We start from the raw sequence: 72,089 nt of genomic DNA, 5'->3' as shown, positions 1-72,089 counted from the left end.
TGGGATCATTTGGTTGGTTTTGAGAAGTTTGTGTTGCAGTCGCGAGTGGAACTTTATTAACGGAACGCACATTTTAAGATTGTTAAGTTAATTAATAAAGTTCATTTTACAAAAATTCCATCAAGTTGTAACTGAACATGACTTTTTTTTAGAGGGTCGGTCTCAAAAGTGCCGGGCCAATTCTTTCTGCTAGTTCAGCCCTGCTGTAAAATTAAAAAAAAACCTCTTCCTCACCCTCCGCGGGCGGTCTCTCTTTCTCCTCCTGCTCGGGTCCTCTACCAGAGGCCTGGGAGCTTGAGGGTTCAGTATCTTTGCTGTTCCTAGGACTGCACTTTTCTGGACCGAGATGTCTGATGTATTTCCTGGGATCTGCTGGAGCCACTCCTCCAGTTTGGGGGTCACTGCCCCGAGTGCCCCAATGACCACGGGCATCACTGATGCCTTCACCCTCCAGGTTTTCTCCAGCTCTTCTCTGAGCCCCTGGTATTTCTCTAGTTTCTCGTGTTCCTTTTTCCTGATGTTGAAGTCTTGGTATTGCTATGTCGACCACAACGGCTCCTCTGCTCTTTGTCCACCACCACAATGTCCGGTTGGTTCATTACCATTCTGACCGTCTGTATCTGGAAGTCCCACAGGATCTTGGCTCGGTCATTCTCCACCACCTTTGGAGGTGTTTCCCACTTTGACCTTGGGGTTTCCAGCCCATACTCTGCACAGATGTTCCTGTACACTATACCAGCCACTTGGTTATGGCGCTCCATGTAAGCTTTCCCTGCAGCATCTTACACCCTGCAGTTATGTGCTGGATTGTCTCATTGGCCTCTTTGCACAGTCTACACCTGGGCTCTTGTCTGGTGTGGTAGATCTGGGCCTCTATTGCTCTGGTGCTCAAGGCCTGCTCCTGTGCAGCCATGATGAGCCTCTGTGCTGTCCTTTAGTCCGTCTCTGTCTAGCCATTGGTAGGATTTCTGTATATCCGCCACTTCAGTTATGTTTCGGTGGTACATGCCGTGTAGGGGCTTGTCCTCCCATGACGGGACCTCCAGCACCTCATCTTCTGTTCCCCATTGTCTGAGACATTCACTGAGCATGTCATCTGTCGGAGCCTTGTCCTTGATGAACTTGGATGTTTCATCCTGGATAGTGGCTCTCACGCTCACTAGTCCTCGGCCTCCTTCCTTACAGCGAGCGTACAGTCTCAGGGTGCTGGATTTGGGGTGGAACCCTCCGTGCATGGTTAGGAGCTTTCGCGTCTTAACATCTGTGGTCTGTATCTCATCCTTTGGCCAGCTTATTATTCCTGCAGGGTATCTGATTACTGGCAGGGCGTAGCTGTTTATTGCCCGGGACTTGTTCTTGCCATTGAGCTGCTTCTTAGGACCTGCCTTACTCGTTGGAGGTATTTGGCCGTAGCCGCTTTCCTTGTCACCTCTTCGAGGTTGCCATTTGCTTGTGGGATTCCGAGGTACTTGTAACTGTCCTCAATGTCTGCTATTGTTCCTTCTGGGAGTGAGACCCCTTCTGTGTGGACGACCTTCCCTCTCTTAGTCACCATCCGACCACACTTCTCTAGTCCGAATGACAATATATATACATATACATATACATATACATATATATATATATATATATATATATATATATATATATATATATATGTATATAAAAATTAAAATGATAATTCTCATGCAATGTCATTATTTTCCAAGAAATGGCTAACAAAATAGCCTTTTAATGACATTCAAGGCCTTGACTATGGCACTACGTCTACAATAGGTTCTCAGTCATGCAGGTCAACAAAGGTAAATAAAAACAACTGGACTGAATTTATAAAAAGTTTCGCAGCATCCTCAGGGCTGTTGTCCGTTTGCTTTACCTTTTGGAGTTTTAATGACGTTTAATGTTTTAATGCCCTGAGGAAACCCTGTTTTTGTCCAGTTGTTGTTGTTTTAATGAGACAAATAAATGACTGAGGCTTAAAAACAATGCTAACCTCAGCATTGATATTTTACATTTTTCCCGATTGACCTGGAGCGCCCTCTGAAGGCCACAATGGGAATGCCACAGTGAGTACACGCTTTCAGGCTAATGGTATGCTAGCTAATCGATGTTCATATCCAGAAGTTTTGTTCTGTAGCACATAGGACTCTTTACAAAGTCCGTAGTAAAAAGTCTCGGCCGGCTCTCTGAGATGAACAGATCCTTAAATTCGGCTCCTTGTAAAGAGCCGTAATTCCCCCACGCCAGCCGCACGCTGAGAGGGCGGAGCCGTCAGAAATGGCACGGAGAACCGTGGGAGTTGCTGGGTGCTCCCGGAGTAAACAGATGACTAACCAGCGGCCTTTCATCCGTCTGCAGAGGTCCACGCCGGAGGGGTGACATTTAACCGGATTACGGGGTTGTGGGTTCAATCCTCGGAGCGTCAGAGGTGCGTGGCAGTGTAATTAGGTTTCCAACACTCCACCCGAGGGACAAATGGAAACCTTTGCGCGTAGCATCACAGCTGAAAATGATGTGCTCCACAGTCACATTACAGAGAGTCGGGAAGATATGCCGGCACTTCTCTGGAGTGCACTCTGTTTAAAGCTTCATCACGTGTGAGTTTCTTCATTAAAGTCTGTTTCAAATGACTCCATCTTAAATCCAGGGCTCTCAGAGAGGATTTTTCATATGAGGGTTCATCAATCAATTAATTTGTTTATCCATCCATCCACCCATCCACCCATCCATCCATCCATCCATCCATCCATCCATCCATCCACCCACCCACCGACGGCACGAAGCCCCCGACAACAGAGCCCCCAGGATTATTCGGGCGCTCAAACCCCTCCACCACCTTAAGGTGGCAGTTCCAGGAGGGGTCATTTGTTTATTTATTCATTAATAGGTTGGTAGATTAGCCTTGAGATTAATTTTGGCGCACCAGTTCGAAAAAGCGAACAACGTAAAAGTAAGAATAAACTACAAACTTATCTGAAGGATGTGAATTCTTGAACCATACACATTGACTCTTAGGGCCAGATCTTGTGGCGGCGCACGGGGCGGCGCAGGTTCTTGGCGAATTATTTTCCGAGTGGCGGCGCTATATGTGCCATTCGCCTCCGCCACCTGTGAGGGGGCGTCACAAGAGGAGGTGACTGCACTGATGGAAACACGACTGACATTCACTTCCTCATTTACATTGCGTTGTCTTGCGTTCTTTCTTAAGCCTTAGGCTCTCACAGGTCAAACTAAAAACTTTATTTACCCCATCGTGAGCTAAACCATGTTCACGTCTCCAGAGAAAAAGAGCTACAGCGTCCGCTGTGGTGCGGATCGGCCGCGCTTGGCGTGAACGCGAAGCAAAACAAAAGCACATGTTCACCCCACACTCCCACACAACCACTCTCCTGGACGCGGAGTCGATCTGGTTGGAGGAAAATGTGTGTGTCTCAACCCACTGAAATGCGCTAAGTCTGGAGTGACAAGATCACAAAGTGTGCTCCTACTGAGAGCAAAATGTCACGCTATCGTCTCCGTTTTGATACACAAGATCGGGCCCAAAGTCTGAAATAATAAACACAGACATTACTAATGACCAAAATCCATTAACAGACGGCATTCAATATGGAAATGCAAAACCCAATAGTAGATGACAGAATGGGGTTCTAATCTGAACAGGCTAAGCCTGGAAGTCCTAGGTTTAAAGGATGGGTAATCAGGTAAAATGTTGAAGTTATCTGAAAGTCAGTGAGCCAGCTCTGTAAGTGCACTTACGACAAAAGGAAAGGTTCTCCACGCCAAATGTGGTCGATGGGCCGATGTCCAACATTGGTTGGTATTGACGAGGCCGCATGGTCGTAGTTTCTGTCTCCTTTGTCCTGAGGATCTCGCGCTGATGCAGATCAGAGCAGGGCCCTCAGCAGAGAGAGTCCAGTTAGCTCAACAAAGAAATTCACTCAAAATAGGCAAAAATGTTGTTGTCTTTGATAAATGCATATTGTCCTTAAAAGAAGTAACTGAATCATTATAATCATGTCAAATTTTTGGACGGGCCAAGCTTTAGGATCCTTCCTCTCTGAAACAAAGAAGTTCAGAGGTCAGCGGGAAGAGGGAGTTTGTGAATGGTAAAATAAAATAAATACATTTCTTTTGAACCACGGCTTCAAAATGTGAAGCATGTATTGCAAACCCTTGTTCTCAGACTATATGGCTGCAAACCTTTACATATGAAGTGGATTATGGCGTCAGTGATAGCTTTGGCACGGGTGGAATTGAAGCAAGCTGAACTAACCACTAAAGAGCACTGGAATGTTGGGCTCACCATGTGACCAGGAGGAGGTGACAATGTTTATACTGTGTCCCCTTCACATGGGTTATGAGAGTCGCCGTGTTGCCACTGAGTATATTTAATGGCATCATTGCAAAGTTTGCAAATAGCACAAGATTTGTCAAGCTTTCCATCTCTCTTCTAAAACCCATAGTGCTGTCAAACCTTTGATTTATAGTTTGCTCGGGGATGTATCTGATTTTGCTGCTGTGAATCCATGTTGTTATGTTAGCTGCTGCTGCTAACTCCGCGCGTCCCTTCCCACAATCCACTGCGGAACATGGCTACGCACGGAACTTATGGAAAGGAAGGTTTTGAAGCTCTATATTTTTAATTAAATCCTTAAGTATATCCCCTTAACGCCTGAATGTATTTCCAATTATATAAAAAAAAAATATTATCAGTGTTTTTGCTTTCAAGCTGATGCTAAATTAAGTGGAGATTGTTAATTTTTACGTCGCACATAGCATAGAGATAGTTTTAGGTATGTTGCAAATCGGCAACAACTGACATAAATGTAATTTTTGGTATGTTGTAAATTGACAACAACAGGCAAAAGTTGTAAATGTATTAAAATGACAAAATGTGTTTGTTCTGAATGATTACAAATGTAAATGCACTGTAAGATACACTGAGCACTTGTGTATTCAGGTTAGGATATTAGAACAGTAAACAGAGATAACGCTTTTCACTAAATACTTGTAACGTGTTGATTTTGAGCAGCTGATGTCGTTCTGCAGCAGCAGCACTGGTAACAGGAAGGGCATCATGATTTTCAGTAACATCTTCATTACTGCTGTTCCTGTCATCAGTGCTCCCTGCTGCTGCTGCTGCTTCATCACCTGATGTAGGGAGAAGGAAAAAAAGCACTTTAGAAAGGTGCAGTCAATTTATCTACAAAATATCTAAAATTTGTATGACTAATTATCATATTTTGCTCCCTTTCCTGAGGTTTTATAATACATTGTACATCAGATACCTCAATTTACCATCACTTATTTGCAAATTATATTGTAATTGCACATTATTTTCGGACGTGGAACTCTTGTTTGTGGTCCAGTAGGTCCACCTTGTGGTCGCTTTGCAAACAACACCAAAGCTTTCATTTTGTTCTGTGTAAAAAAAGGGAAAACTTTTTTTATATATCCTTGTATGGTATTGTTACAATGATTATAGAATTTCACTAAAATGGCATGTTCTAAAAAACGTTTTAGCTGTAATAAATCTAAATACTACTAAAATGAGTTCACTGTGGCCACCAGATGGAGCTACTGCAGTTTTCCTTTATGGCCTGATGTCACCAATTTACAACGTACTGAAATCTTCAAATAACAAAAAAAAAATCATCACACGAAGTTCATTCCAATCAATAATCTAAAGACGGATTTGCAGAAATGCTATTTCCGTTAAATAGGTACCATGACCCGGTTGTTCTTAGGTACGGCATGGATGTGCGCAAACAGGTATCAAGGGAAAACATGCCTTATTTTAGCCACAGTCTGGCAAGAAGAGGTATGTCGTCAATTTGCACCAATAGGCATTAGGGGATATTGTGATTTGTTTTTTGTTTTGTTTTGTATGCTTTATTGTCCCCATAGGGAAATTCGTCCTCTGCATTTAACCCATCCTTCGATGCCGCTGGGGCAGCCTGTAAGGAGCAGTGGTCGACGCGCCCGGAGACCCATCTCCATGATGTGGAGCCAGGCTGATGGTCAGAATTACCTGGCTGGAGGATTCACCTATTGCACATGTTTTCCAAACACGGGGAGAACATGCAAACTCCACACAGAAAGGCCCCGTCCTGGTGGGAATCGAACCCGGGACCTTCTAGCTGTGAAGCGGAGGCGCTAACCGCTGCGCTACCGTGCCGCCCCATTTACTGATGCAATAGTCTGAGATCCGATGTACTCGTAAATAAATTAATTGATCTGTGGCATGTTTGTGTATCGATGCAAATGATGATGACGAGGGGCAGGAGGGTGAGTCCGCTAGCGGCTCCTAACATGCACTTCTTTGCATATATTTGTCTAAAATGTATAAAAATAGAGGTCTGTGGTTCTGTGGGGCCTGAAGGGTTGTACAATAAACACTTGTCACTTGTTTTGGCAAATATTGGCCAGTCCAGCCCTGTCTGTACCTCCTACATATTAACAATGTCACTTTTGGGGAAAGCCGCTGACGCGCCGCGAATTTGACCAACAGTTCAAGCTTCACCAACTTCAGCGTCTGCCGCTTTGGGCGCTCTGTCTGCCTCGTGTCAGGCGGAGTTCCAGGTGCCCTGCGACAAACGCTCCGTCATGATGCCTTGGATGCTTTCATACGTTTAACCCTGACGTCCCGGGCACTCAAACTGTGCTTGGTGTTGATGCACCTTTAGAAAGGCAAGGCAAGGCAAGTTTATTTGTAGAGCACAATTCATACACAAGGCAATTCAAAGTGCTTCACAGTTGCATAAATACAAGAAAACAAATAGAATCAATAAAAACATCAACATAAAATTAATCAATTACAGTAAAAGGCGAGAGTGCAGATAAAATACTTTCAGTCATATGCATTGGTAAAAAGAACTGTTTTCAGCCTGGATTTGAACATTGTCAGGGTTGAGGCCTGTCTCACATCCTCATGAAGACTGTTCCAGATTTTAGCTGCATGAAACTGAAACGCAGCCTCACCGTGTTTATTATTGACTCTGGGAACCACCAGGAGACCCCTCCCTGAAGATCTCACTGTGTTTAGTCCTGACTCTGGGAACCACCAGGAGACCCCTCCCTGAAGTTCTCACTGTGTTTAGTCCTGACTCTGGGAACCACCAGGAGGCCCCTCCCTGAAGTTCTCAGGGCCCGAGATGGTTCATACGGCTGTAACATGTCAGAGATGGACTTTGGAGCTAAACCATGAAAAGACTTGTAACAAGCAGAGCTGTTTTAAAGTCTACTCTCTGAGTGACAGGAAGCCAGTGCAGAGACCGGAGCACTGGACTAATATGGTCGTATTTCCTGGTTCTTGTCAGGACTCGAGCAGCAGCGTTCTGGATGTACTGTAGCTCTGATAGCTCGTTTAGAGAGGCCAGTGAGCCGCTGTTACAGTAGTCTAACCTGCTGGAGACAAACACATGGATAAGTCTCTCTAAGTCTGGTTTTGACACTATTCCTCTGATCTGAGCCATGTTTTTCAGATGGTAAAAAGCTGCTGATGTTATTGCTTTGATGTGGCTGTTTAAGTTCAGGTCTGAGTCCATGATTACTCCTAGATTTCTAACCTGATTTTTTGGTTTTAGAGAGAGAGACTCAAGGTGACTGATAACACTTTGTCTTTGTGCCTGTGGGCCAAAAACAATGATCTCAGTTTTGTCTGAGTTTAGTTGGAGAAAGTTGTTTTGCATCCACAAACTGAACTGTTCGATGCAGTGACAGAAAGCATCTGACAAACATTCCTTTAAAGGGGGTATTATGCAAAATCGACTTTAAGCTACAAAATCTAAATAATGGATTGACCCAGGTTTAAACATATGTTGTTGTTTTTTTTTGCATATTGTATATTTATATAGTTTTTATAATAAAAATCCTTCTAAAAAAAAAAGGAGCTACTGCACTGCATTCCAAATGATTATGCAAATTGTAGTTCAGTGTCATAGAGGTTAAAAAAAAAAAAAAATCTAGGAAACTCATGGATGGTATTGTTTCTCTGGGCCCTTTGAATCACTGACATTAATCCCAGAGACCCATCATAAAATAAGCATTGTACGGGACAGGTTTTGTCATTTTTATACGGGAGGAAACTAGCAAAAATCTTCATTTCGACCACCCGCCGTGTCTGGAGTGTTTTACCCAACATCCCGCTTCCCCCCTCTACCTGCCTCCGATACTCCTCGCAAACATTCACACCAGTCCCCCCCCCCTCGTCATCGCGAACAGCACTTTTTCACACGCTGCTCTCACATCAGAACAACGGGCTCCTTTCAGCGCGGCTCGCACGGGCGCGCTCATCAAACCTCTTTGCACCCCGTGTGTTTTTATGTGCCGAACCGCCCCCCCCTTTCGCTCCCCCCGAAAAAAAAACCAGCGCTGCCTCTTGTCTTAACATAATGTGCTAATAGAGTGCGCACGCGGGCGGGACCTCCGGCTTCACGGAGAATCACCGAAATTGAGATCCGCATTATCTCGTCGACAATGATGTTTACGACGCGACCAGCCATTAGCGCAATTAGCCGCCGCCGCCGCCGCCGCCGCCGCCGCGCTCAGGTTTTCATCCGCCGTACCTTTTATTCAAAAATATTCCGCGGCGGAGGCAAAACAAGCAGCGGGATTGCATTAAATAGAGCGTGAACTTAATTTTCCGCGGCGCCACAATTCATCCGATTCATGGCGGGCTTAATAGTATTGTTCATTTGTATTTAGGGCGAGGGAAGCGAAGGGTTCGGGGGGGGGGGGAGAGCGGGTCTACCTGCCGACTGACTGGGGGGCATTAAGTCTGACTAATGAAATGACTCTATCCTCCGTGGCGTTTTTTAATCTATTCGTAGCAACAAAAAAAAAGTAATTGACAAGCTCTGTAGTAGGTGCGCGGCGGGGATAGCGGAGGAGAGCTCCGGCGCCAAAGGACAGCTGTCACTAAAGCAATTAAAATGACAAAGGTTAATTAATTCGGGCCCGTTTTTCAGCTGATATGAGACGGTTTTCATTTGCCGAGTGAGTAATAGTGTTTAGAGGAGGGCAATTTATTTGTGGATGAGGCGGGGATGGGAGCCGCCGCTGCCTGATAGACAAGGTAATGTGTCAATAGCCCGGGACGGGACGGGGGCCGCGGGATGCTAGGAAGACGAGAGCAGGTTTGGTTTTGTGTAGCATGAGCTGCGTTTGAAAGGGACGCCGGCAAACGGGGTTAAAGGCAAGGGAGGGGGCAGCAGTTACAGTAAGTGGAAGTCAGTTTAATTACAGAAGCATCACACAGTACTAGTAAAAATACTGGATCTGCCAGTGAACAAACAAACAAAGGACTCCTACGTTAGAATGCTGTTTTTAGACTTTAGCTCAGCATTCAACACTATAATCCCACAGCAGCTGATACACAAACTGCCCCACCTGGGGGTCAACACATCACTGTGCAACGGCTGCTGGTCTTTCTGACGGGGAGACCACAGGTCCTCCAGAACCATCACACTGAACACGGGGACTCCCCAAGGCTGTGTGCTGAGCCCCCCTCTGTTCACTCTGCTCACCCATGACTGCACTCCAAGGTACGACTCATCAAGACCCTCTTCATCAAGTTTGCAGACGACACAACAGTGGTGGGCTTCATCAGCAACAGAGACAAGTCAAACTACAGGAGTGAGTGAACAGTCTGGCCATGTGGTGCACACAGAACAATCTCTCTCTGGAGAAGACGAAAGAGTTTGTTGTGGACTTTGGAAGAGCGCGGGTCCAGCACGATCCTCTGACAATCAACGGTGCTGCAGTGGAGAGGGTGACCAGCACTAAGGTCCTGGGTGTGCACATCACAGAGAAGCCCCTGACCAGCTCCATCACTGTGGTTCTTCTACAGAGGGACTATAGAGAGCATCCTGACCAGCTCCATCACTGTGTGGTTCTTCTACAGAGGGACTATAGAGAGCATCCTGACCAGCTCCATCACTTGCCCACTTATGTGGCCATACCGCCTTTGCTCTGCCCAATCCCGTCAGACCTTGGAAGCTCAGCAGGGAAGGGCCTGGTCGGTACTTGGATGGGAGACTGTTTGGTAACACCAGGAAGCCTAGCGAATGTAATGTGTGAGTGAGTGAGTGGTTGGTGGTGGTCGGAGGGGCCGATGGCGCAGACTGGTTGCCTTGCTTCCGTCAGTCTACCCCAGGGCAGCTGTGGCTACAATAGTAGCTTACCACCACCGAGTATGGAGTGAATGAATAATGCAATGTAAAGTGTCTTTGAGTGTCCAGAAAAGCGCTATGTAAAACCAATGCATTATTATTATTATAAAGAACAGGCGAGTCCAGAATAGTTTAGAAAGAGCTCCATCTTCACATCCTTCAGTGCAAACATGACGTCTGTTCAGACGCTCACGGGTGCGTTTGTTTTGTGTTTGTTTTCAGCCCTGACCTGGAAGCGCTTCCTCTTTTATTTTTATTTTTTTATTTTTTTTTTTAAGCTGTTTAATAAATTAAAACCAGGCCGTAAGGCACTACATTACAGAAGTTGTGCTCTTCCTGTTTGACACTATGATGTAAAAAACGTCAGAGTCACAACTCAGTGGTTCACCAGCAGAGGGCGGAGCAGCTGCTCAGAGAGCAGGATTCAGGAGGATTACTGAGAACTGGGGGTGTTTTTAATAAGGAAATAGCATAACAACATGGCTAAAGGCTCCAAAAAGTCGATTTTACATGATATAGGCCCTTTAAGCTGTTCTTGGGACGTTTGAAGTCTCATTAGAATCAATGCTCCCGAGTGTCTCTTGGAGTCGCCCTTGGCCACCAGGGGGTGGTATTTCAGCAATGTCAGCTCCCCACCATAAGGACCATACAGAAGCATGTTCCTCGCCCATTGAGCTTACCCCACCGAGTATGGAGTGACTGAATAATGACTACAGTGTAGCACGTTGAGAAACTTGGTAATACAGGCTTGTAAAGGTCTGCCTTTATAGTTCACACATGGTCACAAAACACTTTACATCCACTCTACTCCGTATGCAGCTTTAGTTTCCCCTGGGGGAGATGGACAGAAGAGCGACAGCACACCTCTCCACCAACAGCCCCACTGACTTCCACACATCATTCATCCTGTTCTATTGTACATGTTTTTAGTGGTAGGGAAACTGGAGTACCCGGAGGAAACTTACACAGACACGGGAGAACATGCAAGCTCCCCACAGAAAGACCCCGTCCAGGTGGGAATTGAACCTATGACCTTCTAGGTGTGAAGCATGAACGCTAACCACCGTGCCGCTCTAGTGGTTTTTCATTCGGACACCCCCAAAATAAAACATGGCCCTGTCCCTCAGATCTATTGAGAAGGATGATGATGGCTGACACTTGTATTGCACTTTACTAGCCTGTGTCACAGGTTTCTCAAAGCGTTACACTGTCGTCATTATGCAGCCTCTCCACCCTCGGTGGTGGTAAGTTACTGTTGTAGCCACAGCTGCCCTGAGGCAGACTGGCGGAAACAAAGCTGTGCCACCAGCCCCTCCGACCATCACACAAACACTATACATTCACACAGGAGAAGTGTGAAGGGGACTTGTCTTGCACAACGAACACTCTCGAACCTCTCAGTTGTCATGAGAGCAATGGTGACCTCATACATGCTGTACAAAGATCCTGCTGCTGGAATTTACCATCGGAATGTCTTTGCCCACTCGACAATATCAATCCTGTGATATACTGCAATACAATACTTTTTACTCTGATACTTTTGATTACATCATGCATATTACTGACCCATGTCATGCATGTGTTAATGAGGTAGCAGTGCTCTATAATAATGATCAAGTATTCAGTCAGAACAGCAGAGGGCAGCACATGGACCAAACACTGTCACACAAGTATATCACTTTTAATATTAGTTTTTATAATTATAAATAAGATTAATTTGGGGTTGACGTTTCTCCTTTTGAAACAGGACGGTGGTTTCTTGTTTATTTAAATGTAAATGCCGATGCCAATGACAGATCAATGACCCATTTTCAGTCAGAGATCATTGATTCACTTATTTAAGAAGAGGAGGTACAATGGAAACAAATGTAAATGATGTATAATATGTCGTTAAAAATTGTTTCTTTAAAAAATCGTGATGTATCGTAGGTTATTTTTGTGCAATATATTATTGCAGTATCGGTGCTAACAGTGAATTACAAAAGTCCAGCTTTGAAGAAACAAATGCATGAAGTTGTGATTTTCAGCTACGTTTGGAGAATCCACTCATGTCTTGTCATGATATTTGACAACATAACGCAAGTTCAAAACTAATCCCATGAAATAATTGAGCTGCACCTTCTTGTACCTCCACCCATACATCTGTTTGGAGAGGTCATTCATCAAAAGAAGAGGATTCTCTCGGACGCAAAACGGATTCAATCGGATCATGTCTCTTTATCCTCTCCCAGACCATTATATTCGAGACAGGTATCGACGACACAGAAGAGCTTCTTTACAAATTGCCTGAAATTCAATGGGATAATAATATCTCTCAGCACTTATCTCCGTCGTTCATAATCGTCTGCCTGTGAAACACAAAGACGGCAGGCAGGCGCGGGAACGGGCGGCTTCATCTGCATCGAGCTACAGCCGCACGCCCTCAACATTTGTAATATGTTAGAGTCATTTTGGACTCACCAAATATTCATTGTGGGGAAATTGGGTAAAAAAATAAAAATAAAATGGGGTCAATAAAAATATTTATTTGGGAAACAACCAAGTCACTTCCTTTAATTCTGTTCCTGGACCAACAGCATCAAAAAATATAGATTTACGGTTTGTGGAGTCGCGTTACTACGTCACAATGTCCACTCAGTGTTTCCTCTGGTTCACAAAAGCAACAAAGGCAGAAGATCAGGAGTCGACTAAAGTTTGGACTTCAGCGACATCTGGAGCCTGTGTCTCAAGGATCAGGGTTGGCACAGCAGTTGGGATAGGGGGCCCACTGGGAAACACAGGAATCTGACTGTAAATTTAAAATGACACGAATAAAAAGCAATACCAGTTGTAAAAACATGCTGGTCAGGTTGGCCCACAGCGGCTCAGGACTAACACCTGAACACTGTTTTGTTGTACGGTTGTACAATTGCAAATAAAGCTCTTAAAGGTCCTATATCATGCAAAATCAACTTTTTGGAGCTTTCAGCTATGTTGTTATGCTATTGCCTTCTCAAAAACACCCCCAGAGTGTTTTTTGGCTTCAGTCACGCAGCTCTCAGTAATCCTCCTGAATCCTGCTCTCTGAGCAGCTGCTCCGCCCTCTGCTGGTGAACCACTGTTGCTCATTTGTGTCGTCAGAGCGGAACGGCCTGATTTTTATTTGTAAAACAGCTTTTTCATTATTTCTGTTTTAAGAAAGAAAGAAAGAAGAAAAAAGAAAAGAAAAGGAAGTGCCCGAGGTGTCTGCGCTGCCCCTGCAGAGAAAACAAACGCACCCTCTGAGTGTCTGAACAGATGTCATGTTTGCACTGAAAGTTGTGAATAAGGAGCTCTTTCTAACCTACTCTGGACACACATCCAGAATGACCCCCCTCTGTGTATTTTAACACGGGGATGTCAGTCTGGGCAGGGCGCTGGCTGTTGCCACCTCTGCCCAACTCAAACCAATTGTTTATTTGCGGTCACGTGTTGCTCGTGAGCAGCGTCACGCTTGGGATGCGGAAGTTTCCTCAATAACAATCTACGAGTGGCGCCCGAGAGAGCCGAGTTTCTACTCTGCAGTAAATGACCAAAAACACATTAGGTGAGTTTTGTGATTCAAAATTCTGTTTGAATATAAACGAAAAACCGCTAAAAACGTCACTGACTGCTCTTCACTGTTTGGTTTTCTCCGCTTCCTGTTTGCTTGTTGTAGAAATCAAGTTGATGCAGAGTTTTACCAGACTCACACGCTGGTACAGCAGTGATTATTCCAGGCCAGACGTGAAGGTGCGGCTTGAGATGGGACTGTGATTGGAGGATTGGTGAAGGGCTGCTGGTGATGAGGCAATGAATGCTGCAGGGAGCTCTCATTTAACAATGATTCCACCACCTCCCAAAGTCAGCTTTAACAAGTTATGAAGAGAGAAAATGTTCATCCCATTGTATTTGTTTTCATTTCTAGACTTGATTATGGTTGTTTTCTTGTGAAAAGGTAGAATGGTTAATTTAACAAGCCACAAATCAAAATCCCTGCTAAATTTGTCTTGGTGGCACAGCGGTTAGTGTCCGCTCCGGTTAGCCCATACTAAAACATGTACAATAGGTGAATCCTCCAGCCAGGTGATTCTGACCATTAGTCTGGCTCCACATCTGGAGATGGGTCCCAGAGCGCCGGCCTACGCTGGCTGCTCACTGCCAGGTCGCCCCAGCGGCATTGAGGACGGGTCAAATGCAGAGACACATTTCTCTACGAGATGAATAAAGTATAACTTAACTGAACATTTCAACTGTATTGGTAAAAGGAGCCGTGTGGGATCCAAAAGAGCCATCTCTTTGTGCTGAGCTGAAAACATTTGCTTTGTCTAACTTCCATCTGGCTGTGCACATTCTCCGCTGAAACACCGGCAGACAAGTATCTCTCACCTTGTCAGGATCATGTCTGACGTGTGCGTGAGGTGAGTCTATTTTTACCAGCACTGCGGACACTTCAGCACCACAGCCGCCGCTTTCACCTTTACTCCAAAATGAAGCTGATCGACTTAGGTGAGAATGAAACAAAAACACATGACATTTTAAAGGTAACTTTTTAATCACGTTTGCTCTGGAATTCAGCCGCTTTGGGCATAAAGCGGGTGTCCGTGGCTATTTTGGTCATTAATTGATTATTGAAATGATTATCAAATCAAATCAAACTTTATTTATAAAGCGCTTTTCATGCTGAAAGCTATCACAAAGATTACAACAAACACACACACACACACACACACACACACACACACACACACACACACACACACCTGAGCACGGACAGAGACACCACACCTCCACCTGAGCGACAGCACCCACATAGCCACAGCCTGTCACTGCACAGTTTAGGGGAGGCCCGGAGAGAAGGTTTATGCACAACTGCAGCCTCTGGAGGGTCCTACACCTTGATGTTCGGGAGACTCCAGAGGCACCAGCAGCTTCAAATACCTGTCTGCTGCTTTGTAGCAGCTGTTCTATTCATCTGATGTATTTATCTGGCAGACACCGTCCTCATTGTGCTTTTATCTGTCTGAATCAAACACAGATCTCTTATCAGTACGATGATTACTTAATCTTTCATGAAATATTGAAGGTTTTCATACCTAGACCAAGGCATTCAACTATTTCAACCTTTTCATCAGCAGAGAGATCCTTTTTCTTTCCTTTATTGCTTGAAAATGATGATCTGCTTAATAAAGTGGAACGTCCTTTTTCAGTATTTTTTCCCTTAACTGGGTTTAACCTGAAAAAAAATCATCCCAGGTCTCTGAGATTAATGTCAGTGATTCAAAGAGCCCTGAGACACAATACCATCCATGAGTTTTACCTCTATGGCACTGAAATACAATTTGCATAATCATTTGGAGCGTGGTGTAAAGTGCTGTGATTGACCCAACTAGAGCCTGTGTGAAAATGCCCTTAGATTAGGTTAATTTTTGTTAACCTTTGTAAACTTTGTAAATATCCCTTTTTGTTTATGTTATCCCTTTGTTGGGGTGTCACGGTTACCGGTGTAGCGGTAAACCCCAATAAACATGTTGACTAAAACAATTATTGTCTTAATTTTAAAAATATATATTATCTCGGTGGATTACCGCACCCGCGGTGTCGGCTCTGTGAGCCTTGCCAGCCGCCGCCTCATCTGCAGCTGGAATCATGTCCGAAGGATAAGACGACAGGACATGGATCAGCCCTTAAAGATGACCCAGTGGAAACTGAGAGAGCATAAAAATTGTTTAAATTAATAAAAAGTTAAATCGAATAATAGGATCACTAAAATAAGACCGAGAGGTAAAATACATAAATACTTAATAAATACAATTAAATATCAATTAATAGGCCTAGCAAAAATAGATATCAGCAAAAGCTAAGCTAAAAAGGTGGGTCTTGAGCTGCTCTTAAAAACATTTTCGTTCTCCTCAGCCCTGAGCTCCTCCTCAGCCCTGAGCTCCTCCTCAGGTGGTTCCAGAGGCGAGGGCTGTAATATTGGAAAGACGCCTCACCATGAGTCTTTTTGTTGACTTTAGGAATAACTAGGAGACCCCTGCCGGAGGAGCGAAGGGGCCGTGAAGGTTCATAAGGTAAAAGCAGTTCTGAAAGATAAGAAGGACCAAGACCATTAAGACATTTAAAAAACATTAAAAGAACTTTAAAATCGATCCTGAAACACACGGGGCCAATGCAGCGATTCTCAAACTGGTGTAATGTGGTCCCGCCTCCTGGTCTTCGTCAGGACTCGAGCTGCTGAAGTTTGTAAAAGTTGTAGATCTGAGATCCTCTTTTTGGGAAGACCAGAAAGCCGGGCATTACAGTAGTGGATACGACTGGTGATAAAAGCATGCATGAGCGTCTCCGTGTTGGCCCGAGAGAGAATGGGGCGACTCTGGCTATGTTCTTTAGATGTAAAAACCTCTCTTTGTGATATTCTTAATGTGTGGAATAAACACCAGCTCAGAGTCAAAGGTCACACCCAGGTTCTTCACCTGTGAGGAAGGATTAAAGACAGTGACTGTAGTTTGGGTAAAAGTCTCTCTCTCTGGACCGATGATTAACATTTCAGTTTTGTCCTGGTTAAGCTGGAGAAAGTTTTCTGCCATCCAGGATTTGATTCTAAAATGCAGTTAAAAAGTGCATCTATTGGCCTGGTGTCATCTGGAGACATGGAGATGTATAACTGTGTATCATCAGCATAACTGTGAAAGTCGACCCCGTGTCTCCTGATGAGAGGAGCATATACAGGTTAAAAAGCACTGGGCCTAAAATTGAACCCTACGTTACACCACATGTGATTTTATGTACCATATAATACTTTTCTGGGACTTTAATTAGTACATGTGATGCCCTCGAAAGGATCAACAACACATAGTTATAGTTCCTTTACTGTGATGTGAAAAGTTGCACTCTTGATAAGGTTTCGTTTGTATTTTTAAAAAACAATAAACAACTTTTTTTAAACTATTGTTTGCGTAGGACTATCAATGCTTTCTGAACATATTAACAAAATAATAATAACAAATCCCACGACAAAACTTTATTTATTCATTTTCCATCTTGGTTTTTGTTACTTCCCTCCACCCTAACCGAGCTGGATCGAAACATAAACGATTTGACTTTTTACATATGTATGCAGTCTACAGTCAAGAACTTGTCTCGTTCACTTTACTTACTGCCCCGTAAAGGAGTACAAATGCAAACATAACATTTATTACCCTGTAATGTCTGCTGTAGTCTGTTTTCTGCTTCTGCATAGATCTAAGTCTGGGTTTGTAGTGTGCCAACGGTTCAGGTCTAATGTAAAGTTTGCATACATAGCATTTAAAATATTTTAAAGGTACACTATGTTCACTTTTTTTATGTGAAAACAAAGTTGATATTAGTTTAACCAGCTTGGGTGATCAGCTTGGCGCCTTTACTTTCCATCCCAGTGGCCTCTAGAATGCTCCATGATCCGTTATTTTGAGGATTTCTGGTAGGTTTTCACTGCTTCTCCGTCTTACGCATACATTCCATTCTTAAAACCTACCAGAAATCCTAAAAAACTTGAAATAAAATTGATCCTGAAGCATCATGGGGTCACCAGGATGGAAAGTAAAGGTGCAAAGCTTCATTTATCCCGTGCATTTCGTACACAAGACAATTCAGTGCATCTTGGCTAATCTAGCAACAGTCAACTATTTTTTTCTTTTACATAAAAAGTTGCATAGTGTACCTTTAAAACAATAGGTCCATAAAGAGTACAAAGCAGAAGCAGAGTTTGTACAAATATTAATCCATGTCCAGGCCTCAGTCCTCTTCCGGGGGGAAGATTTGGGTAGAGCCAAACTGGAAAAAATGTGCTCGTTTCAGGCGGGGTTCTCCTTATACCAATAAACCATATGTTCTTTATCCCGTTCTTTATCGCCTGAGCTGCATGGTCCAACTCAAGCTTGAACGTCACACTACGCCGCCCCTTCACAGCTGACTTCCACACACCCCTTTCAATTGGGCCCTGACCCCCCTGACATTGCACTTTTTTCCCCTCAAAACTTGCCTGTTATTTCTCATTCGCTTTAGAATATTGTAAAAATCTGAAGAAATGAAACACCTCTATCTTACAGCCCAGGGAACCGCCCAAAAGTGCCCAAATGTAAACACCTTTCCAAAGGCGCGCGTGTGACCCCTCAGCGGTGCGTTCACGACCCACGCCACGACGGGACCTCCCAGCGCCGGAGAGCGGACATGCCCCAGATACATCCGCGCCGTCCCGTCTTTGTCCAGGACTGCGACGGGGGACAGACAGCGGGACAGAGGGGTGATTTATGTTCCAAAGCTCCTCTGCAGCTCCCAAAGGTGATCCGCACGAACAGCACGCACTGACAGAGATGGACTAGGGGGGGCGCCGACGCACACCGCCGCCACGCTCTTTTAAAAAATGCATCAGCGCTAAATCAAAAAGTAACCTTGAGCTGGAGCGAGGCAGGTGCCAGCGCCGTGTCAGAGCGAGCCCTGAACGTGGAGGGTCTGTGAGCGAGGAGGGGGGGGGTCAGGGGGTCAGAGGGTGGACACTGCGACGGGACAACTGACCAACATCATTAAAAGTGCTTATGACAGGTTTGAATGTGTCTGCATGTGTGTGCGCACCTAAACTGAGCGCATGTGTGTCGCCATTACTTACCACTAAACTGTAGCCTGTAGAGTTACATCCTCCAAAAACATGGAGTCTGTGTGGCTTTGAGGAGGTTTCTCTGAGCCCTGCTGATGACCAGGTCAGAACAGCTCAGGTTAGAACATATCTCAGTATGGGAAAACGGTGGCCTGTTAATGAATGGACTTTGCACTCTACCAGGAGAGCTGATCTAAAGCAAAAAAGTGGGTGGGGCGGAATAAGGTGAATATGAAAGCCATTTGTCCCATTGCTTATCAGAAAGAGCATTAAGAAGAATGTAGGTTTGACATGTCAGTATGGTGGCTTATGGGATGGCACATAGCTCCTAATCACCGGTTAGCATCAGAGGTCCCCATGCCAAAGGAGCGATGATAGTTAGCATTGAGGCTTCTTTCCCTTACTCCTTCCTAACTGACAGACCAATTCGGAAGCTTCTTTTCATGGCATCCGGTTTGGCATTAGACCTCTTACCAATCTGCTCATTTCGAAAGGGGCCTAGCTGTGTAGTCAAGTGTTTCCACCCGTCAGCCTGGGTCAACCAGGTTTTGAGGGATTTTGACGATGATAGCATTTAGCCGTTGCTAGCACAGCTTTAGCTGATGTTAGCATAAGATTAGCAAGGAGCTTACCTTCATAGTCCATCTTTAGCTGCTTCTTACCTCTAGTATTTGCCTTGGCACCTCTGAATAATTCCATAAACCCCACCGAAAGGCTGTATTGGTCGGCATTGTTCTCATCGCGGCTCACAGAACTTTTCACCGTTCTGTTGTCTGTTGTTTTGGTTGATTGCCGTGAGGCCAATACAATAGTTTTATATTTGATCACTTTGTTTCCTTATGTACCCTTTAACAACTTCCCCCAGGGCTCGCTCTCTCTCAGATTTAGAGCGATGTGGCAAGGGCACGTCCACCACTCATCCCTGCACTCGGCCGCCAGAAGAAGTTCATAATAAAAAAAAAAAATCAAAATCCTTGTTTGTCACTCAGAGTTACAGCGCCGTAAAAAGTCAATGAGAGCATGTGTCCCGGTGGAGGGCAGCAGCAGGACTGCTTTTACCTCCTGCTAAGAGAACATCTGCTGGGACGCTTAACACCTCTATAGAGCTAATTCAGCCTGGAGAGGCTTGGACACATGGGTACGGAGTCATGGATAAACTTTGACGCTCAGACCCTGGCAGGAAGAGAAAGAAAAGACTCCGAAATAATGAGGGGAGAGAAGGATGGATGGGGAAAATGTAAATGCAATAATATAGAGCACAGACGGTGGCGACTTTCAGATGCACTGTTCACTCTCAGACCTAATGACTTAACCTCGTTTTGTAAGCTAGAGTTGACAAGCTTCTCAAAGTGCTAGAAAAAGAAGAAACTTTATTTCTATTGCACCGATCGCAGTTAAAATGACATAGTGCTTCACAAAGAACAATTGTAATCCAGACAGGTACAACTACACTGTCATTATAGTCATTATTTATTCACTCTATTCATGTATGGATGAATGGATGGTCAAGTGGTTAAGAAAAGTCATTGGCCAGCCTCAGAACAGTTTTTTTTTGTCTACATTATGCACATTACGCCTACACACTACTTTTTCTTGGGCATTACATTGTTTTTGTTTTGTTTACTTGTTTTTGTGCAGTCCTGTGAGGGAAGTGCTGCTGTGATATTGGGCCATACAAAACTTGAATGATTTATTGATTAAAACACATTGAGCAGCCTTTGCCCTTGGAATTTCACTTGCTTCTGTTAAAGCAAAGTTTTGTTCCTGCTGCCTCTTCCCTGGTGAACAAGCTGGGATTTTAACTTCCTTGAGCCTACTTTACACTGCAGTAGTTTAATGCTTTTAAAACTTTGAACAGCATCTTCAATGACCTGTATTGTGTGCCTGAAACGACGGCCTTTATTTAGGATCTGAGCCATTTGTTTATGCACTATCAATGTTTGTGAAGCTCAAAAAAAGACACAAAAAAAAAAGACAACAAAGTGTTGATGGATTAACACATGTTAGTTTCTGGAACACTTACAAGCTGTTGCATTTGCGTGTGTGTTTATTTTATTCTCTGTTTAAAGGATCTGTATCATGCTATTTTAGCCATTCCAAAGTAAAGTACAGGCAAGTATTTTTTACTTGACTTCAGTTAACTCCGCCCCCTCTCTCCGCTCATACAACTTTACCGTAGTATAAAAAACAACAACAAAACGTGAAGTTACTTCACAATACAGTTATAAGGAGTTGACATCTACAACACAGCTTCATAAATGGCTAACCCACACGCTAACCCACACGCTAAGACACAAGCTAACACACACGCTAACACACACACTCTAACATACACGCTAACACAAGTTTTAATTGACTCTCCGCTCTGGTCCGTCGGGTGTTTACATTATGGGCCTCGCGTTGGTTATAAAAGTGAATCCACTTTGATTCTAGCCGAGGTTCACCAAACAAACATCCATCAGAGACAGTCACAGAAAAACAATATTTTGGTGACAGTCGCTGAATCCTGGAGAGAAATTCCAACTTCTGGTGTGTCCTCTTCTTTAGGAATAAAGTCTGTCCTCTCGCAGCCAAACACTTTTCTCCGTGACATTATCGTTAGGTAAGAAAAAAGAACAGGTGTGTCCAGAGTAGGTTAGAAAGAGCTCCTTCTTCACAGCTTTCAGTGCAAACATGACATCTGTTCAGACGCTCAGGGGGTGTGTTTGTTTTGTCCGCAGGGGCAGCGCGAACGCGTCAGGCACAAATCAGGCCGCAAGCATAGAATGAAGGCATTACATTACAGACGTCGAGCACTTCCGTTCCGCTCTGACGACACAACAGAGCAGGTCAGTCGTTCACCAGCAGAGGGCGGAGCAGCTGCTCAGAGAGCAGGATTCAGGAGGATTACTGAGAACTGCGTGAATGAAGTCATAACCCACTCTGGAGGTGTTTTTGATAAGGAAATAGCAACAACATGGCAAAAAAGCTCCAAAAAGTGGATTTTTCATGAAATAGGCCCTTTAAACTGTGGATGTTTCATGAATAACTAAATGCAGTAGCTTCCTCCTTGTGATGTACAGTAACTGTCCAGCATTCAGTGCTGAAAGAAGAGAGATAAGTTATTAGCAAAAGAATGGCTAAAAAAATGTTTAAAGTGGCAACATGTCCGTCTTTTGGCCGTAGATATTTCAGCTTTCTTCAGCTGAGATTATTGAATAACCTCTCATGACAAAACCAAGGCATGGTCAAATACACCAACAAAAATATTAACTCAACACTTTTGTTTTTGCTCTCATTTTTCATGGGGTGAACTCAAAAACATGAATCTTTTTTCTGCACAATACAATAGACCAGGGGTAGGTAACGTCACTTTTCATTCCCATATTTTTCATCGGAAACTGCATGGAAACACACCGGAGTGTGTTACAATGAATGTTTTTGGGTTGTTTTCAATAAAAACTTTGTGTGGAAAATACAGTGCTTTTATTTGGGTCGCAGCTTGTCATCCTATAGGGTAATGGTGGGTCCCAGAGCCATACGACTTGAGAAACGGCGATGTAAAACATTGGCTTTTGCAGAAAAATGTATTTAGTCTACAGGAGGCACGGTAGTACAGTGGTTAGCGCTCGTGCTTCACAGCTAGAAGGTCCGGGTTGGATTACCACCACGGGGCCTTTCTGTGTGGAGTTTACATGTTCTCCCGTGCCTGCGTAGGCTTCCTCCGGGTACTCCGGTTTCCCCTACCACTAAAAACATGTACAATAGGTGAATCCTCCAGCCAGGTGTTTCTCATCACCATCTGGCTGCACATCATGGAGATGGGTCCCCGAGCGCCGGCCCAGGCTGGCGGCTCACTGCTCCTACAGGTCGTCCCAGCAGCATTGAGGACGGCTCAAATGCAGAGAATGAACTTCCCTACGGGGATTAATAAAGTCTAACTTAACCTTAGTGATGAAGTTTGGCCCTTGGTGTTTTGGCAACAAAACAAACTTGTCTCTCCCGGCACTTGACCCATTTCTCCCAAATATCGTTCACAAATCTGTGTAAATCTGTGTTAGTGAGCACTTCTCATCCCCCTCACAGGTGTGGCTTATCAAGATGCTGATCAGATGCATGAATATTGAGCAGGTGTTTTCTTATGCTGTCTTAAATAAAAGACTGAAATGTTCGGTTTTGCTTCATTGGAGGAACCTGGAGGGGTCAGTGTGTGGTGAGTCCATTTGCCTCACACAGTGCCGAACATCTCCTTCATTGAGTGGGTCTGTGGTCGACTGTGGCCTGTGGAATGTTGGTCCACTCCTCTTCAATGGCTGTGGATGCTGGATAGATACAGGCGGCAGCGCGTCATACAAGGGGGCGTGGCTTTGCCAAGGGGGAAAAAAGCCTGTCATTGGAATCACAATTTTTCACTCGTTTTCGACGTTTCTGGGGGACTATAAACATATTTATCACACACTCAGATCCATTAGGTGTTTTTTCACGGCAAATTGTTCATTAGAAGCGAAAACCGGCAATTGTTTTTTAAGTATTTCTGGGCTGCTAGACCACTTTGCTCCTCTCCATGTCTCCAAGAAAATATATTCATAATTCAGCATTTTTTTTTTTTTTTTTTGTGTTTTCCCCCTCTGGCTGCTTCAAACATCAATGTCATCAATAAAATGCACTTGTGTTGGTTGTCGTTGTTGGTTGTTGCAGTGCACTGAGGCAAATGGTGTCACAGCGGCACGGTAGTGCAGCGGTTAGCGCCTCCGCTTCACAGCTAGAAGGTCCCGGGTTCGACTCCCACCAAGGACGGGGCCTTTCTGTGTGGAGTTTGCATGTTCTCCCCGTGTCTGCGTAGGTTTCCTCCTGGTACCACCGGTTTCCCCTAAACATGTGCAATAGGTGAATCCTCCAGCCAGGTGATTCTGACCATCAGCCTGGCTCCACATCATGGAGATGGGTCCCCGGGTGCGGCACTGCCGTCGACCACTGCTCCTTACGGGTTGCCCCAGCAGCATCGAAGGATGGGTTAAATGCAGAGGACACATTTCCCTACGGGGACAATAAAGTTAACAAACAAACAAACACACCAGATAAGGACTGGTTTTCAATGAGTGTCCTTTTATTGTAGACAGCCTAAGACACGCCTGCGTCTGACCAGCGTCTTGATGTGCCACAGCTGTGATGGAGAAGTGCTCACTAACACGGGTTTAGACAGATTTGTCAACATATTTGAGAATAATGTGTTTGTAGGAAATGTTTTATGTCTTTGAGTTCACCTCATGAAAAATGAGAGCAAAAACAAAAGTGTCAAGACTATGATACATATGAATGATACAGTGGATTTTTTCCCCCCACCATCGTATCCAGCATTGGGGGCTGTCCTTCGTACCCAAATAGAAATAGAAATAGTGGTATTGTGATTCGTGACAGCGCTGAGTATCTGCATAAAAGCGCTCACACATCAGCCGTCTAAGTCTACCCCTCTCCTTCACTCTATTAGCTCTCTGGACTCTCCTCCGCCTCCAAGTTATTTCCAAGTTCCCCTTCCTCTCCCCTGCACATTCAGCGTGGACATGTCATCCATCTGAGGGCGCCCCGGGGCAGAGCGCGGGGTGGCCCGGCTGACTCCGGCCGACTGCTGCAGCCGCTTGTATTTCAGCGTGTTGGAAGTGCGTGGAGAATCGGCGTGAAGGCTGAAGGGATTATGGATTTCGGGCCCGACTCTAAGCTGCCCTCCGATGCCCAGCGAGGATGTCCGTGAGCGGGGTAATCTTCAAACGGCACGCGGAGGGATGATGAGTGGGCACCGAGACGCGACGCGGCGCTAAAGTGTCCAAATGTGTTCCGTGAGTTTAGGGCCTTGGGAGGGACAGGTCAGAGGGGGTTAGAGGAGGGAGTGTGAGGGCCCCAGATGCTTTACACAAAAATAGGTGCAGTGGCTATAAAACTACTTAAACTGGATGAGTCAAATATACTCATCCAAAGTACATCTTTGTGCTCTGAACAACAGAGTTTATGAAGTCCCTCGACTGACATTTAGGTAAATCATTTATACTGAAATATTAAAAGGAAAGTAAAATATCTAAAAATGTCATCTTGGCTTCGCTATGAAGGGATTGACTCTGCCTTATTGTTGTCATGCACTAGGCTAATGGGAACAGCCCATACGCAGTACAACCACCAACCGACATGGTGAACTGAGAACGAGGCCCCAGGATCAGGACCTTCCTGCAGTGAGGCTGACACAGCACTTGAGTCCCAGGCTCATTTTCCATCATGATCCTGCTGAATTGTCGAGTGTGTTGTGTTTAGTTGAGTTGATGTTTCGTTGAAGCTTCAGGCCTGTCTGCAGAGGGACCCAGGGACTCTTCCCAGCCCTGGGTCCATCTACAGCAGACATGTCGAACAGGCGGCCTGCGGGCCAAACCCAGCCTGCAACATGATTTAATCCGGCCCCTGACTTGTAGAGTATGCATTCCTGAGTATGTCAGAAAAAGTAGTGGAGTTATGATTTTTTAAGGAAATAACCAGCATGCTCATTCCAGCCAATAGGGGGCAAGTTAACTGTCAGAGCCCCATGGCATCGACGGCAAAGATAAAGTTTTACTTACCCACAGATATCTTCCGATACATAAATGATAGAAAAAAGCTCTTTTTCTTCGGAAAGACGAGAGTCATAGCTGCACGATGATATCCGGGATATCCCTGTATGTCACTCCTACGCAGCGTGATGACGTCGTCAAGTTCTCCAGTAGTAGCGCCCCCTTCTGATATGGGCCGCTAGCTGCAGCTAGCGCACGGCGCACTGGCGAAGATTTCCCCCAAAGATTACATGTTCTGCAAAGAGTTCCTCTCCGTTTGTGCATGGAGCCAACTGGATAAAGCCATCACATACAACTTCCTGTGTTGTGGAAATGATTCATCTTGAGGAGCTAAAGGCATTTGTTTGGTTTACGGTGGAGGAGAACGAATGTGTATTTCATGACGCACTTTTCACCGTAAAAATATCCAAATATTGTGCTAAAGCTGGATGAAATAATTGTGCTCCTTGGTCTTCAGGGCCCCTGGAAACATATTTCAAATGTCCATAAATGTCGTTATATATGTCATTGACCTTTTTTAGCAATCAGAATTTGTAAAAAAAAAAAAAAAACATTTAGTTTATTATGAGTGTCCAGGTTGTCCTAAAAAAAAAAAAAAAAGTATAACACTTTAAGGGTAGAAAGGAGATTTTTTTTTTAATGGCATGAAAGTGTGACAAACTACTCCAGGCCAAAATAACCTAAAATACTTTTTGGGGCTGTGAAGGTTAAATTTTAAAAAAGGAAAGAATTCCACACATGTCAATCAGAGGGCACTGTCACATCAGTCTGCCCTAGAGCGGCTGTGGCTTCAATAGCAGCTTACCACCACAGAGTGTGGAGTGAATGAATAATGACTGAGACACAGGCTTGTAAAGTCAAATACAAGTGTCAGCCGACCAAATCACAGATCATCACTATTAATTTATTGGAAAAATGTTTTCTCAATAGTATTTTCCTTTTTACATTTACAAAACTGACACTTGTGGCTTATGCTGGGGCTCAGCCTTCTGCAGGGCAGAAGCTCTCGCAGACTCGGACGTGTGACCGATGAAGAGGACTTGACCAGACACAGCTCTCACACCAGTACTATCAACTTCATAAGTCTCTTTATCAACTCTTTTTTAGAATCACATGTGTACATTCAGTGAACCAAAAAGGTCTTTTTAAATGAGCTGAACTGAAGACCAGCACCTGCCGTGGGAACACTCTTAATCCGAACACTCTGCGCTAAAGTAATGTGCGGGATTCCTGCACCGCTGTCGTTTGAATCACCGATGGGCTGTGCGAATGTAAAATGATGGCGGTGCAGGTTCTTTTCAAGCCTTTCCGCGAGCGCCGGGCCGGGCTTCCTCTTTCCCTCTGCAGACGCGCCTGAGAAAACCGGCAAAGCGTTGATGCAGTCGAGTCAGTAAATGTGAACGTTTTCTGAAATCCTGCGTTAACATTGTGTGATGCCATTTTATGAGGGCCCACATTGCTCATTTTCACTATACTGTTCAATATCATAAACCCTGACCCTCTACAAGCCCCTCCCACCTCCAGCTCAGAAGGAAATGTCACGTTGAAATCGATGGCGCCGCTCCGCTCTGATCAGTATCACAGGCTTTTCTCCAACTTCCTTCTTATTCAATTAAAGCGCTTCATTACGAGCCGATTGTTTCCCTGCATTATTTAAAGCGATCCAAAGGACTGATGCCGTCGCACAGGGCGGAGATAAGGCGGCGCCGAGGAGCAGCAGGAGGAGCGGCTCAAGGACATCGCTCCGTCTCAGAGGAGATAGCGTCCCGGGCCGATCAGGAGCTGAGGATGTCAGGGGTTTGGTGGAATGAAGATGGAGATCGCACGTTTAGGGGAAGCTGCATTAGCGCGATGTTTCCGAGATGGCTAAAGGTTAATCCACTAAAGGAGACAGTGCAGGAAATACTCTTTTTAAATTTTTTATGTCATTATCAATTTGGAAGTTTTGGGACAAGTTGGAGGTGCAAACCATCAACTCACAAAAACACAGCCATTGTGTTCTACTGTGGCACTAACCAAATACGTGTGTGGTGAGGCTTGTATAGACTCCAATATAAAGTCAACAAAACTGGGGGAAAATGCAACTTGCAGTAATTGAAATTGAATTAATTGAAAAATGTCTCACGATATTGCAAAATAAATGTAAAAGACATTTTATGGCCGGGGCTCGTACCCCGCGTGCCCGCCCAGTAAGTTATTGACTATCCTGATGCGCCACGTGGAAAATGCGTAGTAGCTGACATTTGCACTATAAAGTAGCATGTAGCATTTCATCTTTTAATTCTTCCTCATTCCTTTACATTTAAACACCTAAACCGTGCAGAGTTATTAAACAGGCTGGTTTTCATGCGTAGTAGTGCAGGCACAGCGCCCCCCCTCGGATCGTCAGGGGCATTGCAGTAGAGCCAGGCTTCACCTCATTTCAAAACACTATTTAAAGGATCTGTATCAGGCAATTTTAGCCATCCCAAAGTAAAGTATAGGCATTTATATGATATATTGTACCTCTACCACTATGGATTACTCATTTTTGTGATAAATATAAGTATTTTCTGGGGGTATTTTGCAAACCCAGAAGACACAATGCTTCGATTCAGTTAACTCCGCCCCCTCTCTCAGAGCGGATCTGCCCATGCAGTATTAGCAGTAAAATAAATATAAATATCACAGCAATAAGTGAAGTTACTTCACAATACAGGTATAAGGAGTTGACATCTGCAACACAGCTTCATTATGGCTAACACACACATTAACACACAAGCTAACACACATGCTAACACACACATTAACACACAAGCTAACACACATGCTAACACACACGCTAACACACAAGCTAACACACACGCTAACACACAAGCTAACACACAAGGTAACACACACGCTAACACACACGCTAACACACAAGCTAACACACACGCTAACACACACATTAACTCACAAGCTAACACACAAGCTAACACACAAGCTAACACACAAGCTAACACACACGCTAACACACACGCTAACACACACGCTAACACACAGGCTAACATGCATTTTGATTGACTCCTTGGTCCTTCCCGCACCATCGTATGTTTACATTATGGGATTTGCGTTGTTTATAAAAGTTAATCCACTTTGATTCTGGTGAAGGTTCACAAACATCCATCAGAGACAGTCACAGAAAAACACTATTTTGGTGAAAGTCGCTGAATCCCAGAGAGAAATTCTGGCGAGTGTCCTCTTCTTTAGGAAGGTTGAATAAAGTCTGTCCTCGTAAACGCACTTTTCTCCGTGACATTATCGTTAGGTAAGTAAAAAGTACAGGTGTGTCCAGAGTAGGTTAGAAAGAGCTCCTTCACAACTGTCAGTGCAAACATGATAAGATAAGATAAGATAAGATGGTACTTTATTGATCTCACAGATGGAGAAATTGCATAAGACGTCTGTTCAGACGCTCGGGGGGGGGATTTGTTTTCTCCGCAGGGGCAGCACGGACGCCTTGGGAACTTCCTTTGTATTTTACAACAGAAATAATGAAAAAAATAGTTTTAGAAGGTCAAATCCGGCCGCAAGGCATTACATTACAGACGTCGAGCACTTCCGTTCCGTTCTGACGTCAGAGTCACAACGCAGCCGCTCAGAGAGCAGGATTCAGGAGGATTACTGAGAACTGTGTGAATGAAGCCAAAAACCACTCTGGGGGTATTTTTGATAAGGAAATAACATAACAACATGGCTAACAGCTACAAAATCAAATCAAATCAAAGCGCCTGACAAAAAAACATTTATAAACGAGTTGAGGTCAGTGTGTCACAGTCAGTGTGTACGGGACACCAGAGGCTCCGCCTTCTTTACACCATATCCACAACTGATTTAAAAAAAAAAAAAAAAAACATCATCAAAGGGCTTGTTTTTATTAAGTTTATTGTATTTTTTATTGTATTTTTAATTATTTTCATGATGAGCTGTGAAACACTCATTTGTACTTCCCTCCCCTGACGACACGTCACTGTCAAACGCCCCGTACACACCCACGGGAAGGAGCAGGAAATCGCACTACATCAGTTTTCACAACCAGGGGCACGGGGGGTACTTGAATTATCTCAGGTTAAAAAAGAAAGTGTCACGGCTCACTATAACCCAGAAGACAACGCAGCAGGAAGGTTTTAACAGATTTATTATAGGAGTCTTTTACAGGTGGAGCAGAATGAACCAGGCAGGCAGGTGAGTAGACAAGATGGCTGCTGGCACCTGAGCACAGAAAAAACAGGTTACAAAAATATTGCTTCAACAATGACAGAGTCAAGTGTTACTAACTGAGACTGGCGAGGCATGGATGAAGAACCAGACTTCTCATACTGCATGTTTACGAGATCTGGATGGCATCAGGTGTGCCAGCAGCCAAGCCAGGAAGGCCACGCCCAGGGAGGAGGACAAACACAGAAGGGAGGGGGAGAGCCAAGATGTGGATCCTGACAGAAAGTGAAATGAAAACCATAAGAAGTCCTGTTTGCCAGAAGCCACAAGGAGGTTTCTGGCGAACAGGAAACGCCATGAAGCCATTTTTGTGCAATTTACGACTAATAGTTGTTCTGTGGACAGTTTCCCCCACCTGAGCTGTAGCTCTCTGCAGTTCATCCAGGGTCATCATAGGCTTCTTGGTAACAGCTCTGGTCAGTATACTCTCCTTGTTCGGTCAGTAAGTTTAGGAGGACGGCCGGGTCTTGGTAGGTTTGCAGTCTCTTTCCATTCCTGGATGGTGTATTTAACTGTACACAGAGAGATGTTCAAAGCTTTGGATGTTCTTGGACTTCATGATGGCTGCACTAAAGGAAAGGAGGCCTATACTTTTTAAAGGGGGGTCCACACTTATGCAACCCACTTTACATACATTTCCCCTTTTTTAAGCATCAAAAATATTCCTGGAGACCGGACCGCTCCATCCTGTGCTCAAATTGTCTTGCTAACAGGTCGTAGCCATTGTTTAAAGCCAAACTGTTTCCTCCCTTTTATCGAGCACAGGATGATCCACACTCTGTCCATTGTATAGTGTTGTTATGTCCATGAGCAAGACACCCATTATTCAGCCCTAACTTGCAGAACACTCGGGCTGCTTAGATAAAGTTGTAACCGTAGTTGTTGAAATGATGTGATTCATGTGTTTTAGCAGCTCGAGTGAAACCCATCACGAGCTCACGGTCAGGTCTGTGTGTCATTTTCACCTCTGTCACTCGAACAACCCCGGTAATTGAATTACAGAGGTGGGGCACACAACGAGAATCTGTTGAGAAATGTTTTAGAAATAGCTCGAGAGTAAAATATCAGATTCAAAAAGTCAGTTCACTGTGAAAGCCCTGTTCAAAATATTTCATGTATGTAATGTAATGTAGTGGAATAGAAAGTACACATCAGGCTCTAAAATGTAGTGAACTTGTACTGCACCTCCCCTTGGCCCTCAGTCTGGACAATCACCTGAAAAGAATCAAAATAAAACAGATACAGGCTTATTTTTATTGTCAATAAATCTGACTTTATTTTCTCTGCTTGCCCCGTAAAGGTATGTTTGATATTATTGTCAACCCAATGAGTCACCCACTGCAGAAATAGAATTTTCATCACACTTCGATACGATTCACATAACATGGCTCACGAAAACGATATTCTAATACTGCGATACGCGATATACAGTATATCTCACAAAATAACAAAACATGACGATTATGAAGAAGCATTTGTGAGTTTGAACCTTTTTAACATTGTTGCTTTCTAACCAAATACATGCTCCATAGTTTATATGATTAACACTGGCTTTCATGTACATTGTTCCCCTAACTCTGCTGAAAGGAATAGGCCACCGTTTTTACATACTGAGATATGTTCTTACCTAACCTTAGCCGAGTTAATATATCCCCCGTCTGCGCTCTGTCAGGCAAACGGAGCACATGCGCAGCCTCTCCCACATGTCACATAGCTCCAAAAAAGCTCACGATAGAAGCTACCAAGCTCTTCCACGTGTTCCCTATTTAAATAAAGTTACGTGGGAGAGGCTGCGTATGTGCTCCGTTTGCCTGACAGAGCGCACGGACAAAGACAAGACGGGGATATATTAACTCGACTAAGGTTAGGTAAGAACATATCTCAGTATGTAAAAACGGTGGCCTATTCCTTTAAATGAGTCAATAACTGAGACCCCACATAGTGAAAATGATGTATTTATAAGTAAATAAGATCAATAACAACATCATCTATAATCTATAATATAAAATGGAATCACGAGTAGCTAAACTCCATAAGGGCACCGCCATGTTTATTTCCCAGAAATCCGCGGGCGGCCCCCACGTGCCGGTCCCTCGGCTCAATGGCATTGAACCCCTAATATTTATCCATAAATATTCCACTGTTTCTTGAGTTCTATTCCCCGAGTTCAACATATTGTCGTTGTAGTTTATAAGAAAGGAGTCCGGGTGCATCAAACGCTCCAATTGCAGTTTGTTTGAAATTATTTTTAGCATTCATTATTTTACACATTTGTAGTGGCCATAGTTTTTGGAATGGGTTGGGAACCACTGGTCTACTTAGTGCGGGTCTGCAGCTATACTGAGTGACGGGTTATAGGGACTATACTGGACATTTCTGTGTAATAACTCATAATCTCAGAATATCAAATGTGGAGACTTCCTAGTAATAATATAATATCATTCAAATTCATGTATTTGTGGGACAGTGTTTGGTCCAAGTGCTCACATTTATAGTGCTGCCCCCTACTGTTCTGACTGAATTATTGACCATTATTGGCATTTATATGCACGTTGTCATCAAAAGTATTAGTATTAGTATTAGTAGTAGTATTATTGTCACTGCCCTAATTAGCAACAGTGTAATCCAAAATGTTACGCATTGTGCCTTTAACCACCCATGCAGATCTTACTTTAGTTTCAGAAACTAGAAGGTCTTAGCTTTCAAATGAGGTATTACACTGGCATAAAGGCTGTGCAACTCTATCAACTCTCTCTCTCTGACACTTTGAGATGTGGATATGCAGAATTGCTAAACCGAACCCAAACCTAAAATGGCAGATAAATGAAAATGACCCCAGTAAAAGCTGCTGTTTAAACCCTAAAACTCAGCAATACATCCCAAAATATTCACACACAAAGTTACCACGGGCAACATTGTAGTCTTGTTTACGGTGATAATATTTTTGTTTTATCCATTTCAACATTTCAACACAGCATGTTTTTGAGTGATTTATTGATTTGAGATATTATATTTACATTATGTACATTATTTACATTACATTGTCACAGAACAAAAAACTCAAAGGGAGTCGGCCGAAGCAAGAAAGCTTCTGGTGCCACCTATTCAAGATGAGTGTACTTTCAGCTGCAGGCCGTCCCCAACAGTACCTGAGTTATCCAGGTCCAAAACACTGTCTGACCCCGGCACGTGCACAGCAGGAGCGTGCATGTGCCGGAGTCAGTACAAGTTATTAGTGAATAACAACTTCTTTTTTCCATATATGGGCACATACACATCTCTGTGGGTGTGCCCATCCATGAACTACAGCAATGATTGCAGATTTCACATGTTCAGCATTATCAATAAGACCAGCAGCATCGATAGGCAAGGCAAGGCAAGTTTATTTGTAGAGCACAATTCATACACAAGGCAATTCAAAGCGCTTCACAGTTGCATAAATATAAGAAAACAAATAGAATCAATAAAAACATCAACATAAAATTAATCAATTACAGTAAAAGGCAAGAGTGCAGATAAAATACTGTCAGTCATATGCTCGGGCAAAAAGAACTGTTTCAGCCTGGATTTGAAGATTGTCAGAGTTGAGGCCTGTCTCACATCCTCATGAAGACTGTTCCACATTTTAGCTGCATGAAACTGAAACGCAGCCTCACCATGTTTATTACTGACTCTGGGAACCACCAGGAGACCCCTCCCTGAAGATCTCACTGTGTTTAGTCCTGACTCTGGGAACCACCAGGAGGCCCCTCCCTGAAGTTCTCAGGGCCCGAGATGGTTCATACGGCTGTAACATGTCAGAGATGTAGTTTGGAGCTAAACCATGAAAAGACTTGTAACAAGCAGAGCTGTTTTAAAGTCTATTCTCTGACAGGAAGCCAGTGCAGAGACCGGAGCACTGGACTAATATGGTCGTATTTCCTGGTTCTTGTCAGGACTCGAGCAGCAGCGTTCTGGATGTTCTGTAGCTGTCTGACAGCTCGTTTAGAGAGGCCAGTGAGCAGCCGTTACAATCGTCTAATCTGCTGGAGACAAATGCATGGATAAGTCTCTCTAAGTCTGGTTTTGACACTATTCCTCTGATCTGAGCAATGTTTTTCAGATGGTAAAAAGCTGCTGATGTTGTGGCTTTGATGTGGCTGTTTAAGTTCAGGTCTGAGTCCATGATCACTCCTAGATTTCTAACCTGATTTTTTGGTTTTAGAGAGAGAGACTCAAGGTGACTGATAACACTTTGTCTGTGTGCCTGTGGGCCAAAAACAATGATCTCAGTTTTGTCTGCATTTAGCTGGAGAAAGTTGTTTTGCATCCACAAGCTGATCTGTTGGATGCAGTGACAGAGTGTATCTACAGGCCCATGTTCACCAGCCGTCAGTGACACGTAGATTTGAGTGTCATCTGCATAGTTGTGGTACGACACATTGTTGCTGTTTATTAGCAACCTTGCAAAATGTAAATTACATTTACATTTTACAAATCTGATGAGACTTACAAGACAACTTACAAGGATGTGAGACGTAGAGCCAGATACAAAAGTATGTGGTTACTGATCAATCATTTATTTTTATTTATGGTTGTTGCTATTATTATTATTATTATTATTATTATTATTATATTATAATTATTTTTTTATGTTTCTTTCCCATTCACGAAATACCATATCCAGTCATTACCTATAAAACCCCGTCACCATCCTATTGATTTACATCATTATTGAAGTATTAGTAGTAGTACATATATATACTTGCATGTCCATTCAAATTGATTTCAACATGATTTTCACATTTCCCACGTGTTTGCGCTTCGGCTGCACTCTGTCCTGGAACACCTGAGTGATGTGGGGATATATAGGTGCTTGTTAAACATAGGGATCACCTATATTATAATAATAATAACCAGGGGCGGACTGGGACTGAAAAACAGCCCTGGGCTCTGACTAGCCTGGCCCAAATTAGCGTAATTGTGCACTTCCACAAATACATATTTTAACCTCTGACCCCCCGCCTTAACATTAACGAGTGCATTTTCCCCAGTTCGGCTTTTTATTATTATTTTTTTGATCGGTATCATCAGCAAAAAGAGTGGGAAAGGCGGTCGTAGAAACAGAAGCAAAATCATTCATATAAATAATAAATAATAACGGTCCCAAAACTGAACCTTGTGGTGCACCATACTCCACGGAATTCCTTTTAGATTCATTTTTTTTTTTTATACTGGGCTTTACCCAAATCTAAAAGCTTCTCGACTGGAGAGCAACAATGTAACGCCTCATTTGAAAGCTAAGACCTACAAAAGTGATGGAAACTTTTCGTCACGTCGCCACATTTTTGTTTTTTTAGTCATTTTTTGTTGTGTTTTTCTCATGTTTTTGTAGTTTTTTTTTTTGTCTGTGTTTTTTTTTAGATTTGGGTAAAGCTCGGTTGAGGCGGGACTGGTGGCCCTAGAGCCAGTGGCCCTTCTGTGCTCTTCCAGAATGGACACATGGCCAGTCCGCCCCTGTATTTGGTCATATATTGTGCGGCCTGAAGTAAATGGAACATGTACATTACGCTTAGCAATGTTGAAAAAGTGGGACTGACATTTTCAAATGGATACGCAGAACAACCAAAAGAAGAAGCAACAGCTCTCTGAAGGCTGGAAATGAGATCACAACTTCGAGATCTTTCAAGTTGAAGCGATTACAGCGGCTAAATCCGCGCGCGGGTTTGAATCGGCCACAGTCGACGGTTTTAGCTCTTGACTTGGAGGAGCACCTGGATGAAAGCCGCGCACTCTTCGGCTCATAATCAAATTACGCTTATGTCTGTACATTTCAAAACAACAACAACAATGAGATGAGAGAGTTTGGCTTCTAAATATGACACGCCGAGGAGGAGAGGTGTGTTGAGGCTCGGGGCTGAAGGGGGGAAGAAGAAGAAATGTGTCCACAAACACGGAGATCCATTTGGGAGCGTGACGCCGGATTCCCTCGCGGTGACAGCAGAGCGCTACATGCATTAGAGGAGAGGCCGAGGCAGAGATGTGGATGATGAGCGCTCCGGGGCCCCCACAATATAACAGGAACACGTTTAACAAGGAGCACGGGCTGACACTGCCATCACCTGGACACAGAGGGAACCACAGGCCACTAAAACCATGGATGGAGGAGAGACTGGGGACAACAGCTCAACACAGGACGGTTTCCTCCATTCAGAAAAGACACCAGCAGGACAGAAAACACATTCACAATCATCTCCTGAATTTAGGAGTAAAATCCAGGGCCGGGACCTTTTACAAGTCATTCTGATTCATTAATTACATTAGGTTTAGTGCGATTAAAAATATGTTTTTAGAGAACTCTGTGATGGAAGAAAAAAGTGATATGACAGCCGCTGTGTACAAGGTCAAATACACACAAATATCAACTCTTTTCCGCATACAAAGTTGCATAATGAACCTTTCAGCCAACATGAACTTCTTTAAAAAAGATCATTCTCCAGTGTCTTGTGTCAGGACAAAATTAATCAAACTGTTATTGAATGATCACACTGTGTGTCTGGCACATGGTCTTCTGTCATGGCCACTTATAATTATACAATTAATAATATGTAATTATTCATTAAGAGTGTGAAGGCTGTCATTCATCCAGGGAGCATCCATCATAGAAACGGTTATATCAGCGACTGGACTGGGTTTTGGTGAAGTTGAGGACATTACACTTCGAGCTTCTTCTGAGCTCTTTGGGTCAGAAAAGACACTTTTACCCAAACTGGAGCGGTTTAAATAAGACCCAGGCTCCTCCCAGGAGGAAGGGATCAAAAATGCCAAATATTCATACTCAAGTTGTAATAGGCCTATGTTTCTTGTTACATTTCCAGCTAAATATCTTGATGCTCTTCATTAATTAAAGGTTTGTCGTTGCTTTGATACTGTGTGTCTACTTTGATTAAAAGTCAGAGCGCATTTGGCTGCTGAACAATTCATACTTTATAATTTCACCGTTACTGTACACGTCTTTTTCATAGTGTATATTCGTTTTCATCCAGATTTGAAAAAGACCTGCTGCTGCTTAAAATGCATTGATTATTCCCAGTGCTTAATTTGATCCCCCGTTTGGGGGAACGCATTCCCCCAATTACAATTTTTTCAGGATAAAGGATCCGGGAAATACTTAGGAGGATCCGGCAAAAAATGTGTCTGATATAATGGTGTCTAATGAGAGTGTTCCGGCAAATATTTTGGCCTGTTCCCCCAATCCATCACATCAGACCAAAAGTGTTCCTGAAAATACTCATTTACAAATTAAGCACTGATTATTCCAAACGACACACTTGAAAAAAGTGCCATTTCTCGCTGATTGGGGGAAAAAGCTCTCACTCCCGTGCGGACTCCGTGTCCCATCAGTCACACTTCTCGCGACACTCTGTATAACAAATACAGAGGTGTCAGTGTTTTGGCCTCCGTGTATGGAAAGCGAAACTGAAACTACCAACGAGTACATGGCTGCACTGCGTTTTTTTGGAGCACTACAATTTGTTTTCTTTTTCTTTTGTATTGTGAGCCCAGAGGCACATTTTATTATAAAGCAGCTTTGCCAATTTTATTCTGAGATTATAAAGACTGTCTAATGATGGACATTTAAGCTATTGTAGTTTAAAAAATAACTTATTTTTTATATTGTATATGCACCGAAACGAACTGGGAGAGCCCCTTATATTTACCCATAAATATTCCACTGTCTCTGCTATTGTGTAGTCGCTCATTCTCACTCCTTCCTGCACGCCGCAGCGCGCGTGACACCACCTGGGGCCACCTGCTCTAGTGCGGGTCTGATCCATGGTCTGTACCGTGAGTGACGGGTTACGGACCAGGGTGGACATTTTTTTGTAAAAACTCATAAGCTCAGAAGATCAAATGCGGAGGCTCGCGGGGCAGCTCATTAAGTCCGGCCCGGCCAATCCTCGCGCTGTTTGCGTAGCTTACGTCAGAGGCGCGCGCAGCGTGCAACAGCTGTGTACACAACACACTGCAGTGGTCCAGGAGCACCAGGAGCACACAGCCTGATACAGCCTCGGCCCCACATCAGTGCTGCTGCCCTCGGCCTGCCTCTGCGCCTCTCCCCCTCTCTGCCGGAGCTCTGCCGGAGCTCTGCGCCCGGTCCGCGGTGCTGAGGGCGGGGAGCTAATGCGAACAACCCCGGGGAGAACCGAGCCCCGACATCGGTGATTGTCTCATTTGTTTGACATTACCGATGTGAGCGTGTGTTGGAGGTAGGCTGCCGTGTGCATCTCGTCATTTATCCGCTATGCTAATCGTAGGCTAGCTAAGTAGGGTTATTTACTGACGTGAAGGCGTCGTAAATGTCCAAATCAAAGCCTAATCACGCCGCTCCATCCAGCTGATACAAGTCACTGCGTGTGTTTGTTGTGTTAGATGTGTGTTTGTTAGAACCAAAGAACCATCACCCATTTGATCTGTGGGTGTGAAGACCTGAGTCCATGCATGGAGCAGATTTAATGCTTGTAAATGCCACAAACGCAAAAAGAAGAAAAAATATATATTTTATAATTTTCCCATCAAACAAAAGAGGGGGAATTTAGAAAAAATGAAATTGGATACACTGAGAAACATTTGACCAAAGATGTGTAAACTGATGTCAAAACCGCAGGTGAATGCATTTAAGACCATCATTTCTGCATTTTGAAAATGAACTTGTATGGTAGGCTAAATGTTGAGAAATTGCACTTTTCCAATAAAGTTAGATTTAATGCTAGTTTGAATCCAACTGAATGCTTTTAAATCTTTTTAATGCCACATGGAATTATTGTTGGCGACATGGATAGGCCTTAATGTAATAATAAAGATGGCAACATCTGTACTGTTCACATTACAGCACCATTTCAGTTGAGTTCACTTCTGTTTGTTTAGATTCTGCACAGTATTTATGGGAATAGACTTATGTAAAACAAAACAAATACTTTTTTTTCAAATTTCAAAATGTAAAGATCCATAATAATGTTGTTGCTTTCCTCTCCTCTCCAGGATATCTTGGAAATGGAGCCAGGGAACTTGTAAGTAAAGGACTAAACCAGGACGGCTTTCTTCATGTAAATATGGACAATAGCAAAGTATTTCAACTCATTGAAATACTTTGAAATTGATCATTTGAAATTAAGAGTGTTGTTGGGGGACATAACACAGGTTTATTTCTCTTACATTTTCAAACTTTTTCATCTTAAACAGAAAATCAATGTGAGCGAAGTTACCATATTTAGTCCATTACAATTTAAGGGGTAAAAAAAATACAAAGGTTTATATATAAAATATGCAAAAAGTACTTTCAGGTCTCACCTGTCATAGGCAAGAGCTTTCGTAATGTGATTGTGCTTTATGTGCAGTGGGAGGGGGTAGTCACCTCCATATTGTTTACCTAAACATTTTTACTAAAAATAACCTTTGGCAACGTAAAAACATAGTCAGAATCAGAATAGTTTTATTGCCATGGTTTGAGAACAGGTTCACAAACTAGGAATTTTTCTTGGTGCAGACGTGCAACATAGAACATTTATCACATCAAGAATATTAAATAAATGAGGTAAAGAAAAAAAAGTACAATATGGTAGATGACAACAATTTGGCATAGAACAGCAGTGGGATTGTGTAAAGATCTGGACACAGCACACAGTGCAACAGGGCCGATTACATCCATGTCTGTAACTAAGCTGTTGGGTCTTGTTTTTGTTCATGAGTCTGATGGCGGAGGGAAAAACTGTTCAGCTGGCGGGAGGTATGGGTCTATCTGGACCGTAGCCTCCTGCCTGAGGGGAGAGGGGTGAATAGTCTGTGGGGTAAGAAGGGTCAGCTGTGATTCGACCCACACGCCTCCGGGTCCTGGAGGTGAACAGGTCTTGGAGAGGTGGGAGCTCACAGCCAGTCACCTTCTCAGCAGCAGCACAATGCGCTACAGTCAAAGCCTGTCCCGGACTGTAGCACCGGGGAACCACACGGTGATGGAGGAGGAGAGGATGGACTCCATGACGACCGTGTAGAACTGCACCAGCATCTTGGTCGGCAGCTTGAGTTTCTTCAGCTGCTGCAGCTGTCCTAGGGTTTATTGGTTCTTTTGTCATGAAAATACTGCAAGTATGAATAATAGGTGCAACAGGCATGTCCAAATATGGACAAAACTAATTAATTAATTTAGGTTAATTAGTTTTGTGATCAAATATGGTGCCTGCCTTTTTCATGCTGTAATTTCACTCATTTCACTACGTCCTCCAAAACCAACACACATTTATCATCACTTAGCACAATTATTCACCATTAAAATGTGTGAGTTTCATCAACTTACCATAGTTAGTTTTCAAGTTATGTAAAGAAATGTACCATGAGTTTAGCCAGACTTGGGTCTTTTTCAGACTTCAGAGAAAACAGGAAGTTGAGAGCGCGACAGGTTTCTGATTGGTCAAATGGTCAAACAGAGGTGGGATCTGTGATGTAGGGTGATCTCTGAGGAGTGAGTAGTGAGGACTACATGCTTCTTTACATTACTGATGTGCAGCAGGGAGGCCATATGTAAAGTGTGCAGAAATGACCAAAAGTAGTCATATCGTACCCTATAAAGGGATAAACAAATCTAGTTTATCTAGTCTATTTTAGTCAACAAAAACATAACTGACTAAAATTATGACTAAATATGTTAATATGTTATATGTCAACGAAATGAACACTGCTTGTTTGCATAATTGGGACAGAAAGTGAGCTGCCAAGTGATGTTACACCAGGACTAAAGAAAGACTAAACCAGCAGGAGCAGGCTTGTAGCTGTGTTCAAGACAAGTAAATAATACAAAGGCGGTTGACATTTTGGACTTCGGTCTGTCCACTTTGTTGTTAAAATGTATGCTGTGTCTAAGCACTTCCTGTGTGCAGGGAATTCCATTGTTGTCAATGGAAGGGAGTGAAAATAACAAGCAGTGTTTGTGTGGCCTCAGGCTGATTTCAGAGCATGAAGATGGCCTGAGATTGTTTACGCAATATGTTTGTGTACTTTCTGTCATCTCAGAGGAAGTCTTTCCCAACCAGGGGTATGGGGACCAGTGTAATAATAATCTCATGGCTTTATGTAGCTTTTCCCAAACAAATTACACCACAAGAGACACTGGCAGTCTGGCAGAAATATCATTGTGAACAGGACTTTTCCCAAAAGCGGCCACTCTCCTCGTCCTCTGATCATCGCTTCCGATTTGTTTTTACCAACAGCGCCGTCTGCACATTCGTACAACAACATGCTTTCTGTGCTCATACGAGGGGATTTAAACTGTTCCGAGAAAATATAAAGTTCCTGTGACGTCGCTGTCAGACGCTCCATGGAGGACGTATCGCTGCAGATTGTAGCACGAGGAGAGGGAAGAAAGAAGTTCTGGCGTGTACAGGGTGTGTTCTCTTGCAAAATGATTCCAAGAACCCCCAGCTAAGTGGGGGTACTCGGAATCCCCCACTTAGCACAAACTCTGTTTGCTAACGGTCTGACAAACCACTTTCTCTCATTTTCGTCTCGTCAAAAGTGCGTCTTTGTTGATGAAAACAACACTAATGGGGACCCCTGGGAGAACTTGAGCATTTAGCTGGGGGTACTTGGAATCATTTTGGGTAAAAAAAAAAGAATAAAAGTAAATTTTAATTATGCTTTTCAGTATAAGGTTTGATTTTTGTAAGCACTTTGTGTTGATTTTGAAGTCAACACATGTTGATCAATTAACCTCACCCATAAATCTGAGCTTAGTTGATCATTTTATAAATATTTAGCAGGTAAGGAGTACACAAGAGTAGAAATGTACAACTTTGGGGTATGCGAGACAAAAAAGGTCTCAACTGGTGGGTTGGGACTCAAAAGTGGTCACGGAAACATTTTCAGTGGGTTACGAGCCTTTTCCCAGTATATTTCAATATTTATCTTCTGAAAAAGTCTAGTAACACCATCTGAGTCTGTTAAGAGGATTTTTCAGTTTGTGTTCATCATGACTGCAGTTCATTAGGCTTATTCAACAATAATTTAGTTTAGAACTACTAAACTTAAGGACCAAAGAAATGTTGCATCCGTAACAATCAAAAACAATGTCAGCTGAAGTGAGACCGACAGTCTGGCCATGAACACAAGATAGCAATGCCCACAAGGTACATTCTGTAATGTTTTTTTATTTCTATGGTCATCACAGAGCGAACCTGCAGCAGGACCCGGTGTCGGTGCTGAAGCGGTTCCAGCAGAGGTACTGGAGGACCAGGCAGACCCTGATCCGAGTGACGGGCCAGAGGCAGGATGAGCACGTGGTGGCCTCCGACGCTGAGCTCGATGCCAAACTGGAGGTACAGCACAGACCAGGTGTCCCTGCAGGGCCCAAATCTCAATGAAATTCCCCATTTCTTTTTAAGTGTACTCCACCTAAGTCGTATATTTACTGAAATATCCTGTAGCCAGTGGTGGGCCGTGAGGATTCAGTCAGGGCCTTCAGTAGTAACCTGGGTTAAACACACAACAAGATGGTGGAGACGAGCACATTATAACATGGAGATGTTTTGTTAACAGAGCAAGAGATCCAGAGGTCAACCCAAACGCAAAATCCAAAGTACTAAAAAGATACTAGACTTACAGAATGTGGGATAACTTTTTGGCGCTCGTATTCCTTTACCTGTTCCCTTAACAAGTCTCAGTGAAGCTGACGAGGGGAAACTCTTCACCTGTCCAGGACCAAACCCTTCACCTGGCCGGGATCAAACCCTTTCCCTGTCTGGGGCCAAACCTTTCACCTGTCCGGGATCAAACCCTTCACCTGTCCGGGATCAAACCCTTCACCTGTCCGGGATCAAACCCTTCACCTCAGCGGGGTCAAATGTCTGTGCCCCCCTGCTTTGCTATCAAAGCTCTTCATGAGGAAGGGCCGTCAAATAATCCACTTAATTTTGCCTTGTTCTCACATTTTACAAAAGGTTTAGTTACTTAGTCATTCAGTTAGTTGAGCGTGCACGTCTGATTGGAACATCTTGCCCATGCGTGGATACATTATTGGTTTTCCCAGGCGAGGAAAACAAAGGGGGCGCTGCTGAGAGGGCAGGGCACTGAAGGACGCACTGTCATTGTACGTCAAATTTTGATTGGCTGATAATTCTATCAGTCATACTGGCTGTCACTCATGTGCTGCCTGACAACAGAGGGGCAGCTGGATCTGTGGAGCAGGCCAGAGGATGAGCAGCTCACCAGAGGTACTTTTTGAGTAGGAAATTACTGTTACAACTCAACAATACCAACAATACCCTGTTGGCCACCACTGCCTGTAGCTCTTCAGGTTTATACTAAAAGTAACTTAACTGGAATATTCCCTTGATCCAGAGCACTGAAGCATTCAGTGTCTCATCTTATATCAGCCACAGCATTAGCAAACATGGCCGTTAGCCGCCTTTAGCTACACCCCCTCCATTTCCCCCTCTTCTCAGGCACAAATAGCTTTTTGATTCACACTGTGCTGCAGCTTGCTCCCGGCTCACAATACTAACATTAACCCACCTTCACTCCTGCATTTCCCGAGCTCGATCAATACACCTACACCCATATAAACATCAGAGGCCAATTTCACTGCAAACAGGGGTGACAGGAGCAGCTCCAGGGCCAGATTGAAACAAACGGCCCGCGGCGCTGGCAGAAGATGAAAAGTGGAACGGCTTTTGACACCTCATTTACAAACGCTGATTCTACCTCTGCGGATAAAGAGTCAAATCAGCATCAGTTCATAACATTGTTAGAAACATAGTTTGTTTGTTAGATTAAGGAAAACATAAATAATGTTTTCCATGAATTCAAACTTCATTTTGGTACCAGTTAGCTTCTTTAGATAGTCACCAGACATTGGATTATATGACCTGATTCTGCCGCCCTCGGGCTGAGCAGCAACAGGCCTACATATGCACATAAACCCGCCTGTTTCTTAAACTGTGCCCGTCCCAGGATCATCACAGGAGGAATATCCACATTTAGAAGTGCTAACTTTCTCTGAAACCAGGCTTTAAAGTTGGTTCTGCAATGGCTGTTATGACGGTCAGGAACAGTATTATCAAAGTTAAGTTACACTTAAGTAACCCCACACCTTAACCCAGCACATTTTCTCCAGTTCAGCGTTACCCAAATCTAAAAGCTTCTGGACTAGAGCTCACAGCCTCAATTGAAAGCCAAGACCTACAAGACTGATCTAAACCTTTTTGTTGCATTGTCGCTGCATTTGTCACCACATTTTTTAAAACTTTTTTGTTGTGTTTTCGTTACTTTTTTTCTTTTAAAATTTGTCGCTTTTCATGGCATTATTATTGCTTTACTGGCTCGTTTTGGTCTCTACTTTGATGCTTTGTTCAAGAAGCTTTTAGATTCGGGTAAAGCCAAACTGGAGACAATATGCTCTGTTCACGTGGGGGATAAGAGGTTTATCCCCGTAGGGAAATTCGGTCTCGTTGGGGCGATCGGTAGGAGCAGTGAGCTGTCAGCGTGGGCCGGGACTCGGGGACCCATGTCCAGATGTAAAGCCAGGCCAATGGTCAGAAACATCTTGCTGGTAGGATTCACCTATTGTATATGTTTTTAGTGTTAGGGGAAATCGGAGGAAACCTACGCAGACATGGGGAGAACATGCAAACTTCATAGAAAGGTCCCATCCATCCTCGCCCATTTACTTGCAAAGCCACACTGCAAGTAAATGCAAAGTGTGGCTTGTGTCGGTCTTTGGGTCTGGAGCCCACTGGGAAACCTCTCGACACTTCCCACTTGTGCTTGGCTTGACAGCACGTTGAACACTGCACAGCAAATACACTGCGTTCCAAATTATTATGCAAATTGTATTTTTGTGTCAAAAAGGTAAAAAAAAGTGTTTTTATGAAACTCATGGATGGTATCGTGTCTTGGGGCTCTATGAATCACTGACATAAATCTCAGAGACCTGGGATGATTAGTTGTCGGGTTAAGCCCAGTTAAGGGAAAAACTACTGAAAAAGGGTGTTCCACTTTATTATGTAGATCATCATTTTCAAGCAATATGGGAAAGAAAATGGGACTTTCTGCTGATGAAAAGCGTGAAATAGTTGAATGCCTTTGTCTAGGTATGAAAACATTCGATATTTCATGAAAGATTAAGCGTAATCATCGTACTGATAAGAGATTTGTGGATGATTCAGAGCACACTCGGGTATGTGCAGATAAAGGCACAATATGGACGGTTTCTGCCAGACAAACACATCAGATTAAGAGAACAGATGCTACAAAGCAGCATGCAGGTATTTGAAGCTGCTGGTGCCTCTGGAGTCCCCCAAACATCAAGGTGAAGGACCCTCCAGAGGCTGCAGTTGTGCATAAACCTTCTATCCGACCTCCCCTAAACGGTTAATTGAAGCTGATGAACAGAAACGGCTGCAGTGGCTCAGAAATACATGAGACTCATTTTCAAACAGTCTTGTTCACTGATGAGGCCGTGTAACCCTGGATGGTCAGATGGATGGAGTAGTGGATGGTTGGTGAATGACCACAATGTCCCAACAAGGCTATGACGTCAGTAAAGAGGTGGCGGAGTCATGTTTTGGACCAAAATCATGAGGAGAGAGCTGGTCGGCCCCTTTAGGCCCTTTTAGGCTCCCTGGAGGTGTGAAAATGACCTTTGAAAAATATGTGGAGTTTCTGACTGACCACTGTCTTCTATGCTACAAAAAGAAGAGCCGTGCTTTCCCTAACAAAATCCTCTTCATGCATGACAACGCACCATGTCATACTGTAAAGAATAACTCTGCATCACTGGCTGCTATGAACATAAAAGGAGAGAAACTCATGATGTGGACCCCCTCCTCCCCTGACCTCAGCCCGATTGAGAACCTTTGGAGCCTCAACAAAAAAAAACATCTATGAGGGTGGGAGGCAGTTTTCATCCAAACGGCAGCTCTGGGAGGCTATTCTGACATCCTGCAAAGAAATCCAAGCAGAAACTGTCCAAAAACTCACAAGTTTAATGGATTTAAGAATTTTGAAGCTTCTATCACACAAGGGCTCCTTTGGTAAAATATAAGTTGACCTGTTAAGATTTTTTTGATTGAAATAGCTTTTGATTTCAGTAAATATGACCTCCCTCCTTACGCCAATGAAGTTCCCTTTGTCTGATTACTATCCTCTCTCCTCCAGGTGTTCCACTCCATCCAGAGGACCTGCATGGAGCTCCTCAAAGTGGTGGAGCAGTACCAGAGGAGGATCTGCAGTGAGCGCTTTAACTCCGTCCCTCTGTCTTAATCACATATAACTACGACTTCGCCTCACCTGTGTGCTGTCCTCCCCAGGCCTGTCCCAGGAGGAGGCCGAGCTGGGCCGCTTCCTGCGCTCTCAGGGCTCCCAGGACAAAAGCCGAGCGGGGAAGATCATGCAGGCCACGGGGAAGGCCCTGTGCTTCTCCTCACAGCAGAGGTAAAGCAGCATTTCACCGGAAACACCATCTCCTCATAGGCCCTTTTCACCGGGACGTCACACTTCACATCCTACTGTTTGGGCCAGAATTTTGATACATGGATTTTGTTGATATAGATCTGCTGAATGATAGCATTAAGAGAAAAAGGTGGAAGCGGGACGTCAAGTCAAAAAAGCCTATATACATGTTGCGTTTGTATCTTTAGATCTGCCTCATTTTTAATTTGAATTCATCTATTTTAAGAGGCCAGTCTGATAACTAAGGCTGCGCTTTATGAGATGAAAACAGCATAGTGCATTCCTAATAATGTGACCAAACTATATAGGGAAAATAACAAAAACTGAAGTGTTGCATATTTTTAAAGGAACAGGCCACCGTTTTTCCATACTGAGATATGTTCTTACCTGAGCTTTGACGAGTTCTTTAGGACCTGTCTGATCTTCCCCCGTGCCTTCAGTCACGTAAACACAGCGCAGACGGCGTTAGCATTTAGCCTCTCCCTCTCTCCTCTATAGCTCCAAAACAGGTCAAGATAGAAGCTACCAAGCTCTTCCACGTTTCCCCTATTTAAATATGGTTACGTGAAGTGTTCCACTACAAAGTATAATTACACACAATTAAACAATGTGGATTTTCTAAGCGGATAAAAGGGGGACTATATAGTAAGGCGTAATAATACCAGGAGTAGTTTGGCATCCGCACAGTAAAGTGAAGATTACTGCACGGATTTCGAACTACTCCTGGTATTATTACGCCTTACTATATAGTCCCCCCTTTTATCCGCTTAGAAAATCCACATTGTTTAATTGTGTGTAATTATACTTTGTAGTGGACCACTTCACGTAACCATATTTAAATAGGGAAAACGTGGAAGAGCTTGGTAGTCTTGACCTGTTTTGGAGCTAAAGAACTCGTCAAAGCTAAGGTAAGAACATATCTCAGTATGTAAAAACGGTGGCCTATTCCTTTAAGTTCCTATGCATGTTTTTGAATGAATGAATATTTAGGGGTGGCACGAGACACTATAACATAAGTTAAATAAAAGTGCATATTGGAATAATGTGTGGTTTTGTTCTGCAAAGCTTTTCACCGCCCTTTTTGTTGAGGCTTCATTTGCAAAACATGGCTAAATCTCAGTCAGATAGAAGACCTTAACGATCTTGGTTAATTGTGCTGTGGATATTGTGTCGCCTTTGTATTTCTATAACAATAATGTGCAGCCCTTCACTAACAGAACTTGTCATAGTTCTGATGATGTTGTGGATGTTCCAGACTGGCTCTGCGCCCGCCCCTGGGCCGCCTGTACCAGGAGGTGGAGACGTTCCGCTACAGGGCCATCTCCGACACATGGCTCACAGTGAACCGCATGGAGCAGAGCCGCACCGAGTACAGGGGCGCCCTCCTGTGGATGAAGGACGTATCGCAGGAGCTGGACCCCGACACACACAAGCACATGGACAACTTCAGGAGGGTAAAACATCAGCTCACGTTCAGGCTCTGTCAGTAAACTGGCATTTCTTCCAAAATATACTGGATGAGGTCATTCCATCATTATACGTAGTCTCACAGTGAAAGCAGTAGAGTCCTATTACAAACAGAGGCAGCTACGCAAGTTACTCAAGTACAAAATTAGGACTTAAGTAACTTTCTTAAGAAACTGTACTTATTATTGTTATGAAGTATCTTACTCTTACTTGACTAAAGCAAAAGTTACTTGTGCCAACGTGGGTCCATTTTAAAATGACCAAAGCTTCATGTTGACCTAATATATGTGTGGTTTGTGTTTCGTGCCCCTTTTTCTCTAGTAATATATATATTTCATACATTTTATGTTATTTTCTCTGGAAATATTGCAATTTTTCCATTATTTTGTTTCTCATCATTTAAGCGATAACTGAAACATTTTAATCAAAATGCCAACCCTCTGAAAAGTTTAAAGCAGGGGTAGGCACATTTTCTTGGCGGAGGGCCGATTTTCTTTATTGTAAACAGACTGAGGGCCACTGATTATTAGCCCAAAGTAAAGCACAACACTGGAAAAATGACCATCTTCAATGAGATAAATGACTTAAATTCAATATTCAAAATTCTTTTTCCAGTGCACTTCTGTCAAATGCCAGTGTTGTACGTAATATATGACCTCATTGGGTGTATTGACAGTATTTTTACCTTTTTTCTCCCATTTACCTCTAATAGTGTTAAAAATTATCTCTGATTTGTGTAATAATGTTTCTCAAAATCATCTTGAGGGCCAGAGGTTCTGTGCTGAAGGGCCGGATTTGGCCCCCGGGCCTGACGTTGCCTACCCCTGGTTTAAAGCAAAGTATGACAAAGTATGAGATAAGTTTTCTGACTGGCTTAAAAACAAAAAATGAATATGAAAAACAGCCAGTCTTTTGAATGCCTATTTAAAATGAGCAGCTCATTCGGCTCTCAGTAAAGAGTCAAACATTTCAGGACACTTCTTTGACTGCTGTTCAAAATATTGTTGATTAACTTTTTTTCCAAACCTTTTTCTCATACATTTGTTAATCCACTTCAGTTCTGCACAAAACTGCGACATTTTGCAATAACAAATTTAAAACATGATAAAAGCGCAGAAAATGGCTCATTTTCCTTATGTTATTCCCATCGGAAAGCATTGGGAAATACAGCCATACGTCAATGCTCTCATTACAGTTTGAAGTGTTAAAAATCACTAAATGTGCCTTTGAACAAAAGAAACTGCAAACAATGAAGACGTTATGATTTGATAGTATAGTCAATGGGGCATAAAACACTTCGACCTCGATATGACTTCCATAATCAAAATCATCCAAATCAAAGCTGTAGCTGATCTTTGACATACCTAAGTGTGTAATGAACGGTAAAAACAGTTTCAGCCCAAACGCATTTTTTAGATGTAAAATCAGCCCTTTTGTGTTTTGTATGTGTCAAGTTTAGTGGTTTGCTGATTCTGAAATGAGCTCCAGGAAAGGTGTTGGGTAAATTAGAAATGAAAATTAGCAAAAGGAGGCATAAAAGAACCCCAACGGGACGAAGGGGGAGGGTTAACTCTGTGTATCTGTCACTAATGCTCCAGCCTGATCTCCTGGTGTCCCTGTGTGTCCAGGTGCAGGCCCAGGTGAGGAGCACCAAGAGCGGCTTCGACAAACTCAAAGGTGACGTGTGTCAGAAGGTGGACATGTTGGGAGCCAGCCGCTGTAACCTGCTCTCCCACGTCCTCACCACGTACCAGGTCACACTCCACCTAAACACCCCAGCTCTCAAAGGCTTCATGATTTACTCTCTTGTATTGAATTTCAGACCACGCTGCTGCACTTCTGGGAGAAGACGTCCCGCACTCTGTCGGCCATCCACGAGAGCTTCAAGAACAGCCACCAGGCCGAGCAGTGCAAGGTGAAGGGAGATGTTCAGAACACTTAGCATGACGTGGGATCTGAACGCACAGTTGTAGGTATGACAAGGTTCATCAAGGAAGCGGCACGTCGAATCAGAGGTTTTTTCATTCCATTTTAATACCAAAATGTTTTAATACCAAATTTTTAATGCACCAAATGCTACACATGGAAGAATGTGTCATTTCTAACGATTTGTAACCATTCCTAAAGAAAGAAATGAGTGGAATTTGTGTGATAGTGTCAACAAAACTGAACCTTTTTCAACCTTCAGTTTTGTTTTGTTTATTTAGTGAACTTTAGTGAACTGGAGTGAAAATTGACGAGCTACAGTATGTCCTATAGCTGAGAGGTTGGTAGTTCAAATCCCGGTGCATGTTGTCGCCGCTTCCTCGGGCAAAACTCTTCAGCCGCCTCACCTCCAGAGTCTGACACTGGTGTATGAGTGGGTTCTGAGTGTCTAATGTAGGTTTATGAATTTAAAGTCTGCTGGAATCCAAATGAAACACTTTCCTGCATCGATGGGCTAAAGGAGCCGAGGGATCGACACACGTATCAAGCACAGAACAGAACACCTCAGCCGAGCTATATCACAAGTGTATCATTTTAACAAAAGTCACGTGACCAACACTTCCACTCTGTCATTTTCTATCATGTTGTGTCATACATAGCGAGTAGCAGGGGATTTATCCGGGCACTGATGCCGTGGTGCTGTTGGGCTCGAGGGCCCACCCCGGCCGGGGCTCGAAGTGAAACTGCCCTGAAATGAATGATTCAATACGAGCGATCGCTGTTATTGTTTACTTCCGCAATTTTCGCCGGATGTTTGGTAGGCAGCTGATGCATCCAGGCCTCTATCTCGGTTTTATAAAATGATAGATCTGTTACAGCGCAAGAGAAGCAATGCCCTGTTTATGGACATTGTTTTTGCTGATTATAGGATTTTAATAAAATGTTTATCAAATATGAAAATGTAAAATGCCTACCACGGCCAACGGATGTGACGACATCGCGATCGCTCGTACAGAGCCATCTCTTTTTTTCTCTTTCACGAGGAAATTGAAGTGCAATGCAGAAACAAATATAACTTAGTATATTGTTGAATCATCATACCGCGTAGCTCTGTGAGGAGAGCGTCCGGATTATAATCAGGGGGCTTGAGTTTGAGTCCAATGATGGTCTAAGATGGTTTAGTTGTTTGACTTGACATCCACTGGTAAACAAAAGCCTGGTGCACTCAGTTCACTTTTTACAGACTCACTGCTGTAATGCTTTTTCACCACCAGATGGCGCCAATACAATGTACCCTACGAACACAGTGTGCTACAATTTTGAAAGTGTGCAGCACACACTATCATCTACCCATCACTACTTTCCAGTGACATTTAAGGCCTTACTTAAGTCACAGTTCTTTCAAAGACTTTCAGTGCTTTTTAATGCCTTGTAGAAGCCCTGTATTAACTTTGTCGGGTTTGACAGGATTCGAAGGAGCGGTCCGGGAAGAGACGAGGAAAGACGAAGAGGACGGAGAGACAGGACACACCCAGCAGTGAAACCACAAATGAACAGTAAAGTCTTAATTCATTCACAGATTTTTATGGTAAAGGTTTTAAGTTCTGTTTTGCTCCATGTATCTATATTTCCCCAACAGACTGATTTCTCTTGAAAATGAATCCAACGACAGGAGAGAAGGTAATGGACTGAATATGATCTAACCGTCCCGCCCATTCCCAGATAAATGAGCTGTGTGTAACATGTTTGTGTATGTTTCCCAGAGCCGGGGCTGAGGGCAGAGGCGGAGGGGGAGGAGGAGGTGGACACTGCGTCTCTGCTCCAGGACATCCTAGGCTCTCTCAGCCTGGAGGGGCCCCCAGCACAGGGCCCAGAGGAGCCAGAGGAGAGGGAGTTCTTTCTCCCGTCTCAGCTCTTAGACCAGAGCCTGTCCTGTCTGCACACCGCAGGTCTGTGAGAGCAACCACACACTGGGACAGGGGGTCTGGACTTCGAGGCACAATTCTGCTGTCCTCCTTTAAATGAACTGTTAGGGATTCTTCAAATATTCAACTAAACTCTGTCAGTTTAATCATACGGACTCTGATACTATTGGTAACTCCAGTGGCATGTGTTTTGTACTCAAATTTAGGAGGACGGCCGGGTCTTGGTAGGTTTGCAGTGATGTCATACTCTTTCCATTCCTGGATGGTGGATTTAATTGCACTTTAAGATATGTTCAAAGCTTTGGAAATCGTTTTTTCAATAGAAAACATGTAAAGCACAAGAGCCATCTTCTTCTTTCATATCCATATTGAAGTGCAGCGCAAAAACATAGACAGGCTAGAATAGCCTATACAGTGGGGGAAAAAAGTATTTGGTCAGTTTCACATAGACATTCTATTGGATTTTGGCCAAATACTTTTTTTCCCCATTGTATATATAGTTGAGTTGTAATACTGTTTGTGTAGCTCTGTAAATCAAATCAAATCAAATCAATTTTATTTGTATAGCGCTTTTCATACATGTCATGTAACACAAAGTGCTTTACAGATTTAAAAACATTCTCTCACACCCACTTCCTTCCAGAAAAAACAGACACATTGTAGCATTCACACTCCCCCCACCCACCTCCCCAGAGACACACTGCACAAGCACACAATACACACTCAAGGTAAAACAGTGGAGATTATGGACAAAAGGCTAAGATAAGGCAAAGATAAGGCTGGGTGCAGATAAACCAGGTAAGGGAACACCATCCAAGGAGCCGTCTGCATCGGGAGCGGCACCTCGGCTGCAGCCACAGGGACCAACACAGGGTGCCCGGACAACACCACACCTCCATCCAGACACCCACAAGACAGCACCCCAGCAGCCACAGCCAACCACCGCTCCCGAGGCAGAGGGCTCCTCCAGAGGAAACTGGAAGAGCATAAAAATTGTTAAAATAAATAAAAGTACGTAAGTAAAATTGAATAATAGGATAATAAAAAAAAAAAAAATAAGACCGAGAGGTAAAATACATAAATACAGAATAAATATGAATAACTATTAAATGTCAATTTAATTAATTATAAGGTGCTGATAAATAATAATAAATAGGCCTAGCAAAAATAAATATCAGTTAAAAGCTAAGCTAAAAAGGTGGGTCTTGAGCCTGCTCTTAAAAACATGAACGTTCTCTACGGCCCTGAGCTCCTCCGGCAGGTCGTTCCAGAGGCGAGGGCCGTAACACTGGAAAGACGCCTCACCGTGAGTTTTCCTGTTCACTTTAGGAGTAACTAGGAGACCCCTGCCGGAGGAGCGAAGGGGCCGTGAAGGTTCATAAGGTAAAAGCAGTTCTGAAAGATAAGAAGGACCAAGACCATTAAGACATTTAAAAACCATTAAAAGTACTTTAAAATCGATCCTGAAACACACGGGGAGCCAATGCAGCGATTCTAAAACCGGTGTAATGTGGTCCCGCCTCCTGGTCTTCGTCAGGACACGAGCTGCTGAATTTTGTAAGAGTTGTAAACCTGAGATACTCTTTTTGGGAAGACCAGAAAGCAGGGCATTACAGTAGTCGATACGACTGGTGATAAAAGCATGCATTAGCGTCTCCGTGTTGGCCCGAGAGAGAATGGGGCGGACTCTGGCTATGTTCTTTAGATGGTAAAAACCTATCTTTGTGATATTTTTGATGTGTGGAATAAAAGTCAGCTCAGAGTCAAAGATCACGCCCAGGTTCTTCACCTGTGAGGAAGGATTAAAAGACAGTGACTGTAGTTTGGGTAAAAGTCTCTCTCTCTGGGCCTCAGGACCGATGACTAAAACTTCTGTTTTGTCCTGGTTAAGCTGGAGAAAGTTTTCTGCCATCCAGGATTTAATATCTAAAATGCAGTTAAAAAGTGCATCCATTGGCCTGGTGTCATCAGGAGACATGGAGATGTATAACTGTGTATCATCAGCATAACTGTGAAAGTTGACTCCATGTCTCCTGATGACATCACCAAGAGGGAGCATATACAGATTAAAAAGCACTGGGCCTAAAATCGAACCCTGGGGCACACCACATGTGATTTTATGGACCTTAGAGGAGAAGGTATCCACACTTACCATGAATGTCCTGTCTGTGAGGTAGGAAGTAAACCATTTGTGTGCAGCACCAGAGAGGCCGATGTGTTTTAAACGAGTTAAAAGAATAGTGTGGTCGACTGTATCAAAGGCAGCGCTAAGATCCAGAAGAACCAACACTGTCAACTTTTTAGAATCATAATTTAATCTAAAATCGTTTAAAATCTTTAAAAGGGCGGTCTCGGTGCTGTGGTTTACCCTAAAGCCAGACTGGAATTTCTCAAGGACATTATGTGCATTTATAAAATCACTAAGTTGGGTAAAAACAAGTTTTTCTAAAATTTTGCTTAAAAATGGTAAGTTGGATACCGGTCTAAAATTGTTAAAATCATTAAAATCCAAATTGCTCTTCTTCAACAGGGGCCTCACCACCGCCCCTTTAAAGGCAGCAGGGAAGACCCCCGTCTGAAGAGAGCAATTCATCATGTTTAAAAGCTCGTCTCTAAAAGATCCATAAAATGTTTTAAAAAACGGCGTTGGGGCCGGGTCTAAAAGACATGTGGTGGGCCTCACTGAGGAGAAAACTTTATCAAGCATCTCAGCATTAACCAGGACAAAACTGTCCAGTGTTTCCTCTGGAACAAGTAGACAATCAGATGTATTTAAAACCGTGTTTCTTTGGGTAGATAAAATATTACATCTGATAGTGTCTATCTTCCCCCTGAAGTGGTCTGCAAATGCCTCGCAAAGGGAATCTGATGGAGTTTCACGGAAAGCTTTAGGATCATGGTGAAGAAGGTTGTCAATGGTTGAAAAAAGGACCTTTGTATTATTTTTATTGTCCGATATGATTTTGGTGAAGTATGAATTTCTTGAGTTTCTAACTGTTTTATTGTATGTTTTCAACTGCTCTGTGTAAATTTGGTAATTGATTGTAATTTTATTTTTCCTCCATTTTCTTTCTAGTACCCTGCAATTTCTTTTTTGTTTTTGAGGTCCTCATTTTTCCATGGGGGCGTGGGTTTGACTTGCATTTGTTTCAGTTTTAGAGGCGCGACCAGGTCAAGGGTGGATTGAAGCTTACTGTTAAAATCATCAACAATAAAATCACAGGGTGCAGGTAAAACCAAGGGGGGGTGTTTGTCTAAAATATCGATAAAAGTTGCAGCCACTTCAGGGGTTAGATGGCGCTTCCCTACAGTTCTCAAGGAGGTCTCACGCTGGATAAAAGCGGTGATTTTAAAAAACACGCAGTAGTGGTCAGAGACAGCCAAGTCGACGACAGAGGACACACCAGTGGACAGGCCATACGTGATGACCAGGTCCAGGGTGTGTCCTCTGTCGTGAGTTGGCTGTGTGACATGCTGAGTAAAAGACATGTAATTAAGAATGTTTAAAAATTCATTTGAAAGAGGGTCTAAAATATTATCTACATGTAAATTAAAATCACCGGCTAAAATTATTCGCTCATAGGAGTTGTGTAAAATTGTTAAAAACTCTGAAAACTCATGAATAAAAAGTGAGCACTTTTTTGGGGGTCTGTAGATTGTGACACATAAAATTTCAGGGCTGCTAAAAACAATGGCACTGTATTCAAAGCTGGTAAAATCATCAAATAAAATCGGCTTGGCAGCAAGGGTTATCGAATTTACCAGAGCAGTGCCGCCTCCCTTTTTGCCACTCCTTGTAGAATAAGTGAAGTTAAAATTAGGTGGTGAGACCTCTTTGAGAACAACTGCAGCATCTGCACCCAGCCATGTTTCTGTTAAAAACAAACAGTCAAGTTTATGATCTAAAATCAGGTCATTCATAATAAAAGTCTTGTTCAGCAGAGAGCGGACATTAAAAAGTGCCATGTTTAAGGTGACTGAGGGATGACTAAGTGAATGGTTTAGTGGTGATGAGACTTTTGTTAACTGCTTAAGATTATTTGGGTTATGTTTTATGGATTGTACATATTTAGTCCGCTCTCTGCTGATAATGACAGGGATGGGTGAATTATGTACAGAAAGTCCGTTATAATATGAATTACAGCTAAAATCAGAAGTGAGTTGAGTATAAAACGGGAAGGTTGAATGACAGTAGTGGTGAGGGCTGGTGCTAACTGGGACAGTTTGCTGGGGTGGAGAGCAGGGGGTTCTAAGAGGGAGGGACGAAGGTGTGGTGGGCTTGGGAGGGGTGGCAGGTTGGGAGGATGCAGGCAGTCAATAGTTGTTGTGGGAATGAATGGCATACACTATGTTGGCTGTTAAAATCCGATTTCCAAGTGGGTTGATGTGAAGTCCGTCAGGGTTATAGCAGGAGGAGCGGAACCAGAATAATGTGAAATTGTCAATGTAGCCATAGTTGTATGTGGAGGTGAAGTATTTGAGCCAAGAATGAAGTGCCTGTATCCTGCTAAAACGAACATCCCCACGGCCCAGCGTGGGGAGAGGGCCAGAGATAAAAACAGTTTTTCCACAACGGGATAAAAAGTCAAATAAAAGTCTAAACTCAGTCTTTGTAATTTCTGATTGATGGAGAGAAGTGTCATTGGTGCCGACGTGGATGATTATTGTTGTGATTGTGGCGGGCGCTGCTTGGAGAATGTCCGGTAGTTTATTGAGTAATTTACTGACAGTAGCTCCGGGAAGACAGTGGGTTTTGGAATTTAAAAATCTACAGTACCTTATGATGGAGTCTCCAACCAGGAGGGTAGTGGGGGAGAAAAGGGGCCGCGGAGGGCGAGGCGGAGGCACGGACGGCTGAGGTGGATGTAGCGGCGGGGCGGAGGTAGCGGCCCGTTCGGGGCTCCCGTGGCCGGTGGCTGTGGCAGCTGGGGCAGGGCAAGGCACCGGTTGAGGTTGAGCGGGTGCAGCGGCTGCGGCCGTGTTGACGCTGACAGGAGGACTCCGCGCCGGATCGGAGCGAAGAGCTCCTCCCGTAGCCAAGGCAGGGCTCTCCGCTGGTTTACAGCGAAGAAGCCCTTCCCCGGAGCGCCTACGGACGGCATCTTTTAGCAGTTTATGGCGGGAGGAGGTCATCACTGCCGTTCGGACAGGATCTCGCTCCCTCCGCGCGCTGTCCCGAGTTGTTTCACTGCGCTCGGTGCCATTGCCCCGCGGAGATGGAGCGTGGGAGAGGCCCACGGGAGCCGTCGGGGAGCTAGCCGCTACAGCCTGGGGATCCGTGTCCTGACGGTCTGCAGCGATGGGACTGGCGGAGACATCTTCGGTGGTGAAGGCTGCGAAGCGGTTGGAGAGGACCGGCCCTGGAGCTGCGGCTGGGGGGGTTCTTTGCTTGCCCCGGACCACGATGTCCACCCAGGAGGACTGGTTAGCAGGAGATGGGGTTGAGCAGGATGACGGGCGCGGGCAGGTAAGGGGGTCCCAGGCTAGCGTGTCCTGCAGCGAGGCGCTCATTTTTGATATATGCTGTGATTGTTGGTGAGCAATGTCCATGAATCTATTGAGGAGCTTTTCATTGTCTTTGAGCTGCGCTACCAGTCTCTGGTTGTGGAGTTTTAGATCTGTGATAATTTTGACCGGGTCCTGGTCTTCTGGGGGCATGACGAGGACAGGGGCAGCTAGCTAGCTGCTGGGACCGGCCGGGTAGCGAGTTGTGCAAGTTAGTGCAGTTAAAAACGCTGATAAAATCCAATAAAATGTCACCATAAAATGCTGGGTAAAAACAATAAAATATGTGTAAAAAATAAATAAGTGTGAGTAAAAGCTCAGTAAAAGCTCAGCTCGAGACAGCTACTGGCAAGCGACTTCACCAGCTCGCGCATGCGAGTAAGGAGAGCATCCGGTTAGGACGGAGGCAGATGATGGTCTTTGGTGGTTTAGTCCTTTGATTTAACATCCACTGGTAAACAAAAGCAGAAATATGTCTGGTGTCATCTTTTTGTCACAGGCACTACCCTTTATTAAATCAGTCAGTGACTTTTTTGACATTTTTAAAAGGTTGTATCACTGATACTTTCATTCTTTTGTCTGTGTTATCCTTTTCTGGAGCTGTTTTCCTCTTTCTAAATTCTCACTCTCAGCTGTTAAACAGCTCAGTCCTAATGTTTTGGTTCACATTTCTGAACGAGAATCAATGAGCTCAGTGTTGAGAGTTTGCTGTTTTCAGGCTCACTGCTGTAATGCTTTTTCACCACCAGATGGCGCCTATAAGCCTACCAACACTGTGTGATACAGTGTGACACAATTTGTAAAAGTGTGTGACACACACACTGAGGTATCATCTACCCATCGCTACTGTCTGCTCCCCAGTAGTCTCTGACAGACCTCTGAGACCATCACAGAGCAGCTGTATTTGAACTGACATTAGATCACACACAGACTCTATTTAGTCATTGGGTCAACATGTGATCATTCAGAAAATCATCTGGCAAAAGGCAATTGGTGGCACTAACAGGAAAGAGGTATAGATACTTTTGAACATCTCACTGTTCAGTTGTTTTTTTTAAAATAAAAAATTCATAATCATGTATAAATTTAATTTCACTTCATGATTGTGTGTCACTTACTTCATTTCCTTTACTGCACAATCCTCCACTCCTCTGCCCCACGGCGGGCCACAGCTGACAGGGAGTCCAGCCACCACAGTTAGGCTGCATTCGTCTGTGTTTTTGGACTGACAGTAAAGGTTTTCTGCTTTGTGTCCACCTCCTCGTCTCCTTGTAGATCCGTTTGTTAATCCGTTGAGAAGTTTCACCAGCTTTTACCAGCGTAGTTTTGTTTATTATTTTGAACGTTTTGTCACTATTTCCCTATAGACTGGACCATGGGCGCCCTGCAGAGAAATGACGGAGCTGGACTTTCACCTGAGGCCAAAGGGAATCCATCGTCCTCGTCGTCAACGGGTACAAGTCCCACAAGTTTGCTTTTTCATTTTTGACATAATTTCTCCATTATATTTCCTTTTTATCTTGAATTTTCAGACTGCAGTGCTCCGCCCAAAGAGCTGTCCGCCTGGCTGAACCTGTTCGCAGACCTGGACCCTCTCTCCAACCCGGACGCCGTGGGGAAAACCGCCGGCCAACGCCAACCTCACGACGCTTAGGACTTTATCTGTTCGCGAATAAACGTCTTCTGACTTAAACCCTGAGCTTTGAAACGCACAGGTAAAACGAGTCTGTAAAAAAGCCATTATTGGAAACGTGTTGCATGGATTGCTGTGTGTGTGGAACAATGAGCTACAGACTTTTGCTGCGGACCTCGAAGTAGTAGTTATTTTCGATCGCATAGTTTATGTACAATGTGTACCAAACCAGCCAGAGAGCGGAACATCTTAAAGTGCATTTGACAGGTATTTGACATATGACACATCACAGTGTCAGGAAGAGAGCGGCGGGAGAAATTCATATTTAGTCATTTTGTTTTTCAGCAAATTGTGCCAAAAGAAGCTTCACAAAATCCTTAAACGATAATGTAATAGCCACCAATAACTGATTTTAAACATAATACGCCTTTTTTTTATTTTGGCCAATAATTATTTAATTCTAATTTTGATCAAGAATGATATTAATGTCACTGAAGTGCGGTTACAGCCACATGCTGAAATACAATGAAAGATTAGAAAACTAATCCAGTGGTTTACGATGAAAGTGAAGGCTAATTAGGTTTATATTTATTAGTAATTCAGCCTGTAGGGGGCGCAGCGACTGCTCCAGTTGGCTCATCAGTCTGACAAGATGAAAATTGTTCACAAATGTAATGATACATCTAACCTGGAGTTGTATTTCAGTCAACATTCACACAGTTTTGAGTTAATTCTCAGACAAAGCTGTTAAATGTAGCCGTTTCTTCTTCTACGGCGTCAGCTCCTCGCTCTGTACTTCCTGATTACACTCGCGTCATTGTTCAAACCCAACAAGCCCATAATCCAACATTATGGACTCTGAGCCGTTCTGTGCTCTAAGTGTTTATCACGCACTGGAGCTGCTCACATGCCGTTTCCAACCTGGAAACTGCCAGCAGGAGGAGCTCCAGGCAAGATGTTCACCAGCTCTTTCTCCTGCCTGTCATTGTTACCAATTCATTCTTATAGAGACACATTTTCAAAATGTAAAATATCAAAGTTGAAGCACCAAAATAAGGTTTTTAAGTCTCTCTTTGAGCTCCATCTGCAGGACATTGTCCAAAACAAAAACAAACAAATTAAACATTGTTTTTGTGCAGTTTTCTGTCAAATGTTCGATGTTGATGATCTCAAATGATGTTTCAGATGGTAAAGGTAAAGGTGGTTCTAATCCCAGTGTCACTGTGGCACTTAAACACCTCACCTACAGTATGTACCTGTGAGTGAGTGGTGTGGTTGGAGCGGTTTGGCAGCCGTTGAGATATGATTGAGTAATGCAATGTTAAGTGTATTTAGGCGTCCAGGAGATTATTGACCTGAGGTCAGTTTGGGCTGCCAGAAAAAATATACATCTATTAATAATGGACTCACACAGTTGTGCTATTCCAGGCCCAAAGGCTCTAACTGGGCTGCAGCAGGAGCCTGGGCTTCTTTTAGACATAAATACAGTTATACAAATGTTTTGTGTTTTATGTACATGTGCATAAATGACATAAGTTTTATTTGCATAACATAACGAGACTGTGGAGACGTGTCAGGCCCAGATTACATAGCGGACGATGTGAAAAGAGGAGGAACCGAACCTCAGGGACTCGAACCACCAACAAGTGGAAAAAACACCATTTGAGATCATCAACATGAAACATTTTAGGGAAAAATGCGCAAAAACTGTTTAATAAAAATATATATTATATATATATATATATATTTCTTTTTTTTATTAAACAGTTTTTGCGCATTTTTCTCTATAATGTTATAAGACTGATGTATTATCATTACTGGCTGAATTTATTAATGTAATAATGATGTAATAACATTATCTGTGGCAAATTGTTATTATGTTATTGAACATTATTACATTATGATTCACAAACCAAATCAGGAAAATGACTGAATCTGAACTTCTGCACGTTTTTAAAGTCACCACTTTTTTTTTTGAAGGCTGCTTTTGCAAGTATTTGTAAAACTCAGCCAAGTGGAAAGTGATATAGCCATAATATTTGGAACATTACTTTGGTGATAGCTAAATGACAAGGCCCTGGCCCTTATATACAGTATGGTTGCATTGTGTAGGTTTATAGAGTGATTCCCTCTCTTAGAAAAAGAAAGTTAAAGAGTCACACCGGCAAACCTGTCACATGTACTTTAGAAATGATGAGGCCATATTTATTGTAACTAACCCGCCTCTGGCTCTTGTTCTTCCACAGATCTGAGATCAGGTTAAACGCATGCTGCATGTGACAGATGTACAATCACTAACGACTCATATGTGGTGGGATTGTTGTTTAAATGTTACGTACTCCGACTAGAATATGCTGCAGAACCTCTGCCAAAAACAATGCCTTACTGCGACCTCAGCCAGGCCTCACTGCTCTGGTGTTTTAGATTTGTGAAAGGTTTAATTGTGAATATTATTTATGTGTGTTCCTTTATGTAAAAGCCATGTGAAACTGCTCCTAAACTCAGAAGTTGGCGAGGGTCGGCAGAATAACTTGTGGTCAGCTTTACATTTGCCTCTTTGCAAAGTCGTTTTTCAAAAGAATATTGATCCAATCCAATCAGGCGACTGGTGAGTGAAATCCCAGCCCACTTTGACAAACCCCTGTGGTTTATATTTCACATTTATCAGTAATTGATTAATTTACAGATGTTTTTTTTTTATGATTAATGGCTTTGCTGTGAAAGGTGTATAAAAATAGCGTTTTTTCTCCCAAACCTTTTACCACTTAATGCGAAAGTGACACCACGTGAGGTGAGATGGGGTAAACTTAAAGCAGAATTAAGCAACTTTTGTACCTCAAAGGAACAGGCCACCCTTTTTACAAACTGTGATATGTTCTTTCTTGCTTAGACAAGTTGATGCGTACCTGTCTGGTCTTTGTGCGGGCACTCAGTCACGCAAAAAGACCAAAGATGATGTCAGCATTTAGCCTCTCCAAACGGGGTAAAGTTAGAAGCGACCAAGCTCTTCCACCTTTCTCCTATTTAAATTTCTATTTAAATACAGTTATGTGAGGAGTTGCGCGATCCAAGTCTACTTACACTAAATTAAACATGTGGATTTTCTAATCGGAGAAAAAGGGGAACTATATTGTAAGGCATAATAACACGAAGCTAACAGGCTAACGGGCAAAGCTAACTGCTGGCAAGTGTCACTTTTTACAGCCAAAACTGAGTGAAAAAAAAAAAAATTCCATTGTATAATTGGGTTGTGACACAATGTATAATATCCCTCTCTCCCTATGTATTTTCTCAGTATTTAGTATTACTCTAATTGTCCGTGAGAGTAAATACTTTTAATGACAAAAGTAAAAACACAGTGCAGTGGCGCGTGTGGCCTCTAGGGGCAAACATTACTTAGTTCTGCTTTAAAGTGTGTTGGAGGCTGTTTGTGTCTGTCCACACAGAGAGCCGAATTCACACGGACAGATATTTCTGCAATTTACAATGGAGAAAACTACTCCTACACCCTAACTTTACCGAAAATACTAAATGTTCATGTCATTTTTGCTCTATTTTGAGTCTGTCTTTACTAGGAAACAATCTATTACAGACCATGTCAACTACTTCAGTAATCGATTACTTAGATTGATCAATTAGTTGTTTCAGCCCCATAACAATTCATTAGTTTCAGGAATGGATTCTAATTAAAACAAAAATGTTATAAAAGCACTTTGACGTATAACTGTAGGTTTTCTCTCATGGTTCTTCACCGTATTAGCCTCGGTCATGCTTTTAGACGACAAATGAGCCACTGTTGCCTGTGGCTGTTCTTACGCTCTGTGGCAGCAGCTCCAACAAAGCAATAAGCTTAATCCTTTCATCGCGGAGCAAAAGCACTCACCACAGCTTCACTACAGCCACACAGGGCGTCCACACTTGTCCATTTTGAAATCCACGTGTTTTTCTTTAGGCTGCGTTTGCAAATAAACCTCAAAACAGGCTTGAAGAATTCCAAACATTTTTTTTGTTGTTGCTTTATTTAAAAACACACGCTACAAAAATGAGAATACACAGAACTCATGAACACAGTAACAAAGTGTCACTTGTAACACATGGTTCAAATGAATGATTTTAACTGATCCGTGGAAGAGGACGGGCCCACGTGACACTCTGGAGTCACTGGACCCGCCCGAAAAACAAAACAAAGAAACATGTTGGGAATGGGACAAAGTTAGTGTAAAAAATAAATACAAAATTGCACACTTTTTTTTTTTTTGATTGTTTGTAAAAAATAAAATAAGTTCATCAATAAGTGCTAAGGCTTGGGGCCGACACAATCCAACGTTCAGCTGATTCTGTCAAAGTTAGTAGTATCTCCATTTGCTTTGGTACATATATATATTTTTACGGTGTTTAAAAAAATAAGACATCGGTCACTTTTATCCCTCATTAAAAAAATTACAAAATAATTCAAGTGTCTTTCTTTTTTACCTGAACGCGTCTAAGCTTGTTTCTTAAGGCTGGCATCCGCCGGTTTCAGGACAGTAAATGTGCTTCGATCCGTAAAGGAAGTTGTTTTAGAAAAAGGCTCCGTCGTCCCGTTACTGTCATGACCTGAACGTGAACCCGAGGCACAAGGTGACCCAAGGTGACGGGGGTTTTCAATGGGTTTTGGTTTGTCCAACGCTTGGTGGAACGTGGGAAAATATGAGGTATGGGCTGCACCGGCAAGACGTGATTCAGCCCCAAATGGAAGGATTTACCGACTTCCAAAAACAGACCGGAGGGGGGTTTGGTGGGCCTGACCATACAGGAGCACCACTTTCAGGGCTGGGTACCGATTTCTTTTTCGATACAGGTACTTTTTTCATTTGTCATAAAGAACCATAAAACAGAAAAACATTAACTTATTCCTTCCATTTATATATATTTTTATATTTGAAGTGAGACAAGAATCTTCCTTTTAACATAAAACCCCAAATTTTTTTCACTTTTCCCCCATTTCCAGCCCATTTATTCCTGACCATCAAAACTAGGGTCCAAAGATTATTTTTTGTTATCAGTACCTGCATTCTATACTCTATACTTTTCGATCCTGATAGTACCTAAACTTATTTTCCGATACCAAACTGCTATTGTGTACTAGTACCCAGCCCTAACGAGTCCTGCACCACTGAGCTCAATCCAAACGACCGCAATTAGGAATGAACAAAATATACCGTTATTATAAATACAACCCACTGACCCTGTAGTTTAGAGCTCTACAAACATGTACCAACAAGTGTGACCACTTTATACTGTGGCTCCTACGGTCAGTCATGTATTCAGTATGGCAGTATGACCAGCCAACCTGTGGTCATCTAAAGTCTGTTCGAACCCTCCTGGTCAATCCCAGAATCCGGACGTCTTTGTTGATCTGATATGGTGGATCGCACTGTTTCCCACAGACAGACTGTCATTATGTGCATGGGATCGTCTCATTTTATACTCGTCATTTGAAGAGAAGCTGTTCTGAAAAGGATTTCCTCTAGATTGCACTGGGTGACATTTTTGCTCAAAAACTAGACGATTGAAATGATTCAAATTAGTGTCGCTTTGGCCCGTGGTTCTCAAACGTACCACCCCATATGAAGCCTAGGCGTTAATTCAACCTGCATCACCACCTACTTCCAACCAGCGGCCGCTTGTATGAGGGCCACACCTCCACCTCAGCCCATCAGCGTAAGAGCCGCACCTCTGTGGCAGCCAATCCTCTCCCTCGGCCCTGCTTTTAAGCTTCTAGCAAGCAGGGTTCGTTCGCTTCCCAGCTGTGCTGCGACCCACCTCCGCCCCATCTCCGCCTCTTCCTGCTGCATCTTCACGGGTCTTCCATACCACCACCAGTGTCCAGGCTCCAGGGAAGACATCCCTAACTCCAACCTGACCAACCATACTGACTTCAGTTACATCGATGTTACCGCCAAGGTCTGATCGCCAAAAAACTAACATTCTGTTAAGAAATCTTCCTAGTCGCTGCTAAATATTTATTCAACCTGGATAGACTCAAAGCCCCAGCAGGACTAAACTGTGCCCAAACTGGACTGAACTGGGCATAAACAAGGTCTAATAAAGGAGCCAACTTAAAAACACCCCACGAAAATGCAGTATTTATCATATATGAAATGTCTGTCAAATCTGTGGGAAACTCTGGATCATCAATACTTGAAAGGATTGTTTGTGTTTTACTTAAATACATTGAGTTCATAAAAAAAAAAAAAAAAAACAGTTCTTCGTGTTTATAATGGACCGACAGATTCATTACGTGTGGCAGAACGCACTCAAGGCACCGTTCAAACAGTGTTACGTTAACTATGGCGCCTCCTGCTGGTGACAAAAGCTAAAACCAGATCTGAACCTGAACAACCTAAGAAAGAGCCGTGGATATGCTGTAAATGCTCTGATACAATACCGTGTGAAGCGGAGTATAAAGCTTACATGTACTTTCCCGGGTTAGAGGCGGCGAGCGGCTGCTATAGGGTTTGTTAGTCACGGAAACGGTTCCGGTGTTCCGGTGTGGAAGGAGAGACGGGTTCAGTTGGTGTGGTCGACCAGAGTGTCTTTACGTGGGAGTCCAGTGTCTGAGTGATGGATTGTGTTACTGGAAACGACAGAGAAGCGGCTGACCCTGTAGTTTAGAGCTCTACAAACCCCTTTGATTCCACGACACGCGTGTTCGCTGCAGAACGTCGACTTCTTTCACGTGAACGAGTGCAGTAAATCCTTAATCACGTTTTGGTCCTAAACACAAACAGGAAATATCAAGGTTGCATTGTTTTAAATGTTTACGGGATTTACAGCAGCAACATTAGGGCTGGGCACTGTTCCACTTTTTTTGGTAACAGTGCTTTAAAGGTGCATTATGCAACTTTTTATGTGCACACAATTGGCTTGTTGCACGGTGTGGCTATGCTAGCTCCTCTGACCTGAAGGTGTGAGCGCCTGGACTTCCTGTCTGTTTTCTTTTCCTGGAATAAAAATCATATTTTCTAAAGATCACGTTGTGGGCGGTGAGTTCCCGGTAGACGATCAGTTACTGTGTTCAAATCATGACAAGTGACATGACAACAAGATCAGAGACGCCTGTGATCATAAAGGATTGATAGTTTGTCTTGAAGCTAAAAGCTAACATGCTATAAAAGAATATATATAAAGGCACTATTTCAAGTTGTGTAAAGCATTAACCCCTTAACTCCCACCTGAACCGAGCACATTTTCTCGACGAAAGCAATGATGGAAAAGTGGCAAAAATGTCACAAAAATGTCACGAGAAATTGACAAAAATTGACGAAAAATTACAAAAATGTGACAAAAAAATGACAAAAAAGTGACAAAAATGAAAAAAAATAAATCTGATGACGTGAGGAAAAAAGATCCTCTCGGTTCAGGCGGGAGTTAAGAGTTTAAACTAGCCTTTAGCTTCAAGACAAACTCACTGATCCTCACAAACATAAACGTCTCCTCTATGGAAATATTTCTACCAGGAACTCACAGGTCTAGGCTAATCTTAATGGAAATGAATACAAACAGGAAGTACTAGCGCCCACAGCTTCAGCTCAGAGGAACTAGCGTAGCCACACCGTGCAACAAGCCAATTGGGGGAGAAATTAGGCAAATGAAAAAAGGGGATGTTCGGGGGATATGGAAAATATTAGTAATATAAATGAGCAAAAATTAGGGGGAGAATTTTGGGAAAACAAGAAAAAATATATATATATATTGAAAGAAAATTGTGGAAAAAATCCTTCATTTCATCTGAAACAACTGAGTCACTTCCTTTAATCCTGCCCCTGGACCAACAGCATCAACAGATTTTTTCGATAGCAGTAGGACCTAGGCTTTTTTTCCGATAGCGACTGGTATCATTTAATGGTACCCGGCCCTCGTTCTAATGCACAAAGACCACAAACTAAATGTTGTGCTCATTTCCTATTCGGAGGATTTGCAAACGCTGCATCAAACAGAGGAATGAGCGGAAATGTCCGTATTCCAAAGCAAATCAGACACAACGTTATTAGTATTCTGATAATAACAAAGTCTGTGCAGAGGTGATTCACTTTGAAATGACAGATGCAGCTCATGTTTCTTTCCCGCTTGGTAGGGTTTGTATTAAGGGGGGGGGGGGCAGTGGATTGGTGGATCGGTGGATCGGTGGATCGGTGACGGCCCTTCAGAGCAGGAGAGGAGGATGTGGAACAGTTTTCGTGGACTACAATAGAAACCTATTTACTGCGGGGCGAACACGCAGGACGTGGAATCAGCCGAGAGGTGAAGTGTAAACACTGAGGCCCATGTAAACACACTCTTTACAAAGCAAGTGTAGGAGAGAGACAAACACGCCACTGGCTGTACCATAAAGTCCACCGTTATTCCTCTGCTGCGGTTAACAGTTCTCTACCCCCTGTTGCCAGTAGAGGGCGTCACACACCAGAGTTAACTTGCTGTGTAGGAATGTTGTTGTTTTTTTTCCTCCCCAAAATGTGGCCAAGTTGAAGGCTGTAAAACACTCTCATAAGCCAGGATTTAAAGCCACACTGCGGAACTTTCTAGGATATGTCGCTGCATCTCGAGAGCAACTTAAACCATGAAAGAAAGAAAAAATATATTCACTTTTTAATCTCTTAACCCCCACCTGAACCGAGCACATTTTCTCCAGTTTGGCTTCACCCAAATCTAAAAGCTTCTTGAAAAAAACGTATCGAAATAGCAACGAAAATGAGCTGAGAACGAGGCAACCAAAAAGGCAACCAAAAAACAAGCAACGAACAGCAGAAAAGTGACAAAAATGTGATGAAATGGTTGCGAGCGCAAGGCAAAAGATCTGTAAACTTTTACATTTGGGTAAAGCTGAACTGGAGAAAATGCACTCATATCTTTTTTTTTTCTTAACCTTAACCAAGTGCATTTACTCCAGTTCAGCCTTGTCCAAATCTAAAAGGTTACAGTCTAGAGTAACGGCTCATTTGAAAGCTAAGACCTACAGAACAGAAGAAAAACGTCACACATCAATCACTTGAGGCAGATGCGCCCACTGCCAACCGTGCAGAAAGACTTTATCTGGACATGGTCAACGTTTCAGTCCTGAGACCTTCATCCAGCATTTGCCTGATGAAGGTCTCAGGACTGAAACAAACTGATCTAAACAGATCATTTTCCACGTGGAATTTAGGGCTGAAAGATATATCGTTATCGCATCGATATCAAGATATGAACATTCAAGATATTAAAATCGAAAAAGCAAGATATAAACGATAGAGATTTCCATCAATAAAACTGCACTCTTGTGGTTTTCACCTAACCCATATATATCGTATCGCATCGATATCGGGCATAAATATCGAGATATGAAATTTTGTCCGTATCGTTCAGCCCTAGTGGAGTTGCTGTGTTGTCGTCACTTTTTTGACTTTTGTTTGTTTGTCACATTTTCATTGCTTTTTGTCACTTTTCTGTAGCTTTTTTGTGGCTTTTTTGTCACACATATTTGTCAGTTTTTTGTCACATTTTCATCTCTTTTTTGTCACTTTTCATTGCCTTTTTGTCACATTTTTCTTGCTCTTTTGACACTTCAAGAAGCTTTTAGATTTGGGTTAAGAGGTTAATCATTTAAGCGAACAAGCCTGAAAAAACACTGTATATTGTTACATGAAAAGAAAAACTTAGCTAAATGTCCCTTCCCTCCACTTCCTCCACTCTTGGTTTATTCATTCTCCTGTATTTCCTGTATTTCCTGTATTTCCAGGGTGAGATGGAGAAATGTTCCACAGTGTGGCTTTAAATGTTGGTCTGTCCCCTTTAGCTCTCTACTCCCCCTGCTGGAGGTGTGCTGAAATGTTTGGCTGTATCTCCGCGTCCCGTTCAGTTCAGGTCCACCGTGTCCTCGGGGCCGCTCTCGGGGTCGGCGGGGGTCGTCGTGGGGTCACGGGTCAGCGCGGAGGAGGGGGGCGGGACCGGGGAGAAGAGGGAGGAGCACAGCAGTTTGACGGGGCAGAAGGCGGAGCCGCGGGGAATGAAGTTGACCTTGTTCTTGTCCGGGCAGGAGAACAGGGGGAAGCCTTTGGATTTACCGGATCTATGTGCACAGAAACACAAAACATGTCACGGGGGGGGGTCACGGGGGGGTCACATGACGACAGCGGGGGAAACTCAGGCTGATACTGATCAAAATGAACATCTCAATATTTGAGGAGACTTTCTCGATAACGACGATGAAGCCATATTTTTTCCACATTTTATTTTTATCTAATTTTAATTTTATTTTTTACTATTTCCCCCATTTTGGAATATTTTTCCACATTTAAAAAATATATATTTTCACAAATTTCATGCTTTTTTTTTTTTTTTTTTTTACAATTTTCACCTTTCCCCCTAATTTTCCCACAGTTTTCCAACGTTCCTTGACATTGGAGATAAAGTTGATATTGTTTATTGATATTACTCATTATTCCAAACAGCAATTTGAATATCTTATAGACGATACATTGCCCACCTCTAGTGAAAGTAGGGCTGCAACTAACGATTATTTTGTCATCGATTAATCTATCGAATATTTTTACGATTAATCGATTAATCGCTCGGTTGTGAATGGTGTAGGAAAATTGGATTTAAAAAAAAAAGAAAAATCACATAAAGCTAAAGTGGCGCCACTTGATGACATGTTGATGGAGGAAACGTAAAGTAAATGTTTGTTGGAGGCTCTTGGCGTTAATTCTGCTTCTGATTGGACGAGACACAGACGGATATTTATGAAATTTACAATGTACAAAACACTACAGACCCAAACTATGAAAAACAAAGTAGGTTTTCATCAAAAATACTACATTTTCATGTCAGTTTTGCTCTATTTGAGTTGGTGAACCAGAAAACGATTAATCGATTACTAAAATAGTTGTCGACTATTTCAATAATCGATTAGTCATCGATTAATCAATTAGTCGTTTCAGCCCTAAGTGAAAGCGTGTAAAAGTTAAAGGATTATCCTTATGTTCATCCGACAGAGCACACCTGAATATAAGCCGCACCACATTGTTTTCTTTCCTTCTTTTTTAGACATATACTTGCTGTAACATGAGAGATGTACACACAAAGACGTCATTTTTAATTAAACACTTTTTTTTCCCAAAGGTGCCTGTTACCCCCACCTGAACCCAGCACATTTTCTCCAGTTTGGCTTTACTCAAATCTAAAAGCTTCTTCAAAAGAGCACCAAGAACCTGACCAAAAAAAGCCACAAAAGAGTAACAGAAAAATGTCAGCTCAGTCTTTCTTTCAATATTTTAGAGTCGAGTTACTTTGAATCATTTACTCAAGTAGAAGTAAAAAGTGCTGATCCACATAATAACTCCGAAGTAAAACTAAAGAGACTAAATGAAAATACGCACTTTCAGGCAATAAAAGTCTGACTTATGATTTTCTTTGTAAATCGACAGGTGATAAATAATGCTGGATTTCATACATTTCCAAAGAATCCGCCAGAAAATAGATAAAAACGATTATTTTTTAAGATTTAGTACAAAATACACAAACTTTACAACTTTTTAAATATATCCACTTAAAGGAATAGGCCACCGTTTTTCCATACTGAGATATGTTCTTACCTGAGCTTAGACGAGTTCTTTAGGACCTGTCTGATCTTCAGTCACGTAAACACAGCGCAGACGGCGTTAGCATTTAGCCTCTCCCTCTCTCCTCTATAGCTCCAAAACAGGTCACGATAGAAGCTACCAAGCTCTTCCACGTTTTCCCTATTTAAATATGGTTACGTGAAGTGTTCCACTACAAAGTATAATCACACACAATTAAACAATGTGGATTTTCTAAGTGGATAAAAGGGGGGACTATATTGTAAGGCGTAATAATACGTAGTAGTTTGACATCCGCGCAGTAATCTTCACTTTACTGTGCGGATGCCAAACTACTCCTGGTATTATTACGCCTTACAATATAGTCGTCTGCGCTGTGTTTACGTGACTGAAGATCAGACAGGTCCTAAAGAACTCGTCACAGCTCAGGTAAGAACATATCTCAGTATGGAAAAACGGTGGCCTGTTCCTTTTAAGCTTTCGTCACTTTCAGTATAGATATAAATATTTGGGGAAGAGAAACTTTAAATGTAATGATACTTTGTAGTAATATTACACACATACTGTTTGTTAAGATTTGTTAGCCCACTATCAGTGAGGCTGAGGTGATTCACGTCCTGTGGAATCCAGAAAGTGTGGGTGAAAGTGAGAACTTACACAAACTCCTCGAAGACCTTGACCCGCTCGCAGCCCTCAGGAGGCTCTCGCTTGAACATGTAGCTGTTGTTGGGTTTAGGAGACGTGGCGAACTTAGGCAGAGGAGAGCAGCAAACACCGTCTGCAACACACACAACACAACACAACACTCACTACAACACTCACTACAGGGGATATTAACTTAGGCAGAGGAGAGCAGCAAACACCGTCTGCAACACACACAACACAACACAACACTCACTACAACACTCACTACAGGGGATATTAACTTAGGCAGAGGAGAGCAGCAAACACCGTCTGCAACACACACAACACAACACAACACTCACTACAACACTCACTACAGGGGATATTAACTTAGGCAGAGGAGAGCAGCAAACACCGTCTGCAACACACACAACACAACACAACACTCACTACAACACTCACTACAGGGGATATTAACTTAGGCAGAGGAGAGCAGCAAACACCGTCTGCAACACACACAACACAACACAACACTCACTACAACACTCACTACAGGGGATATTAACTTAGGCAGAGGAGAGCAGCAAACACCGTCTGCAACACACACAACACAACACTCACTACAGAGGATATTTACACAACACTCACTACAGAGGATAATAACACAACACTCACTACAGAGGATATTAACACAACACTCACTACAGAGGATAATAACACAACACTCACTACAGAGGATAATAACACAACACTCACTACAGAGGATAATAACACAACACTCACTACAGAGGATAATAACACAACACTCACTACAGAGGATAATAACACAACACTCACTACAGAGGATAATAACACAACACTCACTACAGAGGATAATAACACAACACTCACTGCAGAGGATATTAACACAACACTCACTACAGAGGATAATAACACAACACTCACTACAGAGGATAATAACACAACACTCACTACAGAGGATAATAACACAACACTCACTACAGAGGATAATAACACAACACTCACTACAGAGGATAATAACACAACACTCACTACAGAGAATAATAACACAACACTCACTACAGAGGATATTAACACAACACTCACTACAGAGGATAATAACACAACACTCACTACAGAGGATAATAACACAACACTCACTACAGAGGATAATAACACAACACTCACTACAGAGGATATTAACACAACACTCACTACAGAGGATATTAACACAACACTCACTACAGAGGATAATAACACAACACTCACTACAGAGGATATTAACACAACACTCACTACAGAGGATATTAACACAACACTC

The 72,089-nt window shown here is 43.1% G+C and overlaps 2 protein-coding genes across 5 annotated transcripts in view; one reads left to right on the top strand and one right to left on the bottom strand.

Annotated features, from left to right (window-relative positions):
* Nucleotides 1-38,637: 38,637 nt before the first annotated feature.
* Nucleotides 38,638-58,806, top strand: ica1 (islet cell autoantigen 1). Its single transcript, XM_079562257.1, has 12 exons — nucleotides 38,638-38,662; nucleotides 41,809-41,956; nucleotides 45,795-45,867; nucleotides 45,947-46,070; nucleotides 47,344-47,542; nucleotides 49,184-49,309; nucleotides 49,378-49,470; nucleotides 50,949-51,037; nucleotides 51,121-51,161; nucleotides 51,245-51,430; nucleotides 58,279-58,365; nucleotides 58,444-58,806. The coding sequence occupies exons 1-12, from the start codon at nucleotides 38,646-38,648 to the stop codon at nucleotides 58,563-58,565; spliced, it is 1,305 nt and encodes a 434-aa protein (XP_079418383.1). The 5' UTR covers nucleotides 38,638-38,645; the 3' UTR covers nucleotides 58,566-58,806.
* Nucleotides 58,807-68,257: 9,451 nt separating this feature from the next.
* The window catches only part of glcci1b (glucocorticoid induced 1b), a 52,045-nt gene continuing 48,213 nt past the window's right edge, over nucleotides 68,258-72,089 (bottom strand). For all 4 annotated transcript variants that reach the window (XM_079562259.1, XM_079562262.1, XM_079562261.1 and 1 more), the window contains 2 exons: nucleotides 70,802-70,922; nucleotides 68,258-68,634 (listed from right to left, as the gene is read on the bottom strand). In XM_079562259.1, coding sequence (XP_079418385.1) covers nucleotides 68,421-68,634; nucleotides 70,802-70,922 — 335 coding nt within the window. In that variant the 3' untranslated portion in view covers nucleotides 68,258-68,420. The remainder of the gene's footprint in view (nucleotides 68,635-70,801; nucleotides 70,923-72,089) is intronic.

This window comes from Gobius niger, assembly GCF_951799975.1.
Source record: "Gobius niger genome assembly, chromosome: 8".
Lineage (NCBI taxonomy): Eukaryota > Metazoa > Chordata > Actinopteri > Gobiiformes > Gobiidae > Gobius > Gobius niger.
Note: the sequence above shows the minus strand (reverse complement) of the source record. Positions and strands in the feature narration are given on the sequence as shown.

Excerpts from the sequence above, each read along its gene's own strand:
- ica1 (XM_079562257.1), top strand. Across the intron at positions 47,543-49,183 it reads ACATGGACAACTTCAGGAGG|GTGCAGGCCCAGGTGAGGAG; the intron begins GTAAAACATCAG and ends CTGTGTGTCCAG. Across the intron at positions 49,310-49,377 it reads ACGTCCTCACCACGTACCAG|ACCACGCTGCTGCACTTCTG; the intron begins GTCACACTCCAC and ends ATTGAATTTCAG.